We start from the raw sequence: 72,089 nt of genomic DNA on the forward strand, positions 1-72,089 counted from the left end.
GTTTACCTGGAGAATGGTCAGTTAGCGCTCAAGAAATATATTCTCTGATTGGATGATTTATACATGTCAATTATTTAGCGGGTCATGCCAGTAAAATAATATTACATGTTTTAGAGATGATTGTAAGTTAGTCTAAGAGAGAAGAGAGTTAGAGTTCGAAAGTTAGAGATTAAGAGTCAAGGTACAAGTCGTCCGTTTTCCCTCACTGTCATATGTAGGTTAACATTAAGTTATAACTATTAATAAGCGAGTTTCCCCTTTTTAATGTGTACGGAGTGGAGAGTAACTTTTTATATGATTGTGTTATTAAATGGAATACATGTGGAAAATACAGCGAGTGTTGAGCTAATTCTCTAATAATCGCCCAGTACGGAAAATACCGCATACAGAACAACAAACCCGGCGGTTATAATATATACAATATACGGGGAACGGGGTTCGTTTTAAACACGTCAGTGATATAACGTTTAACTGTGCAAGTGAGCTTTTAAATTTATAAATAATATGAAAGTGCTGAACTACTCGGTGTAAATTTATCAATCGTGTAATCATAAAATTAACTGTTTAACAACAATTTTCTATATTTCCAGTAATTTTTTCCTTGATATAAATTCCAAATTTCCCCATATCAGGCTAACGTATTTTTCTCACTTATAATATAATTGCAAGGTTGAAATATAATACTAGTTATGTTCTCTGCATTATGTGTGAAATAATTTACGTGTGCGACGTTGTTACCTACGTGTTGTAAATAAACTGTTCCATATGTTAGCATGTAAACAAATACTAAACATTGTTTCTTGTTTATTCATCTTGTAATTTAAAACAAATAGGTTCACTTTTGTTTCATTTTATTAAAATAAGAAGAAAAAGCAACGTTTTACAACATGCCATTTATTTGTTCGTCTTCCACATGCCGTTTACAAATAAGCTCTCTTGTGCAATGCAATCAATACTGGAAAAATGCACATGGACACGGTGCTACATCATTATTTATATATGTATTTTTGAATATTGTACATGTACATAACATAGGATTAGCTTTCCGAAACTTTTTTTTCTTAACAAATAAGCGGATGAATGTTCATTGTATAGCCACTTGTAAAGCATGACATGTACGTTATTTTTGTTTGAACTGTTTAACAAAAAACATTCTGATTAATCATTGAAGGAGACTAATCAATATGAAAGAGTGAATTTGAGACTATTTCTCTATTACCGGATGATGAATTACAATACAACAAGGAAAAGGTAGGTGACATTCCTAATAATTCCATTGAAACGAGGGTTTTAATTTTGATACAATTCATCGTGGTCCCTCTTGACAAGAAATGGATAAGGGACATGCATGTAAACAAATTAACAAGTGTATTTTATTTGTTTAGAAAGAAATCATTAATTTGAGCAGTATACGTATAATAATATTAGATAAAACTGTCTCTATGACAATTTTAAAGAAACTTATTTAAAGAGATACAGTAATTAAATAAATTCATATTCAAGCAATGCAAAAAATGAATTTTTGTTAAATAAATCAAGTAAAAAGCATTCTCTTCCTCATAAATAAGTAGCATTTTCAGACTTCATAAAATATTTATATCAATGACGAGAAAATATAATAAATCATAAGGAATAAAGAGTATTATATCAGTTAATTACCAACACTTTTACTATTTGCTTTGAAAGAAAAAGACAATGTGTAGCTTTTTTTACAGCCTTGCCAATGGGATTTTTTTTCACATACGTTTTGTTTGTTTAAGAGATATGAAAAAAATATCAAGAACATCCATTTCTAAATTATATCACTGTGCATGTTCGCAGATATTTTCCCTTCTAATACACCTATTCCATCCGAAGTTTCAGGTAACGAACAATACACACTAACAAGTGCTACTTAATTTATGTGTGATTTGTATGAACCCTCGTTATATGTTTTTTTGTTTTTACTTATTAGTCTTTTCGACTTGATAAGTTGCTCATTTAACTTTGCAATAATCCATCTATACACTTGTTTAGCTTGTTTGTTATGATGACTTTGTAACGACGTTAATATTTTTATAATAGTGATTCCTGGCATAAAGACCGGAAGCGACAAACTAACTAAACATGTGATTATTCGTCAATTGTTTTGTTCCAACCATTTGCAAATAGTGGTAAAAATTCTCACTTTCTTAAACAACAATTCACGTGTTTGTATTCAAATACACGCGTAATGTATAAATTGGTTATCGTAACCAACTACATGAATTTAAATTGGTTTGAATCTTGTCAATAACAAAAACAAAACAATACGTTTTGATAGTTCTATGGTGTTGATTTTTGTATTGCCACATTTGTATATTGGTACATTTGCGTGTAATTTTACAATGTCTTTTAAAAGCATTTAAACATGCAATGATAAAAGTCATTGTAAAGAAATTAAAAATTAAGATATGAATGACTACATTTTCATTTACTGACTAGGCAAAGAGCTCAAATCTGTAAACCAACATGATTGTAAAACAAAACATGAAGATCATTTAAAACAATGATCATTTAAAACAATATGGATATATGTCATATGCAATGATGTATACACATACCAATGAGTCTAATCATTATGTATAAGTTTTAATTGTTACTGGTCAAGCTTGAAAGTTTCTCGACGAGAAAATCATTATTCACGGAGTCATTAAATATAGTTGTACAAAGTTGTTAAAACTCACAAGCAGTTAGCTCATCATTTTTTCGAGTAACTAAGAGAAACATATCTTTTTTTAATTAAATTACATAAGGATTATATAGGTTGGGCTTTAGTTTGCATTAAAAACATTTTTATTTTTTTATCTTAAAAATTAGGTATATTACACGATTGTATGTATTGTCTTCAACGCTTTCTCAAGACAAGGTTTTGAACTACAAAAAATGATAAAAGCTATTAGTTGTAAAAAAAAAAATGAGAAATATGGCATGCAATTAAATATTAAAGAAAATATTATAAAAAAATAAATAAATGAATTAGAAGTCATAAAAGCAAAATAAAAAATGAACACATATATAATGATTGATTGATCTATAAAAAGCGCTGGCTCAAACTAAAACATTTTATTGTGCATTCGTTGATAAATTTAGCCATAGTATGTTTGTATTTTACGCCATGTTTAGCTCACAAAAAATGAAAGCTTATGCTTTTTTATCACTTGTTGTCCCGTGTCCGTTTGTCTGCATGTCATTTTTCCCACCCACATCCGTATGTACTGGTTTTTTTTTCTTCTTCAGAGCCTCAGGGCTTATTTCAGCCAAAATTGGCACAATGCATTGTTGCGTAGAGAAAGTTTAAATTTCTTGGAAATAAAAAGCTATGTTTATTTTTCTCTAAGGTAAGATAATTAAGAAGTTTTGAAAATGTATTGTTGTTTTCTTTTTTTAAATTCCAAAAAAAAAATTCTTTGCTAAAAAGGCTGAAACGTCTGTGCAGGCATCTTCATGTAAAGTGATGTCAGCCAAACACTTTTGGGCACATATGGAGAGGGGGTCAAATATTAAAAACAGGGATTTATGGGAAAAAAAAATATTATCTTTTTTTCAAAGCACAATTGACCAGAAAGCTGTAACTCGAGTGAAAGCATGCTTAGACAGTTTCGTATGGTACAATAATTAGAAAAATCTTGAAAATTCGTTTTAAAAAAATCATAGAAAAGCTGTTATTAAAATCATATTTTTTTGATCATGAACCCCGGTGATAGGGTTGAGTTCACAACAGGTGTCAAATTTCTAAATCAGGAAATGCAGTGGATTAATTTGTTTAATGATCTTATTCGGTATATTTCACTTTCTTTCAAATCATGATCTATGGGGGCAGGCTAGGGCTATATCGGAAACAATTTTTGGACCCCACAAAGGGGATAATAGTTTGATGAACAATTTTTTATATATATTACCAATTGTCTACCATCTTAAAAACAGTAATATTCAATATCAGCTAGGACTAGGACATAACCCTGTCTAATAGCAGACCTAATATTAAACGTTATAATTTTTGGATAAAAAAAAGATCATTTTAAACAGGATTGCTTCAGCTACATAACCAATACATTGTGTATATTATGCCATAAAGTATGTTACGTATTAAACTTTCTCTAAATTGCCCTCATTTTTATAGGATTGTCGCTATTCATTCCTATAACTCCTCGTAAGGAGTTTCTGGGTCACGTTGACCTAGTTCGGTGTAATCTCCCTCTGCAGCTGTGGTGTCTCCCTTTAGGTCTGTGTAGTTTCCTTCTTCAACCCTACCCTGTACATCATCGTAATGTTGTGTCATATTTTGCGCTTCGAGTTGGTCAACATCTGTACCCTGTAAGTCATCGTAATTGTGTGTCATGTTTTTAGTTTGAAGTTGGGTGCTTTCTTCGCCATGTTTACTTTTCTGATGAATATTTCGATATCGTATGTCATATACAACAAACATTGCCACCATAAACCATGTCAAGCCCAGAAGAATAGAAACAAGGGAGATTGCAATAATAAATGATCTTGATGCCACTTCTCCTGAAAATACAAAATACAGCGACTAGATTGTAAATATAAAGTTTTAAGAAATTATTTTTTTTCGTGTTTTTGTTTTGTTTGTTTTATGCTATACTTAAACGCATCTGATGATTCCATGCTTGGGTTTTCCAAAAGGTTATCTGACAAAAGAAACCAAAATTTTGATTTTCGCATATAATAAACTAGAAGGAAAATAATTAGTTTAAATAACATTCTCTTGCAAGATCAGCATGCTTTTGGTCTATAATCAATTGTTTGAGACTGGAAAATTAATAAGCAATACTGATTAATTGTTCCACTTTGTTTTGATTAAGCTTTAAAAAAATTTACTCCGTTCCACTTAATCATTTTTTTTTATTTTAAGGGTTTCTTGTTAGTTCAAAACATGCTGATTAATTCAAAGTAACCTTCAGCGTTGATTGTGATTCTAGTGACTGGTTGTCCTTTGTATGATAGTGTGTAGTTTCCAAAATAAGTATGATCCTTCACGGGGATGAAGCTTTCGATCACATGTTTGTATGACACATCTCCTGTAGAAAGTGTTGTCCTCGCAGACACTGACACAGGGCCGTCCCACTTGAAGTCAGATGGTTGTGGAGGAGGGTTAGCAATGATTGGGACAGCAACATTTATTGTGGTATCCATTCCACTTTTTGACCCATATGATGATTTGAATCTACCGGCTTTATCAAACCTTGTGATACCTGTAAAATATAATAAATTTTGTTGCGAGCATTTTTAGTTTTTATTGATTTTTATACGAACATGAATTTAATTGGCATGCTTTTAAAATGTTTTATCTGTAAAGTACTATATTTTGACTCCTTCTCTTAAATGACTTTTTTTCCAATTGCAAATAACCGAACATGGCTAGCCCGATCGTAAAGAAAATAGTATTCTAGACAGTTTGGAATGTCAAACTATTCCTTTTCTCAACCAACATTCTTTTTAATTGTACACTAGCCAGTTAAGACGTTGATAACAAATGGACACGATTCTTACATAGAACGTTGATGTTTATCACTGTATCTGTGATGTTGGATCCCGTAGAAGTCCTGCTACATGTATACGTGTCTGTGTCGGTACATTGAGCCGTATTTCTGGTGTAGTTCAGCCATGTTCCCTGTATCTTACGGAGTTGAGTGTCTGAAAGGCTCCTACTTAGGCGTATTGTTGGGGCGGGGTTTCCATCCACCCGACACGATATTCTCAATGGTGCGTTTTCATTCAACTCGATATTACTTTTTATTTCGCCATTCATATACAAGAGAATATCATCTAAATCTGAAAAGAAGATGATGAAATACATTATTTCAACCAAGTTGTTTGTATAATGTTTGATTATACGTTTGTCGAAATCTTCATTTTTCGAAATAAAATAGAGAGCATTCTGTTCTCCATAGCTAAAGTGTGTTCCCTTATGTTCACTTATGTTAGCCCTATTAACACGATTATAAAATACTGTAAATGTATTATATTTAGCTGGTACGATATTTGGCGGAATACGATTTTTCAACAAGTTAGCGTGGATTTGATTTAGCGCATGTCCAAACGTACTTATTTAACTACTTATATATTTTACATTTGCCGATGTTCTTAATTTAGCGGACGCCGTTTTCCGCAAAAGACGCTAAATATAATACACAGCCAAATGTAATACGTTTACAGTACGCTATGAGCCCTCTAAATGGGATCACTCGTATTTTTGTTACCTACAGTTTCATGTTGATTTTTCTTACTATAAGAAAATTGATGAAGATTAAGTGAAACAGGATTCTTTCAAATTTATTTATTTCTTATCAATAAAACGCTTCAAACAAGATGTCTATTAATATATTTTTCATTAATCAATATGTCTTCGTTTTTTTTCAATGCTTATTTTAAATTATTCCGTTTTCGAAGTTCGTAAGGTATGATGTAGTTATTTTTCACAGTAAGATATCTTTATCCCGGGGTATTGCATGTGCTATCACTTTTCGGAATTGTATAAATCAAATGCAGACGAGTTTTTTTCCCTGTATTATATATTCATAATGATCTCCAAATCCATTGCACAGTCTTTAACTTTATCATAAAGGAGTTTTTGTATATATATACATTTGTTTGTAAAAGTCTTTTTCTAGTTGCATGCATATATAGAGCAATCTTTAATCAAACCAACTAGATAGATACGTGTGATATTTTTATACTTTAATCTAAATGCACATGTCGTTCATGTTATTTGCTTCACAACCGATCATTCAAATTGTAAACGAAAATATTGCAATATTTGTTTAATAAATCGGCATTATCATGTTCTAAGATCACCCCTTTTCTCCCCAAAACTGTATACAAACCCACAAGGTTCCCGGTATATATTATAATGGACAGAAACAAAGCATTTGAAAATATTACAACTAAATTATCAATAGGTTCATATCCCTATAAAATACTTGCATTGAACATCAAGTTGAATGCTTCGTTTTAATGTCTTATCTCCCCGATCTGCTATGCATTGGAATAACTGCATATCCCTCTGTACTGCTTGTTGCAATAACGTCTCCATCTCTGAACGAGCATCGCTGAATCCATCGGAGCCCTGTACTCTCCACGTTATATTACACGGTGGATTGCAGTCCGCTGTACAAACAAAGGGACCAATAGTCTCCCCTTCCCTTACTGTTAATTTGTCATTGATGTTCAATACAGGTTCTGGAGTGATTTTTGTTCTGTCCGGTCCCTCTATAAAGATATATATAAATAGAGAAGCATTTATTTTTGTAGATGATTTTAATGTTAATATTTTTCCATTTTCATATGAATATTTTTTTGAAAAAAATATTATTTATAGCTATGTCTAGACTGTCGGATTCTTCAAGAGCCATTTTTTCTATAGCTATAAACATTGATAATACATATTTGCATAACAATTGGTATATCACTTTTTGATCAACAGGTATCAGTTTGTATAAACTTTCAATTCAATTCAATTCAAGGATGTTTCACGCAGTATTATTCCTTGTAACATACGTGTCTTGGGCATTCATTTCATTGTGACGTGGTTACAAATGCTGTTGAATGGGGATGGCAGAATGTATCATTACTCGAAATTAAGTTATTTAGTGACTTTACTCAAACTATGACATGCCTTAAATTATAATCATGCACATTTGAACGGGTAAACAAGCATGTTTTTGAATATTTTATTTAACTATTTCTTTGTATTTTACTTAATTTGAAATACCAACGTTTAAAAGGCCAAAGCAGTTGGTTGTATGTAGTACAACATCGGTCGTCGTATAATGAAAAACAGTGTTGAGGGATGTTGAACACATAGTTAAGATTCAATCTACAGTTTAAGAAATTGTGTTACTTGGTCAACCACCGACAATAGATGATTTAATGTTCTCTTTTTTCTCCTTACTGATGAAACTGCTAAGTAACAAAAAAGAACCATGCTTCTTTTAAAATATTACAAAGAGTTTTAGTTACATCAGTCATACTTACACAGAGGGTTTATCTGTACTAGGTCACTCCTGTCAGACTCCATGTCTTCTTCTGTCGCTGTACACGAGTACTTGTTGTACTTGAAATCTTTAGTTACTTTTAATCTTAGAGTATCTCTGATTTCTCTACCCATCTTTGTTTCGTTGACCAACCAGGTGTGAGACAAGGTGACGAGTTTGGTGTAGTAGTCAGGGGCTAAGGTAGATAGACTGGAACACGTCAGTGATGTGGCTTTATTGACCTCAACGTTAAGGTCTCCTGTTATCTTCGGCTTCGAGGGTTTGTCTAAAATTGATAAGAACCTTTAGAAACAATACGTGTAACATCACATTTTTATTATAGTGAACTCAATGTAGAAGATTTTCTTTTATCATCGGATTGAAAGGCTTGTCTGAAAAAGGGACACAAAATATGAGAAAAATTGGATGCTGAGTTTGACTTTTGAAATTTTGCAAATCTAAAATACCTTGTCATATCTATTTCTTAAGAAAGGAAAAAAAATGAACAGAATTTTTCAGTTGAAAGTAAAACTTATAATAAGACATATCTACACGCAACTATTATGCGCCGTTACAGAAAAGAATTGCAGAATATAATCATTTTTCTACAAAATTTGCGATTTTGAAAATAAGGAAATAGAGGTCTTAGAATAAGAATTACAGAATGATTTTCTTTATCTTAACGAGGTCGGGTCTATTTTGTTCTGCCCTAGATTTTTGAATTAATTTTTTTACTTGAATTTTCACTCATATAACTATTTTTCTAAGATAAAAAAGAAGACATTTACCAGACCGTTTGGTTAAGGGGTCATCTCAAAGTTTGTTTATCTTTAACATAGGAGCCTATGGGATTTTGCTTGAAATGTATCAATTTTGCACATTTTTTTTTTACATTTTTTAAAAAGTCTGCCTGTTCTGTCCATTAATAGAGTTATCTTTCTTTAATTATTGATTTTTCATTGAAGAATTCTCTTGTGTTTTTCGGTAAACTTGTCATACGAAGCCCGCCATTTGTTTATGCGGTTGAACACCGCGCTCTGTATTTTTTGCTAAGTTTAGCCTACCACAGAGTAAGTAATGATTTAAAACTTGTTTATTATTATGCAAAAAGATGATTTCAACATGTTTATAGCTTTTACAGTAGCCATAATCAGTTTTGTGTGTAATTATTGAAGCTTTCTTATTGGAGTGTTGTCGTCTACAACAAATGTAATCATAGGCTTGTTTTGGTTTGAACAACTTTCTGCGAATTATTTGCTAAACTTTATATTGATAATTTTACAAGTTATCTTGAACGTTTTCTGATAGATTTGAGCTTATATTTGTGGTTAACTATATTTCCAAGTGTTATGCTGCAACATTTTATTTCTATGGAAGCCCATAAGTGTCATAAGCTTTATGTATAGTGTTATTATCGATAACTATATATTAGCATCACTTAATAACGGTGTGTTAATTTATTTTGTATGAAATTCAAAGTGTTTCATTGTATCCTTTGGTTATATTTCAGTATTTTACCAAATCCAAATACACATACACATTGACAATCTTCCTTGGAGTTGTTGTTAATGTACTTGTAAGAGGTTAAACATTCTGTGCAAGACTGGACTAGGGCGTCCTTACGCGACAGAACACTGCACTAGGGATTTCCTTTCCTGTTCTACATATTAAAGTTACTGCTAAAAGGCATCAAATGGATTAATAAAAAAAAAACTTTTACCTCCTGGTTTTTTAAGAGGTCTTATCAAAGTTGTTTTTGTATGCCCAATTTCCCAAATTTGTCAGGTAATGGCTAGTTTGTATTTGACAAAGGCGGAATTGCTTATCTTTATAGTATTATTAAAACATTCAGAAATATTCAAATAATTAATAAATATACAACATCACATATTAAGGGTCTTTAATTTAAAATGCATGATGATTGTCTTGAAATACATGAATCAGGCTTTATTTAAGCAGTTTTAGAAAACCTGACAGAGGGCTAGCCTTGCTGAACACTCTTCTTGTTTTCGACCAAAGTCCAAATATAGCTTTTATGTTTATTCCACAATATAAGATAAATTTTACGCATCAAAAGAACTTTTTCAACCAATTTCGCTGAATATCTGCGGTTGAAACTATCACGCCATGGCGTCGACCAAAAAAGATGTCGTCACAATACAGATGAAACCCTACGCGAAAGTGTGCGTACTCGATCTGTACTCGGCCTCGTTTAATACAGTATTTAAAAGAATACACATGTTTTTGGAAAAACTGTACCGAATTACAATATCATTGGTTATATGACTTTGTTCTCATCTATTTTCATCCATTTTTTTCTTGTTTAATTTCAATTGTTTAGCGTAGTAAAAAGGATGAAAAATAGCCATCCATATCAAGAGATATAGACTTGTTTCAGGTAATATACTCAAATAATAGTCGTTTTTGTAAGAACAGAAGTTTATAAATCTAATTATAACATTAATGGTATTGTGTTATTTAAAAAAATATAATTTTGTTTTATTCAGGTAATATGAATACATTATTTTTGTTTAACTTAATGTGATCTAATGTTACTAGTTTTTATTCTTTCAAATTAATAATGCTTGATGTCACATAAAGCATACACGCCGGGCTCAAAAGCACGTCCATTATCCTTTTCTTTGTCACACTGGACTCACAGTATATTTTTAAGATACGTTGTAATGAATGGAATAATTATATTTATTATATTATATTTGACTTGATTTTGACCACTAACTCTTCTACCTCGCAAATCTTTCTACTTAAAACAAGGCTGGGAATTATGACATTTGTACATTTATTTTTGCGCATTATTGGCATGACTGGCTGTTAAATGTTGCATACACACCAGATTTTTTACCAAATCGCTAACATTACCTATGAACGCCAAAGCTATTTTTTCTAACAGTTGCATTAATGCATAACAAAGAGACAACTCACTGTGTACAATCAGTACAACACCTCCACCTGACCATGCAGCTTCATCATTAGTTCAATCATTGTAATATCCAGCATCATCCAGAGTTATGTCCCTTATCTCAAACATGATGTTAGTGGAATTGTACGGTCTTGTAAGGTATGTGTACTTTGTCGACTGATTATATCCTCCATAGCTTACTCCACTACTCCCAATCATGAATACAGTTCTGTTTTCTCTATATGTGTGGTAAACAATATATAGTCCAGGGACAGGAAAGAACGGCGCTGTCCATGATAGATTCACTGTGTTTCCTACCTTGATTTTAATTTTGAAGACTTAAGAAAAAAGGCAAACAAATGTTATGAATGTATGAATACTTTATTCAACTTCGAGAGAGATAACTTGGGGAAACATTACACGACAAACTTCTTCCATGCATTAAATAAATATTAAGACAGAAGAAAAAGTAATATTCAGAAGTACTATTTGAATCATCTCTTAGTTTAATGAATGTTAAATATCACGATAACAATTAAAACCCTAAACAGTTTTGTTTTTCATAGAAGATTTTTTAAAATGAAATGTCTGTGTTCGTTTTTTTTAGGGGGGGTGGGTTGTTTTTGTTTTGTTTTTGTTTTTTGTTTTTTGTTTTGTTTTTTTTAATTTTTTGTTTTTTTGTTTTTTCTTGGGGAGGGGGGTATCATTCATTTTTATTCATTAGAGATTTCCATGCGTTTACAAAACATATTACTACCAAAAATTTAAAAACAGCCTAGATACATATATTGTCAAGAGATAAGAAGTTAGAGAGGAATGAATGTTTTAGTATGACTTTAATAGTAGTCATGTGCATAACATTTTTGATGTCAAGGAACGTTTTTAAACAGGAAGGATTGTATTACCTACATTTTATGCGTGCGAAGGTTAGACCTTTTTACAACAAAGCATGTAAACGATTTTAAATATGATCATTTTCATACAAAATCTTTGCCCTATGTTTATAGCGAGCACAGCTCACCGGCGCGCAACGCTGGCGCGAAGCAAGCACTATCGGCAAGGCGTGTGTGAATAGAAAATTCGGACTAGTTGCACATTCATTCAACGGATTTTTTTGGCGTCAGTAAAGCGGACCAGTAATGCCTTGTTTTAATCGTCCCAGTAATTCCCTGTAAATATGGTTTCCCATTTCACACTCTCACGAGAACAAGATAAAAGACTATGTACATCATGCATTGTAAATAAAATAATTCCATTACATAAGACTAACAGAGTTGTCGTTCCTTCGAGTGACGTCACAATGGATTTCTTGCACATTGATCCCACAGAATTTTTCGGTGTCAGTAAATTTCGACCCACAATGCAATTTATCAATGTCGGACGATCTCACTAGACTTGATTCCTTCTCGCGAGAATCAAAGTAAAACTTTTGAGAAACAGATAAATTGTGTAATTTCAAGAATATCATGCTTTTTAAGTATTTCACTTAGTTTTTTTCAGGGTTTTTTCAAAGAGACAGACGACACTTGACCGACGTGAACTATGACGTCACAATAAGGGGAATTTACTCTAAGTAGTTATTGTAAATCTGCTGAAATATAAATACCAAGATCTTCTCAAAATCTTGCTAAGCTAACGAATGGGGACATCCTTTTTTTTTTTTAAATAGGAAACAGTTGTTACTTGCTCTTATTTGGATGAATGCTCATATTTTTTTATTCACTATATATCTACAGTAATTAATTTGCAGGGACGTTTTTTAAAAGGGGGCGCGGCAACATCATTCAAAAAATATTTACAAGCAAAATGAAGAAGAAATTCTCAAAATCAGGAAAATTCTAATTCGGGTGAGGAATGGTGAGTGCGTAGTATGCATATAGCTATTTAACTGCTAAATGGTATCTTTATTATCACATTTATTGCATCCTCCCGGGGGGGGGGGGTCCAAAACCGTTTTTCTTATATGATCAGGACATTTTCTTTATCCGTAAATTATATTTTTTTTTTAAACGGGGGGGGGGGGGGGGCTCTATGATAGGTCAATTTTTATACGTAAGTTTAAGAAAAATGTCTGCTGCAAGAAAAGAGGAAATAAATTGCAATAAACATTATGTTAAAATCTTTTTTATTCAACAATATTGTATCTGAGATAAATTCTATTTGAATAAATAAACAATCTTATAAATTATGAATAATGAAAATTTACTAGAAAAAATAGGCATGTTTATATTTTATTTTGCATTCAAATTCATTTACGTTACTTTTTTTTTTATTGATTTATCAAAATTCATTATTTGATCACATGCTGCGCTCGCCCCAACGGTCGCACCGTAAAACATAATATTTTATTACAACAGCAGCAATTCATTTATATTTAACTGTAACAATTTTTAAAGGAAAGAAATACACATTTTATTTTTATTTTTTTTAATTATTCAATAAAAATAGGGATATTTGATATTCAATATAATAATTTGATAATCTTGATATTCAAATGAATTATACTTTAGGATTAGGCAAGTGTATTCTGTGATTTATTTTTCTTTTAATCGTGTTTGATTGTTCACGTGTTATATCACGTTGTTGGTTTTAATGGTGTGAGGTTTACTATATACGGTTCAACGTATGACATTATTTCCTCTGCATTGAACACTTTCTCGAAGTGCACTTTACAATCTTTTAAAGCTTTTTTCCTAATGGCTAGGGTTTGGGTTGTACAGAAATGATTTCCTCGTCTTTAAATCAATCAATGTATAATACTCCGTTGAAAAAAAAATAGTTATTTTTTTGTTGGTGGGGCCATTTACATGGATTGTGGTTTTTTGGCCAATTTGCAGATATGTAATTTCGTGGATGCGTCGGTTTTTAGTTTCAGTGGGAATAGGAAAATACTAAATCTTGTGTTATAGGTTTCGTCAAGAAGTTAATTCTTTGGGTAAAGCCTACCCACGAATACCCCTTATTCTAATGATTTCAAAGTATCTGTCATGAAATATGTAGTAAATGGAGATTAATTATTAGTGCTCATAGATATGTATTTTAGACTAATAGCTGAGAGTAGCTGAAAATTCAAAATAGTTTAAATATAAATAGAATACAAATTGCATAGCACACTACTAAGTCATAAAAGTACTGACATTCCCATTTTTTACTGAAAAACTTAGATATTTACTGACAATGTACTGACATTACTGATAAACTTAGAAAAGTACTGACGTTTTTACTGACGGTACTGATAAACTTAGAAAAGTACTGACAAACTTAGACAGTACTGATAAACTTAGAGAAGAACTGTTACTTTTTACTGACGGTACTGAAAAACTTAGAGAAGTACTGACAAGTACTGATAAGTGCTGACCCTATTGTTCTTACTCTTACTGGGTGAAATTTTACCTGATCTTTTATATTTTATGTAATTTTTCATCATTAATTAATTTATAATTAAGCTACATGAGTAGTATATACATGCAGTGTAAATTTTATATTGACTGCATGATGATATTAATTTTGAACAGAGACATGGTATTTATGTCTCTATTTTGAAGTATAAGGTGGGTCTGTTATATTTAATTTTTTTATTGTTAAACAAATTATGATTAGAAAAATTGTCTTAATTAAGAAAACAATGTGTAATATGGGGCCTTATTTGTTACACATAGAATTGTGTTGTACAAATAGAAAGGGGGGGGGGTGTTGGATATGGATGTTTGCGAATGACTCGGGATGTCACTTTTTTTCAATATTTTGACGTAAAACATCTTAATGTTTTAATTCAATATGTTTTGCCATATGCAGCGAATCACATGTAAAATTAAAAAAATTGTATATTACATAATTTGATGCGGGATACAACGTAAGGCTAACCGGTATTTAGACCTACCGCGCTAATAAAAAAAATCAAGCGAAGGTGCATGGTGACATGGTAAAGACGACTTGTGTTAACTTTATATCAACATTTGTACAGTTTGTTGGACATGAATTATTCTGAACGAAATAATAGTGGGCAAAATCTTAACATCACAAAAATATAACTGTTTAATGGATGTGCTAAACACGGTATTCGGATTTGAGGAAATTCGAACTAGATGATTCACTCGTGCACATGCAGATGGGGTGCGTTTTGTGTACAGTAGTGAAAACTGTAGATCTATACTATGGACACCTTGGATATTATTTCAGTGCATTATCGCCTTCAAAAAGATCTATTACACAGAAGATATAACTGATTGTATTCGACACACGATTGTGTTCTACAAATCGAAGTTACAACGGAGTCTTTAAGCATGTCCCTTGCCTATGGTGTTCCCGGCTGTTACTGTCAACTCTTAGAAGCTTGTGTAAGTATTTTTACATACATGTTTACACAAAATATACACTGAACACAAATGTATGCATTTAACACACACTGATATAAAGTGTAAAACTAAAGAAAAATGTATAACAAGTATGATAATTTAATTTCATTTTATTAAACTTAAAAGCAGAATGTAGAACTACATTAGCTGTATAAAGCACACCACTGTCAATACGTAATTTGATAATATTAATTAAAGAGTTCAGTCTTCGTTAGGTAGGATGCTAGATCTTCTTCATCTTCTGGGCATAGAGTGCTAGGGGGGTGTCACTGTCCGAGCTATCACTGTCGGTTTCCTCATGGTGCGGGGGGACGGCTTCCGCATCATCACGGTTGTCTGCGCCACTGAGAACAAAAAAAAAAAATATATCAATTACAGCATTCTGGTTCATGGAGATTTTTGCAGATGAGTTTTCTAATCAATTACAGCATTCTGGTTCATGGAGATTTTTGCAGATGAGTTTTCTAATTTTTTTATTATTTGAAATTAAAGCATACTACATGTAAAGAATGGGTATATAAAATATTGAAAGTTATTATAACATACGTCTCATGTTCCTCCTCCAACAGCCCTGCTGGTTCTCCATCTTTACTTTTGTTGATCTTCCTTTTCCTGCTCAAAAAACTCCTCACTGAAATGCCACTCTTTTGAGCTTCCTTCCTGAAATTAAATAAAACAATTTATGTTATACATAAATATATAAATAATAATACATGTACAACACATGTATCACATTGTTTTTAGCAATTAGTTAATCAGATATAATTTTAAACTGCATAAATGTTAAATCATGCATATTTATAAACATTCCAAGAACTTTAATGGAATAAAGTGTTAAGTTTTCAATCAAAGCATCTAACTTTTATTTTTATTATTTTATTTTGTTATTACTGTAACAAGTCTTTTAATCATTCATGGAATCACTTTTAATTCACAAAGAAAATTCGATTGAAAAATGCTTGACATTGTTTTGAATTAATGTAAATTTGAATTGTGCCCTAAGCTTGCAGAAAATTATCATAATCAAAATTCAATCAACATCTTTTAATTATATTTTTTAAGCAATGAACCTTAAAAGATGTAAGAACTTATATTTTGTTCACCTCTACTATTTGTATTTTTGCATTAAAATTTGTTTAAAACAATTTGGATGAATTGATCTTTAATAAAAATGTTAATAATTGACATGATTGATTTTTTAAAAAATAATTTCTTCTAATTTTAAATTGCTAATTCTAATTGATAACAATAAACAATTTTTCTGATGAATATTAAAATAAAAAGCCATTTTACAATATTTCCTGTAAGCGTATATAGCCCAGAGGGAAGTTTGTTGATTACATTGTTAGTTAGTTGTTGATTCTGTGTAAATTGGACCGTCAAAAAGAACAATAGGACCTAATTAGGCTAGTGAGACCAACTAACATTGAGAACAGCTACCCTTACAGAAGTATACACGCTGACTTGACTGCAAATAAACAAGTAGTAGTTGATAGCTAGAAATTCCTTAGTATTGATGTAAGATGTAAATTACTGCAAATTTGATCACATTAAATCATGAAGACAAAAATACTTTAAAATATTAAAAATGTACCATAATTGCTTCTTTTCTAAAGTCTAAACAGTATACAGTTTGTGAGGGATTAAAAATTATAACTGAATTTTGTCTGGGTTGCTCAGTTTTATCTCAAATGTTATGCTCAATAACTTGAAAGTTACTTTCAATTGGGTGTATAAGTATTACAATAATTAATAGCAGGAGCACATTTTCAACTTACTCCTTTTTGGTGTAGAACCGCATCCAGTATATGGCTTTCTTCATTCTGGCTTGGATTTTCTGTCTTATTGTTGGAGTTTGAGGCATGTCACAAGAAAAGGAAGTCATCACTTCAGTTGTTGCTGCTTCCCAGTTAGAGTCCTTCTTTCCAGTCAGACTATACTTGGTCACAACACTGTTGACCGACTTCTGCAAGAAATAAGAAAAATTAATTAGTTTGCACAGCTGTTATCATAATCAGTGTATTTTATTTTGAAATATTGCATTCATAGAACCATTCATACACATTGTTCTTTGATATATATATATATTTACAAAATTTATCATATTCATGGGTTCTTAACTTCTGATCAATCAATTATGATATCATTTATCCATAAAAGATTAGGACAAGGCTTTATTAACTATTTTAATGATCAAATGATCATGGCCTACCAAAAGATATTAATATTTTACCACATGAATATGATTGTCTATCTCTCTCAGATAATGTGTCATTTTTTTTACCAAGGTCATAATTTTATAAAAAGCTGTAAAAGGGTTTAGAATGTAACTTAACACCAACAATAAACAAAGTGCTCAATTTATTCTAAATGTAAAAGTAGAACAATTCATGATCCCATCATAGCTGCTATATATTACATGTATATAAAATTTCTCTCTCTCTCTCTCTCTCTCTCTCTCTCTCTCTCTCTCTCTCTCTCGTTAACTAGTCGCTTTATCTTCTTCATTCTGTATAAGTAAGTATAATGCATATGTAAAACTTAACAATGCGTACACTACTACTATTATAAGTACAACTAGAGCAGAGCTCGTGGCAAAGCCCCGAGTAGGTCTTCCGTTGTTGCTGCGAGTTGAAAATATATGTTATATGGTGTCAAACGATTATAATGACTATACTTTCAGTTCTGCTTTTGTTATAAAAACGTGTTGTGATTGAAAGCCTGTATATAAAACGTGTTTTGAAAAAAGAAAGGAAGAAAATATTTTAGGAAAACTATTTGTCGAGCAGAGTTTATGTAATCGTTTCAAACATTCTTTAAAAAATGAGATGTTTAATGGCGAGTTAAATTTTCAAAGGGTAGCAAGCATTGTTATAAACAGTATGTACTGGTGATTCATGTCAGGAAGTGTATTTCTTTTTTAAACTAAACCCGCCTACAAAACATGTAAACTTTTCTCAAAGATAACTTCTATATTAAAATATTTCTAAATTTTTTGAAGACTATGTGCAAGTTTAGAATTGCGTGCTGACAAAATTTACAGACCCTAAAACGTACTAATACACCAAAAAAGCGTGCGGCCTACGTGCGAGAAACGTTTCGTGTAAACCTTTTAGAGTTTCATGTAAACCGTTTAGCGTTTCGGGCAAAGCGTGCGAGAACCGTGTGAAATGTTCATCAGATTTCATTCGGAACTCTCTGACAAGTTAATTGTTTCAAAATGGCGCCCGTGTTTTACATTACTTTAACATAATTGAATGAATTGTTAACAAACAAAAGAAAGGTATATGTATTAAAAGACGACTAGTTACAGAGTAAATGTATATTTAACGTTTTCATGCGATGTTTCAGTACGAAAACAATATTGAAATTCGCTATACATAAAAAATATTAAATAAAGTTAGTGCAAACATGATTTCTATTGGAACAAACCTAAATCAACTTTAACTTGCACGATCATGTTTTGATAGGCATGTATTTTTATTATTTATTTACATCGATAACTCCTACTGATAACTCTTACTGAGACCATTCGGCTGTGTACAAACAGCACACATAACCTCGGACATCGGGTGAGACCTGCACCTGGCTGAACCTGTCAATCAAACTCTGTGTATTTGTTTTCATTGGATGGTCAGGCGTCTCTCTTTTGTAAAAAGCCAATGGAAAATTAATGACTTCAAGGTAATCGGAATCAGTATTTGATGAAGCACACAATTTAAATGATAGAAAATTTATTAATTATTTGAACAAAATTAAATGTAAACATATATAGGAAATAAAAAAAAATAATTATTATGGGAACCTATACGCATGGCACTCAATTCAAAAAGATTATATTATGATTTTATTATTTTATGTAGTAAAATCACCCTTCCAACTGTTACTCAATTACATAACAATTGATGACCTGGGGCTATAAATGTTCTGAGCTGCGCTGAAGCGACACAAGATTCTCGGTCGCATGCGGCAATTGAATTAACACAGACTGGCCGAATAAACAAAGGGATGGGAAAGTGAAACAAAATGTTACACATAAGAAGAATCCACCAAAAATGATTTTCGACAAATCTTGTTATCTTTTCCCCAATTAAAAAAAAATCCAGCGCGAGCACCTGTCAGCGGGGCGGGAGGAAAGGGGGGGGGCAGCAATGAGTTCGCTTCCACAATGAAACTACAGAAGTGATTAATATGTGACCGATAGAATCTAATCTAAAGTTGTTTAAACTCATGTGAATTTTTTTAAAATAATAATCGAATGCCTCAATTCAGGGCATTCCTTTATCGTGCTAGCCCCTACCGCAAACATGGAACTTTGATTATAATTTGATTTCAAGTTTAAACTACCTTGTACGCTATCGTATAAATCAATGCTTAATCAACTGTACAAGTAAAATCAATTTATATTTTCGTCTTAAACCAATATAATAGTTGAAAACATAATAAAATATAGCTGTGTCCGTGCAAAATATGAAACATAAACGCGTCATAAGGTACATGTAGAAGAATACGAACCGACGGCGGATCACTTATCCACTCGCGCCGGATATCCTCAGCCATGTGCGAGGGATGATCATCATTTAAAGGTTTAATATTTGAAGGGGGTGTAGATTTAAAACATTAATTGTACAGTTTTTAAAGTACTTTAATAACCTGAACAAACGAACCATTAGTTTATGTCTAACGATTTTTCCGATTTGGAGTAATATCGTTCATTAATATTCATTTACACTCAAATATTTAATTAAATATATATACAAGTAGGACAAACTTTTATAACATAAAATTAAAACAGTTCTTGTATATACGGCTATATTAACTCAAACACGTTCATATGCATGTAAGTGTGACCGCGTAGTTTTACGGTGCTAGGGAATTCGTCTGGAGCTGTATATCCGCCGTGTGCAGTACGGACGGGGTGAGGGAATGTTGGCGTCGAGGGTATAAGGTATAAGGTTGAGGCGCGCTGTGGGCCGTAAGGTAAAAACGAAGGGTAGGTTTGCCGTATTCCCGAAGGTCCACCAGTATACAGTTCCAGAGAAATAAACAGGCAATTGATGCAGGATTCCACATTTATTGGACGAGATTCAACAATGGCAACATTCTAACAATTTAACAGACAGACATTTTACAAACAAGTCGGATATGGCCAGTAGTGGCCTCCGGACTCAAGACTCTGGGTGAGTCGGACGTGGCCGAGGCTGGCCGCCGTATTCCAGACTGCCGATTGACAATTGTACATAATTATTTATAAGAAACTGAACAATGAGTATAAATTGACAGGTGATGACATAAGTAAGCTGAGTGAAAGGTTCACAGATATAAAATAATTAAATAAACTCGATGAGTCTTTGATGTCCGAGACATGAAAAACTGATAATTGCACAATGTTGTTTTAAGAGATTAACAGTCCTTGAGACATGACACTCTGTATCTTTGAAATCACATATATAGTCCGAAAAGTGTCAATCACTAAATAAATAAGTAACTTTGTAAGAAATAAACTGTGAGAAAATATTACGAAACAGATGTTGAATTTTAAAAGTAAAGTCCAAAATAAAATTATATTTAAACAGTGAATTTTGCACGGTGATAGTTTCCCACCGCTCCGGGGAAAACACGTCCTCGTGTTTTGAATGGAATATCACATTTCTTCCTCTGTTCTTTGATTTTCTTACACCGGTGACGGACGTTTGAGGACAGCTGAAGTTTCTACAGTTGACCGTTGTTTCCTGGTGATGAACAGAGAAAACTGTCTGCATAGTTCATGGCGGCTGGAACTTTTGTTGTCCATCGTTGTTACGTTGAGCTGAGTTGATGTTCAATGGGGGGAAACTCGCTGGCTGAAGAGGTCCAGGATCTGACTACTGCAAAATATATGCAGCAGCCCCGGGCGTTGTTGTTACCCTTAGGATTCATCCACCAATTGTGACCGCGTAGTTTTTACGGTGCTATGGTATTCTTCTGAATCTGCATCGGTCGTGTGCAGTACGAACCGGGTGAGGGAATGTTGGCGTAAAAGGAACAAATTATTAGGTTGAGGCGCGCTGTGGGCTGTAAGTTAAAAACGAAGGTTATGTATGCCGTATTCCCAAGGGTCCACCAATATGCAATTCCAGAGAAGTAAAACCAAGTGATGAAGGATTCCGTATTTATTATCAATCGAATTTAAAAGATGAACAATAACAAACAAATAAGCGACACAGACGGAAGTGGCCGGTAATGCGTCAGGCCTCCGAACTGAAGATTGACAAATACAATTCAGTATATATAAGAATCTAAACAATAAGTGAAGGTGACAATTTGATGACATCAAATGAATTGAGTGAAAGATTCACAGGTTTTAGGTAATTAGATTAACTCAATGAGTCTTTCATGGCCAAGACATGAAAGGCATATAATTACGCAATGTTGTTTCAAGAGATTAGCAGTTCTTGGGAGAAACATATGTCTGATTTGTAATAACAATTAAATAAAAAGTCTGCCGAGTGTCAATAGCTAATTCACTTTGTAAACATTAAATTCTAAGAATATATGACAAAATAAATGTTGTATTTGAAAAGTAAAGTCCGAAATAAAGATAATTATAGAACAGTCAATTTTGCACTGTGATAATATCCCCCCGCTCCGGTAAAACACGTCCTCGTGTTTGAAAGGAACTGTCAGCGGTAGAAGTGTCCGTTCCCATAGTGTCCGTTGTAACCGTTGCTATGGTTGGGGTATAACTGGTTTCGCAAGTCACAGATTTCTTTGCGGTGTTGAGATATGACTTGTTCTAATTCAAAATTTGTTTGATGTAAATCTTCGATTTCTTCCATCTGATGTTGAATAGTTTGATCTTGGCGATAAATATCATCACGAAGGTCATCTATGATATGTTGTTGCTCGGATAAAGAATATTTTAAATCGGAATTTCGAATGTTCAAGTCAGAGATGTCTTCTTCTTGGTCCTGAGAAATATGAAGTTGGTGATGATTTTTCTGGATTAGCGCTTGAATTTCTTCGGATGCCATTTTGTTTATTTCTTTGGATGCGTCCAGTTTTGTCTGTAGCTGTCGTATTTCTTCTCGGGAATTCTCTTGAATCGCGTGCATTCTGAGTCTGGTCGAATTTAACTCCTTTTTCATTTCATTAAACTGGGTAATCAATTCTAAAAAGTTGTCCTGTGAATCTTTAAGAGATTGTTTCGTTTGCGCAAGTTCGTGTTTGAGAACAGCCGAATAGTCCATCAAATTACGAAGGGCCGAATTTCTGACGTTGTAGAATGGAAGTTCCTTCAGATGTTGTTTTTGTTCGGAATACTCTTGGATCCTGTATTTACCACGTACCTGGTTCGATGTTGATTTCTTTGCTCTGTGAAAGGTGCAGGTTCTGGCGAAGTGTCCAGGCATGCGACATCTGAAGCAAGAGTTGCTGAGCCAGGGTCTATGTTGTTTGGAATTTTGGTGAAAGGTCCAAGACATCCAAGCTGGCCGAAATCGATAAGTGTCCATCGTCGTAGGGGAACTCGCTTGCTGGTTAGGTACGGGATCTAGCTACTGCAAGGTATATGCAGCAGCCCCGGGCGTTGTTATTACCCGGATTCTCCACCAATTGTGACCGCGTAGTTTTACGGTGCTAGGGAATTCGTCTGGAGCTGTATATCCGCCGTGTGCAGTACGGACGGGGTGAGGGAATGTTGGCGTCGAGGGTATAAGGTATAAGGTTGAGGCGCGCTGTGGGCCGTAAGGTAAAAACGAAGGGTAGGTTTGCCGTATTCCCGAAGGTCCACCAGTATACAGTTCCAGAGAAATAAACAGGCAATTGATGCAGGATTCCACATTTATTGGACGAGATTCAACGATGGCAACATTCTAACAATTTAACAGACAGACATTTTACAAACAAGTCGGATATGGCCAGTAGTGGCCTCCGGACTCAAGACTCTGGGTGAGTCGGACGTGGCCGAGGCTGGCCGCCGTATTCCAGACTGCCGATTGACAATTGTACATAATTATTTATAAGAAACTGAACAATGAGTATAAATTGACAGGTGATGAAATAAGTAAGCTGAGTGAAAGGTTCACAGATATAAAATAATTAAATAAACTCAATGAGTCTTTGATGTCCGAGACATGAAAAACTGATAATTGCACAATGTTGTTTTAAGAGATTAACAGTCCTTGAGACATGACACTCTGTATCTTTGAAATCACATATAGAGTCCGAAAAGTGTCAATCACTAAATAAATAAGTAACTTTGTAAGAAATAAACTGTGAGAAAATATTACGAAACAGATGTTGAATTTTAAAAGTAAAGTTCAAAATAAAATTATAATTAAACAGTTAATTTTGCACGGTGATATAAGTGTAAGTCGCGGTGTGTGAATCTTGTGTATTAAATAACCGCTTACCGCTAGGTAATGCAGCCGTGGCTGATCTCCTCGGCCGTGGACGAAGAATAGATTACGTAAAGGTACAACGCACAGAAACGCACAGCTCAGAACCAAGGAAGATTTGAAAAGTTTGCAGTATAATGACCTTACTCTATCAAATAGAAGTTATATATTTTAAACTTAAACCCCACAATTGATCTATGTCTATTATTGCTTTAGAGAATGACATTGCTTTTATTAATTAAATGAACTATTTCTTACTTGACATCCACTTGTTTAATCCACAAAAGATTTTGTGTAATCAAAACTAAAACAATTCTTGAGTTCGCGGCTAAATAAACTCATATATGAGAGACGCAACTCTCGTGTATTAGATAACCGCTGACCGCTAGGTAGTCCAGCCGCGAGCATGGGAACCGATTTTCTCGGCCGCGGGCAAGGGAGAGCTTACGTAATGGTACACACACACACATGCAGCTCTGATTCAAGGTAGATTTTAAATGCATGGAGTTAATAACTAAAATGTAATGCACAGAGTTTTTTAATACCAAATTTTGTGGTTTACTAGAAAAGAAAAAAAATGTTTTGTTTTCCAATTGCCGTTTTTAATGATTGTGCACTATAAGAACTTAACAACAATGACTTTAACTCCTAAAGGAAAAGCTAATACTCCAACAACAAAAAAAATTCTTATGAATTGCCTCCAGTATAAACCAGCATACTTTCTGCGGCAACTTTATGCCAGTTGTACGCACAAAGACTTTCGTTAACTTGTCAAATGAAAACAGGTACATGTCAACATGTAAAGCTTTTTACACTCATACTACACAAATCACTTACAAAATAACATTGTTACGACCTTTATGAGATCCCAACAAGCAACTTTTCCAGCGACAGCCATATCAAAATCCTAACCGTTTTTGAGTTATTAAGCAAAAACTTTTAGAGGCTATTGGCCCTCAATTTAAGGGGCCAGCCCTTTTTTATTGGTGTTAAATGAAAGCCCTTGATATTCTGCACAACTTTTATTCTACATGTCTTTACAAAATATTTTTCGTTAAAAAGATATAAAGGAAAATTTGACTAAATTTTTGCACTTTTTGGAATCCTGTTTTTTGACCCCTACCTTTTCCTAAATAAAAAACGTAATCTAAAAACAAAAACTAATGTGCACCACTACAATGTCTCTGCTATTCAAATTCGTTGGATTCTCATTCCCTGCTATCATAGTCTCGGAGCCTTTGTCTGGAAACCAAAGGCCCTAAAAAAATTTAAAAGGGGAATAACTCGTTACCGGAAAGGGAATTCTAACTTTTATGAATTGATGAAGATAGTGTTTTGTAAAGTCCATTAGCCCTGAAAATGTGAGCAAAAACCGTTCAGAAATGAGCACGATATGAAGCCTCAAAGTTCGCGTCTAGGAAGAAAAAAAAAAAAAAAAGAAAAATAAGAATAATCTTAACCAGCACAATAATAGAAAGGTCTTCCGTTGGAAACGGAAGACCTTAATAAACATGTATATATGTACCTAGATCTTTAATTGAGAGATGCTGTTCATATTCATTTATATACTTCTGTTTATAACTGTATATTTGTGAATAAAATACAGTAACTTCTTAAACTAAACTAACTATTTTATGAAGTGAATCAAAGCCCTCAATGAGTCTGTACTTCTACCATCATCCCATTTGCAAATACGAAGGTTTTACTTTTATTTTTTACATTATTTTTAATTCCCTTTTTAAAACTGTCATAATATACATTTTCATAAAATACTTAATTTTACTTATGTTATATAATAAGTACAACTTAATTTGTGCTAGAAAACTGCATCAAGTTAATTAGATTTTATTAACAAGTGATTGTCATTGCATGTTGGTATGAAACTTGCTCTTTAATTAAAAATACTTCATTCTTTGTTTCTGAATATTTTACCCATTCTTAATTAAGCCTTTCAAAAATTATCACCCCCCCCCCCCACACACACACACACACACACTTTGTGTTTGTGTGCATCAAATGGATCAACATTACCTGTAGAACTGTGTGTTCATAGGTCCCCCTTGTCCAAAATCCACTGGGATCAAGACCTTGAGGTGTTTCTAGCATTGTCTGGGTTCCAACTGATACTTTGGAAATACTGCACGGAGGATCCTGGCCAACTTTTAGTCGCAAACAACATACACAGTTAAAGTCACAAGTTTTAGTCACACTGGGGGGCACATGATACACAACATTGGACATATTCTGCACACAGCCTGATCCGTTAGCATTGTAGGAAAAGTCCAATTGACTAAACGATAAATTTTGGTAAGGATTCATGATGAACACTGTACATGCACTTTCACCTAATTCCAAAATACACTTCTGTTGGGTATAAACCTTAGCTTTTACAATGTTTTACTTAAAGTGGCACACAGTATTCTATTGGTCGAAAGATTAATGATGGTTTAAGAAACAGCTTAATTTGGTACTAATTAAGGCAATTAAACTGCTCAAAATGAAAGATCTGACCAATTTCAATTTAATTACACTGCAACTAACTTGAGATAATAAGTTTAAAGAATAAAACAAACGTTACAAATTTATATATTTAATATGAAGTTGATGGACCAAAATATGCCTATAAAACATTGCATTTTAATTTTAAAATGTTTTTCAATTCCTGGAAAATAGTATTTATATGTACCATTGCAATAAAATTAATCTATGTAAGTGATAAGTAATTATTCATAAGAATCATTATCAACCCAAATGCTCTGTGCATATCATGATTTTAATGAAATATTTTTTTTAATTCTATCTTTATTATATGTTTTTGATCTCCTCCTATGTAGTAATTTTTTTCTTAATGGTAAACAAAATTTTAAGTAATTGTTTAAATATGATATCAATTAAATTGAAAATTAGTTCATGAACTTACAGTGTAATTAACACTTGACTGAAAAGGGGGGAGGGTCAATTCATTCTATTGGTTGAATAAATCAGCCAATGAAGCGATAGCTGCACTCTATCAATTAGCTGACCATCATCTGAGCATAATGTATCTCATAGTATTTTCATGTGTAATGAGAGGTCATGGGTTTTCTGTATACGTTTTGTTGTATCTGTCCTGTACATTATGTTTGTCCAAGAAAGGAATAATGGTATGTTTCATTGAATTTACCATGAAGTTTATATTTGGATTAATTTGAGTCATTTTACTGAATCAAGGTTACTTTATGTTTTATGTCAATAACATATAGTTATTATTAAGACAATCCTATGATTTTGAAATGAATATATAACAATTAAAATTGTTATTTTTTTTTTTACAACATAGGGCTTAGACTTTGCAAATGCAAATCCTGCTGTGGAAAATGGATCCCAACAAGCTCTTTCTACCGCCATGCTGAAGATGATATAGCAAGGAAACAGAGAGCCCTTTGCCCCAAGTTCAGTTTCGATGAAGATGCCTATAGAGATCCTAAGCTTCAATCACCTCTGTTTGAAGGATCCGAAACCACCATTTTGGAGGCAGTGACTGAACATTTGTATGTTTTCGCTGTAAATCATGGAATGTCCAAAGGAGCTGTTTCTGATGTTTTACAAAGTCATAAAGCGACGCTTCCAAAACCAAATCAATTGCCAGGATCATTTCAGGAAGCTAAACGGATGATAAAACATTTGCTGATACCCCTCTCAAAATATGAAGTGTGCATCAATGACTGTGTCATATTTCGAGACAAACACTTGGATTTGGACCAGTGCCCATCGTGTGGTGAACCAAGGAGGCTGAATGGTTGTGTCCGAAAGTCGTTTACGTACATGCCAATTGGACCAAGACTTGCGAGATGGTTCGGGACATCAAACTTGTGCCAACTTCTTTACGCGGATAAGATTTCTATCAATGGGACATTGACAGACTTTACCGATGGTGATCTTTACGAATCTTGGTTTCGAGAAGGAGGTGTGTTTGAAAATATGAAAGAAGAACATTGTGTTCCCCTCTCTCTATTTGCGGATGGAGTGAATCCAAATAAACACCAGTCTGCTCAGAAGTCTATGTGGCCTGTTATGTTGACTTGGATAAACTTACCAAGAAATATTCGACAGGTTCTCTGTCCAATGCTGTTAGTGGGAATAATTCCTAGTGGATTAAAGGGCTGTGAACCTAAAACATTGGAGCCATACTTTGAACTTTTAACAGAGGAACTCCTAGAGCTGACTGAATTCCCTGTTTGGATGTCATACATTGGAGCACCAGTGAAAGTGAAAGTTGCCTTGTTACAGTTCTTGTGTGACATCCCAGCATTCTCCAAAGTTTTACATTTAAGTGGACAAGCAGCCCTTAGATCATGCCCCTACTGTCAAGAGAATGGATATTACTGTCACCATTTAAAGAAAACCATCCATTTGTCAAACAGAAGTTTCTTACCACTGGACGACAGTTTACGAAACTCAGAAGGCTTTGGACTGAAAGAAAGAGACACTAATATTCCTGTGGCTTATTCTAGAGATGAAGAGATACAAAAGAGGAAGGAATATGACACCTTACCGAACAAAACCCAGAAACTGAAACACCAAAAACAGACCGGGCTGAAAGGAACATATAACTTCATGAAACTGCCATATCATGACAGAGCCAGTCAAATGCAGCCAGATGGGATGCATACCATTGCAGACTTTATAAATCATCTGATGGACATGTTAACTGGCAAACATGACAGTTCCAGTGTCAGAAACTGTGAAAAAAAATTCAACCGGTTTCCAGAGATATGGATTCCTGAGGATTATTCAGCATCCACCATGGCAGCATCGCAGAGTACCAAAGGAAAGAAATCCTTGAAAAGAAAGAGGATTGGTGAAAATGTGGATCCACTGGACATAGGACACTTTTCTTTGCCACGCACCCCTTGTTCACTCTCAAAGGAAGAAATAAAGACTGCAGATGAAAGAGCGTCCACTATCAGATACAGCACAATGCATGAAGTGACACCGGGACCACACTTTTCTAAACCTTGGACCCTACGTACTATGTGTTCAAAATTACAGGTACGTTTATATTTTCATAAGCCTAAGATTTACATGAAAATAAGTAGTCAAATATTTATATACTTATATGTGGCATGTTTTTTATTTTAAAATAAAATATACTGGTATATTGATTCATACAAATTCTTAAATATAGTTATACATACTTTTACTTCAAGACAATTTGTTTTTCCTTATAACCAGATTTATTTTGATTAACTATATCAATTGTGTTCTCTAATTACAGTTTGTAACCAGTGGAGCTTTGGAATGGTGCATCAAAGGGTTTTTGCCAACTCAACAAGAAGAGACTCTACGCAAAGTTTTGGATGTAATCAGAAGACTGGTAACACCCACTCTGAGCCAACAGGACTTGCCCTTTCTGCAGAAAGATGCTCATACAGCATTAGTTTTATTTGAGAGAGATTTTCCTTTGTCTATGCAGGTATTTAAGGTTTTAGAGATCAGATTTAATTTGCAATTTTATCAATTTGTTTTATGCTTATAAAATAAACGGTAAATAATACTTCTTTACCAAAGGAACAAGCAAATTAGCAAAGGATCGCTCAAAATCAATCATTTTTGTACATGATTTTTCACAGTTTAATTAGTGAATTACATTAATATGATTTTTTTTAGAACCTGGTCACTCATCTGTTGCATCATCTTGTTGATGGCTTTTCCACCGATGGACCCCTGTATGGGAGATGGCTGTTTGCGTACGAGAGAGCGAATGGATGGATCTCACGACAATGCCTGAAGAAAGGATCCGAAGAATCCACTGTCATGGAGACATATGCAGTGAGTATTTGGAAGATTTCTAGTGTAATTTCATTAATATTAATCTTAACTCTTATGAACACATTTTATGCTGCATGTCAGTGTCTTTAAATTGAGATCATTCTATGCTTAGCTCTCAGTGTCTTATCAATAATATATGTAGCTGCCAGGTCATAGTCACATAGTCATAGTAGCACTGTAGCAGTTTAACTGAAGGTATAAAATGGTTCTGATAATTTATCTGTCAGATTAAGAGATTAACCTACTTAACAACTAGGCAGGTGAAAGTTCGTACCATGAAAGTAGAAAAATTTGTTACCATAAATTATGTATACTATGTACATGTATGTACATGTATTATGATTACAGTGTAATGAGTTCTATACATCCTTTATGTGTTCGTATTTAATTCTTTCCAGGTTTATGACTGGTGCATGTACATGGTACTGAGCAAGAAATATGTTCCATCAGCATCTACAGTGAAGAATCGCCTTGCATCCATCTGTGACGACTTTGGACCATTGTACAAATTTGATGCTGAATCAGGGACAAAAGTGACTTTGACTAGTGAGATGAAAACACATATAAAGACATTTTACGAACTTGTCTTAAAATTCAACATCTTTCATTTTGAAGAAAAGGTAAAGGAGAAGGTACGATTCCACTCTGATGAAAAAAAACTGTTTTCACAAAGTGCGACCACATCAAAGAATGGAAGTTTGGTGAAGTTGTTTTGTCCATCCGACAGCAACTTGTTTGGAAACATTCGCAGTCTCTTTGAACACAATGTGAACCTGACCCTCCAAACCTGGGCAGTGGTGGATGTTTACCCCCGAGCTGAGAAGAGAGATGGAAGTATTGATGTACCAGACACCGTCATCGGTCAAAGACTTATTCATGTGGATTTAATTTGTGATCCTGCTGTGTATGTTAAAAAAATTGAGACAATTCATGTTCTTAATTCTTGTTAAAGATTTCTTGTGCAGGAAATATATGTAATGAACACAGTCACAAACTGTATAGGAATGCTTACATGCATAGATGGACCATGGATTGAATGCAACTTGTTTTTCATTACATAATAAGATCAGTATATCTCATTGAGTTTAGATAAACAGTAACATTCATTATTGATCTTTTAATTGCTAAAACAGTTGTTATATATCAAGTATGAACTTTGTATAATTTGACATGAACATTTTGCTTTTGCAAACCATATGCGATGTGCATCGATATTGATGGACAAATAGAATGGCTTTCATGTAATACTGTTTGATTGTTTGTTGTTATTTCTACAGAGAGAGAGAGAGAGAGAGAGAGAGAGAGAGAGAGAGAGAGAGAGAGAGAGAGAGAACATGCAAGTTAGTGAGGGAGAAATTGATATGTTGTCATGCTGTAAATTTTCTATTACTGCCACCAACATGACAACTATCTGCTGGTATGGTCAAAATGCCTGGCATAGCTTCAGTAAAAATAATAAAACAAGTAAAAGAATATCAATTAAGAAGAGATAGAAAAAATGAATTTGTATTTGAGATAAACTGGTTTAGCGTGAAAAAATTCATGCTTATTTGTTGGTGACACTCCTGCAAACATAATCTTCCTGTTATGAAGACAATAATTAAAAAACCCAACAACAACAAACACTGAGATTATATGTGTTACGTGTATAATTACTGTCAATCCAAATAAATCGCACGTAATTATAATATAATCAATATTAAATTGATATTGTAGCTTTCCCGGTTTTAATATGAAATAGTTTTTCAGAGTAACAAAAAACGTGTGCTAAGATATAATTTAATTTTCAGTAGAAAGTAATTTATCGCATTTCTTCGTCTCGTTGTTTCACATGTACATGTGTATGTTTACGTAAAATCTAGTCTACTCAAGCTTTAATGTAGATTGATAGGGTTCATTTTGAGATCTGTATTATATCATAAAGACTAAAAAAACTGAGATTTACTGATAAACACATTCGACCTCTGTCCCAAGCGCTCCATCTTATGTATACGGAAACACAGAGCATTAATTTACTATATATGTAAAATACATGGACTCCAAAATCAGGAACGTTTGTGTTTTCTGCGGGGGGGGGGGGGGGGGGGGGGGAGTCTGAGCCATATTTTTGGTAATTATGCACATTTAAGAAATAAGATTTTTCCAGGATGCCAGACCTCCCGAACCCCTCTAAATCCGCGCATTAGATAATACGGTAGATTGAGAGAGCTGTTATGGGTGATCGAATTTATGGATGTTTTGCTCATGGGTGTCAATTTTTTACTGACTTTTTGGATCAAAACTCATGCTAACAACATAAATATTAAAAAATCCATCAATTTCTTCTTTTTTTAAATTTTTTTAAAAGCTAGGCTCGATTTCTCCTTCAAGCTGCGTGGTCCGATTTAAAATCCATAGGTATGGTTTTCAACGATGGTTATGCTAAGTATGTGTATAATAATAGACATTGCAGTAATTTTCCCGGTCAATTAAGGGTGTTATTTACTCAGGGTTTGAGTTCTCAAATTCCGATTGTTAAAAAGTTCAATGTAATGAGTAAAATTTGTTCTAAACACAAAAAGTATTTATGAAATTAATTATTATTGACAAAACATTCAATAGTTTTACTTTATTATGGAATTATGCTCAAGCAAAAATTGACTTTTAGCCAAACAGAGGAAATTCGGACTAAATTTTGCAGATTTTGTTTTCTGCTAAAAGTTTTTTGGCAGTAGTCTAATATTAAAAGTTAGGATTTTATATTTAAGTCTACGTAATTTTGCATATTTTCCGTTGGTTTTACCTCACTTATTCATTAAAATAATCTTATGGCACGAATAATAATAATATTGAAAAATGCTTAAAAACGATAAAAGACATCATATCTCAAAATTTTGATCATTGACCTCATATAAATTTTATTCCAACAGAATAAGGTCAATATAAGTAGTTCAATATCATAAATGTTTTTGTATTATCATCATTCAATTTTTTGTAAAATTGAAACAAAAATGGATAGGGATTTGAAAACTAATAGAGGAAATTCGGACTGAATTATTTTTAAAAATTGATGCTGAAATCTTAATGTTGTGTACTTATTTGGTGCCACTACCATTCGTAAACTGTATCTTATTTTTTAAAGTGTTTAATTATTTGTAATATTTTCATAATTAAGAAAATTTCAATCGTAGTGTAAAATTTTATGGGATTTTTCTTGATTTTTCAATAAATATTCAATGGCCATTAACTCAAAAAGTAGGTCATTGACCTACTTTTCTGAAAGTGAAAAATAACAATACAAGGAAAGGTCTATAGCACACAATAGATGGTTTATCATTATCATCAGTGGATTTTTTTTTCATTCTGAGTAAACGTCATCCTTAAGCCACATTTCAATGAAAAAATTATGTACCAAATTTGTTAACAAAACAAGCGACCAAAAAGGATATCGCGTTATTTAGCCTCATGTTAAAATTCGCCCCTGACGTAGAAACCGGTATGGTTGTATCACGACTTCGACATCGCTATAAATAACGGTCATATTGTTCAGGTAAATTAAATAAAAACATGTGTACATTTTGTTCACGAATATTACTGAAGTGTGCCTTGTTTACAATCAATGCATAGCATGCGGGTTTAATGAACCCAATCATCCGGGGGACGAATCCAAACTTTTCTAAACATTCCCGTGATGCATTTTGGTTTGTTTTTTCGTTAGCCCAAAAATAAATTATTTTATTTATTTTAAATATTTCTACCTTTCTACCTTTGAAAGGAGACCGATTCTTCTAATGTAAATAGGAGAAAGTCTATAACTTTCTAAGATAATTGGGTTGTATGGAAAATTATTTGAGACTGTATACGTAAAAACTGACCAAAAAATCGGACCAAGCAGCTAGCTTTCATTTATGAAAACATATAAAATTGACATTTTCATGCAAGAAAAATGTTATTTATAAGTTTAATAATAGTTTAATTCTTTATTATAATTAAAATACATTATTTAATACAATTTCACACCTTTTAAGCTCTAACGGGAGCAAGAACAATGGGGTCAGTACTTTTCAGTACTTGTCAGTACTTCTCTAAGTTTTTCAGTACCGTCAGTAAAAAGGGTCAGTACTTCTCTAAGTTTATCAGTACTGTCTAAGTTTTTCAGTACTTTTCTAAGTTTATCAGTACCGTCAGTAAAAACGTCAGTACTTTTCTAAGTTTATCAGTAATGTCAGTACATTGTCAGTAAATATCTAAGTTTATCAGTAAAAAATGGGAATGTCAGTACTTTCATGACTTAGTAGTGGCATTATTTGTTTTCAGTTTGAAAATCGTGTGTAATAGATATATTCAAACAAATGATTTTTAAAAAAAATATATCTGAAACTATTTTGTTGTTCATAAAAAATATAGGTTTTCATAATTATGACGTTTAATGAGTTGGTACTCAACATTCTGTTAAAATATCAAAATTGAAATGAATACAGCCTTTTCAATGGCATTTGAAAGCAAAAAACCGTTTTCTTCTATATGTTTAATATTTTTTTTTTTAAATACTTCGTAAAAAAATGATCCATTTTCATGAAATATACATGAAATCATAAAATATTAAAGTTAAAAAATACCATTGTATGTCATTCTGTTGTCAGTAGCTGATCCAGGTGTTCTTACGTTGATAGTGATGTTGTCATACAGTAATACATCCCTCACAGTGTACCTTGTTACAGTCACACGGGTCCAAGTTCTATACCTTGTTGTGTCTCTAGTAATGAGGATGTAATAGGAGGAATAGTTTGACGGCGTCCATGTAAATATCACGTTTCCCGACATGAACCTGGTTGATATTTGTACATTTTGACCTAAAATGCATATTGAAAGTGGCATAAGCAACAGAAAAAACAAATTAAAGAGTAATCTATGTTTTTTTAATGTAAAGGTAAACATAAAAGTGAAACAAAACTGCTCACCATATGGTAGTTAATTTAACTATGTACAATTGTCTAATGTTTCTAAAGTAGTCAATTAGTGCAGAGTTTTATCAATACCATTAAGTGCGTACTCAAAGCACCCTTTTAATAACGGCCACGTGTAACAAACGTTATTTGCAGAAATTAACACGTGTGTAGTTGTTAAGGAGCAAATGACACTCACTGTGAACAAAAGAAAGCAGTCCACATTTGATGATAAACAAGACTTTCAAAAAGGGCAATTTGACCATCCTGTTATCTCCTACAAAACTGCTATAACTGTGTAGGTTGATACTGAGACTTTAAAAGTAAAAACATATATATATATATCTTCCTTCTTCCTCTAAATGGATATATATTTATAAATGCATGTGTTTATTCCTTAACTGATTTTATCACACTTATTACGCTAAGAACTTGCTTCCGGACGAAGGTCAATATAAAAGTTCTCCAGTGTTATTAATGTGTGGTAAATATACTGTTTCCATCTTTGTGATCATTGTTATATAATTTATATAATTAGTCTGTCTGTTTTCTAGTCTGATCATTTGTTTGTTTGTATGTCTGTCCGTCTGCCTGAGTGTCTGTCCGTTAAAATAATAATGTTATGAAATTTGTTATCAATAAAAGCAATCCCATTTTGATAATTTTATATAGATGATTTTGCCTACAATTGAGATTAACGTATCTAAAACGTTTTGATAGGCCCGTATCAATGTTTTACTAGTAAATACAGATACATGTAGTCAAGAGTATATTTCAAAATATTAACATCTACACTTTAATGCCTGCATGTAGAGGTCTTAAATGTGTTAATCGTTTTTTTTAAATATACACTCATTTTGTTGATATTTGCTAACGTATTTTTCTCAATTGCAAGGTTGAAATATAATACTCGTTATGTTCCCTGCATTATATGAAAAATGGTTTCTATATTACATGTGCGATGTTGTTACGTACGTGTTGTTAATACACTGTTCCATATCTTAACCTGTAAAATTCAAAGTACTGAAGCAAGAGAGCCAATCGCAGTTTCTCGGACCTTTCCAGCAAGCTCGAAAAAACACATTGTCTCCGAGTTTGCCGAAAGGCCCGAGAAGTTGCGATTGGCAAAAGAGCCTCTCTGCTTGTCGGAGATTTACGGAGACAGCCGAGCGTCTGGTTGTTTATTAAACTCTGGCGTAAGAATACATAGGACTACAAACATATCTAAATTGTTCGTATTATATAAAATCTGACTAATTTCAAAATGTTTATAGATAAGTTTCTTTAAAAAACAATGCTTCAGCATACATTACATCGAATTTGTCTATTATTTTCAAGAACTAAGTCTTGTCAGCGGTGATGATTTGTGCTTATGTCCAAACATTGTTTCAGTTTCGGTTTGCAAGAGTGCATGTAACTGCATAAGAGAGTTGATTAAAATCAACTCCCAAAAATTACATTAATTTTTGTTTTTGTCATCTTATAATCTAAAAAGGTATAAAAGTTTACTATTGTATATTATTATATTGACGATATTCTATTAAAATGAGAGAGGAAACTACATTTTACAACATGCCATTTATATGTTTGTCTAACACATGCCGTTTATGAATAAGCTTTCTTGTGCAATGCAAGACATATTGGAAAGATACAAATGGACACTATGCTACATCATTATGAGTATCTGTATTTTTGATTATGGTATATAACATAGTATTAGCTTTCCGAAACTTTTTTTGTTACAAACTAAAGATAAGCTCGTGCATTCCCAATGTATAGCTACTTGTTAAACTTGAAATGTACATTATTATTTGTTGAACTGTTTAACAAAAACACTTACTGTGTTATCCTTGAATGAGAGTAATCAATATTAAGACATGTGAATGTGTAGTACTATTGCAGAATTTGTGTTTTCACAATGTATATCCACTTGTAAAGCATGGTATGTACGTTATTATTTGTTGAATTGTTTAACCAAAAAAAAAATGTGTTTTATCATTGAAGGAGAGTGATCAATATCAACGCATAAATGTGAATCTTTTTCTTTATTACCGGATGATGAATTACAATACAATAAGGAACTGGTCAGTGACATTCTTAATAATTTCGTTAAAACCAGGATTTTAATTTTGATACAATCCATCGTGTTCCCTATTCTTAAGAAATCATAAATTCGAGCAGTATACCAACTTACGTATGATTTAAGAAATGAAGATAATAATTTTTCTATTGATCGACGTATCAAAGAAATAAATGGCCGGAAAACTTCATCAATGCGCGTAGCGCATCGATGAAAAACTTTTCCGGTCAATTTTTTCTTTGATACGTCGATCAATAGAAAAATTATTATCTTCATTTCTTATCATTTAATAAAACATACAGCAACAATATTCAAAATGGATGCGCCTTAAACTGAAATTAAACTAAATTTAATGGATTAAACACAAATAGTGAGTTAAAATCTGAACCGGCCGAATTGAACACGATAGGAAAATACATGCGATAGCTTGTGATATTATTCACTGTGCAGAAAAACTCGTAATAAAACTAGTTTTCATGTGAGATCGCTGGAATATGCAACTGGACATGGCCATCCAAGGAGAGGCGATTGTGGACGAAAATAGTTTATAAGTCGACAAAGAATAGTATGTATAGGCGACTTTTGTAAACGTTGTGGTAACTAGATAGCCACTGATGTACTTAAATGATATATCTGCCGTTTGGAATGCGCCGAAGGAGTTGATGCATTGCTCATAGCTTTTATTTACGATGCTTATTCTGATGACCGATCATGTAAAGTTACGTGTGTAAATTAAAAATAAACGTTACCAAATTTGAACAGCAGTGTTACCGTGAAAGTGTATCGGCCTATATGTTCGTTACAGTATTCCTGGAAAAGGAACAGCCAGCCTCGCTGTAAATATTGATTGATCTAAAGCAGACGAAATCGTGAGAAGACGCTTAATTTTCTATTTCGTGAATTAGATAATGTGTTTTGTTTATTTTTGAAGGTTAAACTTTCAAGTTTTTTATGTTTAGAAAGTTGTTTTTTGTTTGCTGACAATAAAACAGACACAACTTTACATTTTGTAGATAGTGTTTGTTTTGGAAATTCCCGTTCTATAAATATAGTTAGATCAGAACAGTTGAGAAAAGTAATTCCAGCAATTTTTTTTTTTTGATACAGGTATCAAAGAAATTTTTCGACCAATCAGAAGCGCCGATATCTCATCAAAGGAATAAATATTAAATGATAAAAGTAGATACAATTGATTTTATGACAATTTTAAAGAAACTCATTTAAAGAGATACCGTAATTAAATAATTCATGTTCAAGCGATGCAAACAGTTTTTTTAATAAATAAAGCAAGTAAAAAGCATCCTCTACCTCACAAAAAAAAATATTTTCCCACGTAGTACACATATATATTCCGAAGTTTTAGGTTACGAACAATTCACACTAACAAGTGATATTTAATTTGTGTATGATGTGTATATACCCTCGTTATGTGTGGGTTTTTTTAAACAGTCTATTCGACTTGATAAATTGCTCATTTATTTTTTGCAATGTTCCATCTATACACTTGTTTAGCTTGTTTGTTATAATGAATTTGTAACGACGTTAATATGTTTATAATAGTGATTCCTGGCATACAGACCAGAAGCGACAAACTAAACGTGTGATTATATGTCATTTTTTTTTGTTCCTACCATTTGCAAATATTTGTAAAAATTCTCACTTTCTTAAACAATAATTCATGTGATATTATTCAAATACACGCGTACTTTATAAATTAGTTATCCTACTCATCTACATGAATTTTGTTAAAAACAGAAACTAAACAATAAGTTTTGATAGCTTTAGGATTTTTATTTTTGTATTGCCACATTTGTATTTTGATACATTCGCATGTAATTTTACGATGTCTTTTTAAATACAATTAAACATGCAATGATAAAAGTAATTGTAAAAAAAAGAATACGAATGACTAAATTGTCATTTGCTGACTAGGCACAGAGACCAAATCTGTAAAGCAACATGATCGTAAAATTAAATATGCAGATCATTGAAAACAATAGGGATATATGTTATATGCACAAACCAAATGAGTCTTGACATTATATATAGGTTTTAATAGTTACTGTTCAAGCTTGAAAGATTCTCGACGAGAAAATCATTATTCACGAAATCATTAGATTTAGACAAGTAATATGTACAAACTTGTTAAAACTAACAAACAGTTGGCTCATCATTTTTGCAACTTACTAAAAGAAACATTTTATGTTGAATTATTATATATAAAAGGATTACATAGTTCGACTTTAGTTTGCATTAAAAAACTATTTATTTTTTTATCTTAGATATTAGGTAAATTACACGATTGTACGTATTGTCTTCGACGCTTTTTCAAGACAGAGTTTGAAAATTCAAAAAAATGGGAAAATGTGATAAACTTTAAAAAAAAATGAGAAATATGGTCTGTAATTAAAAATTGAAGAAAATAATAAAACAAATAATGAATTAGAAGCCATTAAGGCAAAGACAAAAATGAACACAAATATAATGATTGATGGATGTATAAAAAGCGCTGACTCAAACTAAAATAGATAATTGTGCATTTGTTGGTAAATGTAGCCAAAGTATGTATGTATTTTACACATTTTTTAGCTCACCAAAAATGAAAGCTTAAGCTTTTTAATAACTTTTTGTCCTGTGTCCGTTTGTCTGTATTTCATTTTGCCCACCCACCAGCTCAACCCCCCCCCCCCTCCTTACGTATGTACGATTTATTTGTTTTTAATCTTCTTCAGAACCTCATATCTCAACCAAATTTTGCACAATATATTATTGCGTAAAGAAAATCCAAATTTCTTAGAAATAAAGAGCTATTTTTTTTTCTCTTAGGAAAAATGATTAAGAAGTTTTAAAAAAATTGTTGATTTAAAAAAAAACAAACAACAAAAAACAAAATAAAATTGTTGTTGAAAAAAGCGGAATCGTCTGTGCAGGCTTCTTCATGTAAATTTATGTCATTCAATTACTTCGGGAGAGGGGTCGAATATTTACACAGGAATTAATGGGGAAAAAATATAATCATTTTTTGCTTCAATTACATAACCAAGACATTGTGTATATCTCGCCATAAAGTATGTCACGTATGTAACCTTCTCTTGAATTCTTTCTCCTTTTCGTCGCTATTCATTCCTTTAACTTCTCGTAAGGAGTTTCTGGGTCACATTGACCTAGTTCGGTGTAATCTCCCTCTGCAACTGTCCTGCCTTCCTTTAGGTCCGTGTAGTTTCCTTCATCAACCCTACCCTGTACATCATCGTAATGTTGTGTCATATTTTGCGCTTCGAGTTGGTCTACAACTGTACCCTGTACGTCATCGTAATGTTGTGTCATGTTTTGAGTTTGAAGTTGGGTGCTTTCTTCGCCATGTTTACTATTCTGATTAACATTGCGACATCGTCTGTTATATACAAAAAACACTGCCACCATAAACCACGTCAGTCCCAGGAGAATAGAAACCAGGGAGATTGCAATAAAACATGATCTCGATGCCACTTCTCCTGAAAATACAAAATACAGCGACTAAATTGTAAATATAAAATTTTAAGAAATTATTTTTCTTCGTGGTTTTTGTTTTGTTTGTTTTATGCTATACTTAAACGCACCTGATGAATCCATACTTGAATTTTCCAAAAGGTTATCTGACAAAAGAAACCAAAATTTTGATTTTCGCATATAATAAACTAGAAAGAAATTAATTATTTCAAATACCAACATTCTCTAGGCAAGTTCAGCATGATATTGGTCTATAATCAATTGTTTGAGACTGGAAAATTAATAAGCAATAATGACTAGATGTTCCACTTTGTTTTGATAAGGCTTTAAAAAAATTTACTCCGTTCCACTCAATCATTTTTTTTTTTATTTTAAGGGTATTTCTGTTCGTTCAAAACAGAAATAACACGTTTATTTCAAAGAAGTCATATCAATATCATTTCATTGTATGTACACACAAATAATTTAAAAAAAGATGTACCTTCGACTATTATTTTATATTTTAGAGATGTTTGGGAACAGTTGAGTTTGTTACAGCTTTTTAAACGAAACCAAAATTCCTGACCCCGGGTCATAAATCCCAAGTCGAAATGGACAAGGCATCCCTCTCCTGGATCTGATACTTTTCCAATTACTTCCCAAGTAGATTCGGTTTTTATGGATACTATAAAGAATTGTGGAGATCCCCCATTAAACCCTGATATCCAGGTCAAGTTTGCGTAGCCGTTGACACAGGAATATCCCGTTTTAGTTTTAACAAACAGGACAATAAATAGATAACGTATTGTTAAACTTAAATTAGCTATGTTTTTATTCCGTTTAAAATAACGAAAGTTAAGAAACGTATCCTTTTCAATTTATTTATAAAAATGTCCCTAATTCTAAACTTCATCAATCATATCTTAAAAGGTAAACAAATGTATCCTTCAAATATGATTGTGATTGTAGTGATTGTTTGTCCATTGTATGACAGTGTGAAGTTTCAAAATGAATATGATTCATAACGTGGGATGGCGCTTTCAAGCACGTGATTGTAGGACACGTCTCCTTTGGGGACAGTTGTCCTAACAGATACTGGGACATGACCGTCCCATAGCAAGGAGGAGGGTAAGCAATGATCGGAACAGCAACATCTACTGTTTCATCCAATCCACTCTGTTTTTGTGTTGTTGAGTCCTGTAGATGTCCCACTACATCTATACGTGTCTGTGTGGGCTCATCGAACCGTGGGTATGGTGTAGTTCAGCAATGGCCCCTGTATCTTATGGCGTTTAGTGTATGCATGACCCCTAACAAGGCGTAAAGTGGGGGCGGGGTTACCATCCACGTGACACGATATTCTCAATGTCTTGTCATTTATTACCCTTGACGATATTTACATAAACAACGCTTACGAAGACAATATTTAACAACTTAGCAAATTATACATGAAACTATACTATATACACGAAAAGTAAACCCCCCCCACCTAAAAAAAACAAAAACAAAACCATGAAAAAAGCATCCGCGATCATATTTAATTTATAATTGAAAGTAACCTTCAGCGTTGATTGTGATTCTAGTGACTGTTTGTTCTTTGTATGACAGTGTGTAGTTTCCAAAATAAGTATGATCCTTCACGGGGATGAAGCTTTCGATCACGTGTTTGTATGACACATCTCCTGTAGAAATAGTTGACGTCACAGGCACTGGCACAGGACCGTCCCACTTGAAGTCAGATGATTGTGGAGGAGGGTAAGCAATGATTGGAACAGCAACATGTATTGTGGTATCCGTTCCACTTTTTGACCCATATGTGGATTTGAAACTACCGGCTTTATCAAATCTGGTGTTACCTGCAAAATGCAATTAATACAAATATTTCATATACATGTACCTTCCATATTATCAATTGTGTTGTAAGCATTATTAGTTTTTAATGATTTTTATATGCAAATGAAATTACGTGACATGAACGCGGCTATGTTAAGGCTGCCCGATTAATTTCACAGCGATATGTATAAAGTCACTTGTCTGTACTTCATAAGATATGACGTCATAGTTAACTTTGACGTCACGTTCTGCATTTCTTTCGATCGTTCTTAGGGAATGTATCGTAACGTAATAAGTGATATTCATTGTGCATAATTTAAAACCGCTTCATTCCTTTACATATACAATGTTATAAATACTAGTGCTACTAAATTCAATATCACCGATATGGAGTACTAAAAAATCAACAGTTTTAAAGCTTTGTAATAGGTAAATAACTATTCATAAACTAATGGTTTTGAGACTTCCCCTGCTACGTGTAATCTAATGAATGGTGATATGTATATGCATATAAAAATGGCTTGGTGCAAGTGAAAGATAGAAACAATCTATCGGGAGAGAAAATAAGTACCAATGTGAATCTTGCTGGGGAAAACCTACCGATTAACCCGATTTTGTGTAAAACGAGCCTAAAAGGTAAAAATGTGTCTAATTTCGATGGCGGTTCGAAATGTTTTGACAATATTTCAAATAAACGAAATATGTATATGAACCCCCAGCAAGAACTGCAAAATACATTACTTATCGACGGATTTTTCATAAAAATAATTTTCATTTAATGACATTATTCACTTGCGCCGATGCGATTTTTATAGATTTTTTACCGTATTAGAATACACCCGTCACATGCTTCAGAAAAATATATGACGTCACAAAAATATATCAAATATAGTGTTGGATGTCACTGTTAATTTATGTAATACAAGTTTAAAGAAACTCGCTTGGTTAAAGTATTTTTCGATAATTAAAATAGTATTATTTTTCGATATATATTTAGCTTCCCACAGCCTTAAAATAGCTGCGAATTTAAAATGTTATATTTGTTAACTAATATATGTTGACTCCTTGTCTTTAATGTTTTTTTTTTCTTCAAAATAAACGAACATGATTATACCTATCTTTGAGAAAATAGTATTTTTGACAAGCCTTCATATCCTATTCCTCTATTTCTCAACAACTATCTTTTTATTTGTATACTAGCTAGTTAAGACGTTGAAAACAACTGGACCTGATTCTTACATAGAACGTTGATGTTTATCACTTTATCTGTGTTGCTGAATCCTGTAGATGTCCCTCTACATCTATATGTGTCTGTGTCGGTACACTGAGCCATGTCTATAGTGTAGTTCAGCCATGTCCCCTGTCTCTGTTCGAGTTCAGTGTATCCCTGACCCCTTCTGAGACGTATTGTGGGGGTGGGATTTCCATCCACGTGACACGATATTCTCATTTGCGCGTTTTCATTCAACTCGATATTACTTATCATTTCGCCATTGATATACAAGAGAGTATCATCTAAATCTAAAAAGAAAAACGATGGAATAATTTACGTCAGCCAAGTTTTTGTTTTATCGTACTTTTGTTGAAATAATTCCTTTTCGAAATTCAATAGGTAGCATAGTATTCTCCATATCTAAAGTGTGTTCACTCATGTTAACACTATTAAGACAATCATAAAATACGCTATTAACCCCTTGAATCGTTATCACTAATATTTTTGTTTCCTGTATTTGTATGTGGATTTTTTTGTTATAAATAGTAAAGCATTCCACGTCAATGACGATTAAGAGAAACAGGTTTGGGTTCTTGACAATTTAATGTTCTCTTATCAATAAAATGTTTCAAACAAAATATTTATAAATGATATATTTCAGCAATCAAGAAATCTTTTTGTTGTTTTCTTTCAATATTGTTGTTTAATTTTTTCGTTTTTGAAGTTCATGAGGCTGAATATAGTTTTTGTTTTCATAGTTAGAGCTTGTTCACTAACAGACAAACTAATCCCGGGAGTATAGCATATGCCTAACACCTTTTGGAACGCTATCACTCAAATGTTTCTTTCTGCAATTTTTTATCTGACTTTTTCTCACCCTGAAGAGCTAAAACTCATTCACGCAAACATTTAAAAGCATAAAGTACGAACTCTTTACAATTAAAAAATTATATAGATCTTTAAAATCTTTCAAACTTAATTTAAAAAAAAATGATAATATCCATCTGAAAACAAGTCGGAACAATATATTTGCCATAACAAAAACTTACCACGTTTTGTGATTATTTTAATACAGTTACAGTTCTCATACATTGTATATAAAAAGGCTGTGTGATAAAACGCTCATCAGAGAGTGGGCAGCTCTATTTCTAAACTTGACATTAATTAGTTCCTGTTTTGGGTTTGATTAAAGTGCTATCCTCTACATATTCATCTTATTTGTGAAGATCATTGCATTTTTTGTTATAAACTATATATATTCTTAATGATCTCCAAATCTATTTTGCACGTCTTTATCTTTATCAAGAATTAGGTTTAGTATATATACTTTTTTTGTAAAGGTCATTATTCAGTTATATGCATATGTACTAAAATCTTTAATCAAGCCAGTTAAGTATATACCTTTGATATTTTACTTTAATTTATATGCACATGGTTATCATTTTATTTGTGTTCTAACCAATCATTCAAATCTTAAGATGGAATAACACAACTGGGAAAAACATTGCTCAATTTAACAAATAGGATATTATTAAATTATTTTATTATGAAAGATATGATAATTAACAAACTGTACAAATGTCAAATAAGCAAAAAATTGCAGTTTGCGTATAAGAAAATAAAATCTAAAAACCTCAGTACAATAAGTAATAGCAAAGGTCCCTGTGGAATTCGAACTCGGGATGTACGGATCAAAAGCCCGACACGTTATCGACTCGGCTATGAAGCAAGTTACATGTTGCTTTCGATAAAATCTTTTAAATAAAATGAAATGTCGTCATTTTGTCAGCCATTTTGTGACGATGTGTTATATCACCTTAAACGAAAATATTGCAATGTTTGATTAGTGTATTAATATTATCATGTTTAAGGATCACCCTCTTTCTCCCCAAAACTGTATACAAATCCACGAGGTACCCGGTATATATTGAAATGGACACAACCAATGCAAAGGGACATTTGAGAATGATAACAACAAAATTGTAAAACGTTCATGTCCTAGTAAAATACTTACATTGGACATCAAGCTCAAATCCTTGTTTTGATGTCTTATTTCCCCGATTTGCTTGGCATCGGAATAATCGCATATCCCTCTGTACTACCTGTTGCATTAACGTCCCCATCTCTGAACGAGCATCACTGAATCCATCGGATGTTTTTACTCTCCACGTTATATTACACGGTGGATTGCAATCCGCTGTACAAACAAAGGGACCAATGGTCTCCCCTTCCCTTACTGTTAATTTGTCATTGATGTTCAGAGTAGGTTGTGGAGTGATAATCAATATGTCCGGTCCGTCTAAAAAGATATATGTAAATGAAGAAGCATTGATTTTTGTAGATGATTTTAATGTTAATATTTTTCCATTGTCATATGAATATTTATTTTAAAAATTTATTATTTATAGCTATGTCTTGACTGTCCGATTTTTCAAGAGCCATTTTTTTTATAGCTATAAACATTGAAAATACATATTTGCATAACGATCGGTATATCACTTTTTGATCAACGGGTATCAGTTTGTACAAACTAGATTTCAATTCAAGGATGTTTTACGCAGTATTATTCCTTGTAATATACGTGTCTTGGACATTCATTTCATTGTGACGTGGTTACAAATGCTGGTGAATGGGGATGGCAGAATGTATCATTCCTCGAAATTAAGTTATTTAGCGACTTTACTCAAACTATGATATGCCTTAAATTATAATCATGCACATTTGAACAGGTAAAAACACATGTTTTTGAATATTTAATTGAACGATTACTTTGTCTTTTTCTTAATTTGAAGTAATAACGTTTAAAAGGCCAAGCAGTTCGTTGTATGTAGTACAACATTTGTCGTCGTATAATGAAAAATAGTGTTGAGGGATGTTGAACACATAGTTATGAGTCAATCTTACAGTTTAAGAAGTTGTGTTACTTAGTCAACCACAGACAATAGATGATTTAATGTTTCTGTTTTGTTCCCCTTTTTACTGTTCAAACTGCTAAGTAACAAAAAAGAACCATGCCTCTTCTAATATATTACAAACAGTTTTAGTTACACCAATCTTAATTACATTTCATACGATCATACATACACAGAGGGTTTATCTGTACTGGGTCACTCCTGTCAGACTCAAGATCTTTTTCTCTCGCTGTACTCGTGTATCTGTTGTACTTAAAATTTCTTGTAACATATAATCTCAGGGTTTCTCTGGTTTCTCCACTTATCCTTGTGTCGTTGACCAACCAGGTGTAGGACAAGGTGACGAGCTTGGAGTAGTAGTCAGGGGCTGAGGTGGATTGACTAGAACACGTCAGTGTAATGTAGCTATTGGCCTCAACGTTAAAGTCTCCTGTTATCTTTGGCTTCGAAGGTTTGTCTAAAATAAAGATTAAAGTATTTTTATAAATCTAATTGATATAAACAAAAATTCTGAAAACAAATATATCTTGGGAGATAGTTTGGAGCAATTTCATTGCTAAAATTTGCAACCAATGTATATAAAATAACAAACAAACAAAAACAACAATGTGTTATTTGTTTGTTTTGTATTGTTTTGTTTTTTATTTTGTGGTATGGATAAAAAAAAAATGACAATAACAAAATGTCAACTTTCAAAACTCCATATAACGATCAAAGTACTGAGAGTACTGAAAGACGGGGTCTTGAAAATTTGAATTTGAAATTGTTTCCTCGAATAAGTTCCAAATATTATGAGTTTGAATTATTTGTTTCAATCTAGTATGTTAAATTTTGGCTTTTTGCAATTGCCTGATACTTTGTCTAAATTTTACCTATTCCCGGCCGGGACTGTTTATAATAATTGTAGAAAATTGACACAAAATTAATTTATGTAAAATAAGACCCAAAGACATTTTTTTTAAAAACTACAACTAACCGGGAAAATCAAAACAACTATATTTTGTTAGATAATTTTTATCATTAGATTTATTAAATTTTGTGATCCAAAGAAAAAAACACAAATCGAACGGTATCGGTTATACAAGGTTAGTGAAAACTCCAAAAAATCTCAAACTGCTGAATTACCGAACAAAGTTATAATTTGTATACTAATCCAGCGAAGTACATTAGGGCGTTTAATAGAGGTAAACTCCAGAAAAGTTTCTACGTAATGTTTTGACTGACCTTTGTCCAATCAGATCGTAGCCCAAAACCCTGAATTCTAAGAAATATTTGCAATAATGCATAACAAAGACACATCTCACTGTGTACAATCAGTATAACACCCCCTCCTGACCAAGCAGCTTCAGCCAACGTTCCACCATTGTAATATCCAGCGTCATCCAAAGTTATGTCCCTTATCGCAAACATGATGTTAATGGAAGCAAACGGTCTGGTGAGGTATGTGTACTTTGTCGACTGATCATATCCTCCATAGCTGACTCCACTGCTTCTAACACTGAATATAGTTCTGTTTTCTCTGTATGTGTGGTAGGCATTATATTGTCCGGCTGATGGAAAGTACGCCGCTGTCCATGATAGATTCACTGTGTGTCCTACCTTGGTTTTAATTTTGAAGACTGAAAAAAAATGCAAATAAATGTTATGAATGTATGAATACTATGCATTCAATTTGAGAAAGATAACTTGGGGTAACATTACACGACAAACTTCTTCCATGAACAAATATTAAGACAGGTAAAAATGTACTATCCAGAAGTACTATTTCAATCATCTTTTAGTTTAATGAATGTTAAATATCACGATAAGAATTCCAACCCTGAGTAGTTTTTTTTCTATGGAAGATTTTTCAAAATGGAGATTTTGTGGGTTTTTTTTTTTTAGGGGGGGGGGGGGTGGGGTGGTGGTTTTGTTTTGTTTTTGGTTTGTTTTGTTTGTTTTGTTTGTTTGTGTTTTTTTTTTCCGGGGGGGGGGAGTATTATTCATTTTCATTCATTAGAGATTTCCATGCGTTAAGAAAACACATTATTACCGAAAATTTATAAACAACCTAGTTACAGATATTGTCAAAGATGAGAAGTAAGAGAGGGATGAATGTTTTCTTATGACTTCAATAGTAGTCATGTGCATAATATTGTTGATGTTAAGAAACGTTTTTTACACAGGAAGGATTGTATTACCTACAATTTATGCGTGCGAAGGTTAGACCTTTTTACAACATAGCATGTTAACGACTTTAAATATAACCCTTTTCATACAAGTTTTTTGCCCCAAGTTTATTTTTTATTACAACGGCAGCAAATCATTTATATTTAACTGTACCATTTGTTTTTTAAAGCAGAGAAATAAAACACAATGTGTTTTACTTTTTTAAATGAATAATTCAATAAAAATGGGATATTTGATATTCAAGATCATAATTATTTGAAAATCTCGATATTCAAATATATTATACTTTTAAGATAAAGCAAGTGTATTCTGTGATTTCTCTTTTAATCTTGTTTGATTGTTCAAGTGTTATATCACGTGGTTGTTTTGAATGGTGTGAGGTTTATAATATACGGTTCAAACTATGACATTTTTTTCCTATGCATTATACGTTTACTCGAGGTGCACTTTACAATATTTTTTTTAGCTATTTCTGTTGCTAATTGCTAGGGTTTGGGTTCCACAAAAATAATGTCCTCGTTTTTAAATCATTCAATGTATAATACTACGTTGAAAAAAAATGTATTATTTATTTTTCGGTGGGGCTATTTACATGGGATGTGGGTTTTTTGCTTATTTGCAGAGATGTAATTTCGTGGATGCGTCGGTGTTCAGTTTCACTGGGAATACGAAAAATACGAAATCTTGTATTATAGGTTTCGTCAAAAAATTCATTCTTTGGGCGAAGGCTATCCACGAATACCACTTATTCTAATGAGTTCAAAGTATCTGTCATGAATTCTGTAGTAAATTGAGACTAATTATTAGTGCTCATAGATATGTATTTTAGGCTTATAGCTGAGAGTAACTGAAAATTCAAAATAATTAATTAAAATATAAATAAAATACAAATTCCATAGCATTATTTGTTTTCAGTTTAAAAATCGTGTGTAATAGATATACATGTATTCAGACAAATGAATTTTTTTTTTTAGAAATACATTTTAAACTATTTTGTTGTTCATAAAAATACAGGTTTTCATAATTTTGACGCGTTTAATAAGTTGGTACCCAACATTCTGTTAAAACATTAAAAATTAAAATGAATACAACCTATTCAATGGCATTTGAAAGCAAAAACTTTTATCTGGTATATGTTTATTCATTTCTTAAAATACTTTGTAAACAAATAATCCACTTTCATGGAATTTACATGAAATCATTAAATATTAATGTTAGAAATTACCATTGTATGTCAGTCTGGTGTCAGCAACTGATTTCAGACAAATGCATATAAATTATTGTTATAGATACAGTTTAAACTATTTGTTGTTCATGAAAAATGTAGGACTTGATATGACGTTTGATGAGTAAGTATCCAACACTCTGTAAAAACATCAAAATTAAAACGAATGCAAAGTCTCCAATTTGAAAGCAATGATTACATAATGACCTTGTTTATGTCTATTTATTTTACAAAATACTTTGTTAACAGATGATTCATTTTGAAGACATAGACATGAAATCATTAAATATAAATGTTTAAACAATACCATTGTATGTCATTGTGTTGTCAGTAGCTGATCCAGGTGTTCTTACGTTGATAGTGATGTTGTCATACAGTAATACATCCCTCACAGTGTACTGTGTATCAGAAACACTGGTCCAGCTTCTATCCCTTGTTGTGTCTCTGGTAATGAGGATGTAATAGGCGGAATAGTTTGACGGCGTCCATGTAAATATTACGTTTCCCGACATGAACCTGGTTGATATTTGTACATTTTGACCTAAAATGCATATTGTAAGTGGCATAAGCAACAGAAAAAAAAACAAATTAAAGAGTAATCTATGTTTTTTAACGTAAAAGTAAACATAAAAGTAAATATGTGAAACAAAACTGCTCACCACATGGCAGTTAATTTAACTATGTACAATTGTCTAATGTTTCTAAAGTAGTTAAGTGTTACACAATTTTACCAATACCATTTAGTGCGTACTTATTGAACCCATATAATAACGGCCGTGTAACAATAGTTATTTTTAGAAATTAACATGTGTATAGTTGTTAAGGAGCAAATGACACTCACTGTGAACAAAAGAAAGCAGTCCACATTTGATGATAAACAAGACTTTCAAAGGCGGCAACTTGACCATCCTTTTATTTCCTCCAAAACTGCTATAACAGTGTAGGTTGATACTGAGACTTTTAAAGTAAAGAAAAATAATATCTTCCTTCTTCCTCTAAAAGGGTATATTTATAAATGCATGTGTTTATTCCTTTACTGATTTTTCACACTTGTGTCGATAAGAACTTGCTTCCGGAGGAAGGTCAGTATAAAAGGTCTCCAGTATTATTAATGTGCGGTAAATATAATGTTTCCATTTTTGATTTCCATTTTTAAGGATATAAATTTTCATCCCTGGGGTCAACTAGATGCTAAAATGACGTTTTTAGCAAAGACATAGTTTTTTTTAATCCTCAATATGTTATGCACTAGCCAGATGAACCTTTACGGTTGTCTCCTAATGTGTAATGGTTTCTTATTGATTTTAACCCTAAGAGTTTAAAAAGTACCACAATATACTTTTGCTATAAAAAAAAATAGTTTCTAAAAATCCTCAATGCAATGTTTACAATTTGCACAATAGCTGAATCGTATTTTTAAATATAAGTGGTGTTTCATGGAGATTGTAAAAATTACATGTTCATTTGTGGGTCCAATGTTACAATGACGTTTATCTTTTTAAAATATACATTGCTTCCAAAACTCCTTTTTCTATCTGTTGAGGAAAGGTGAAGCAGATACTGATTGCGTTTCTGGATTTTTATTTGGTGGATTTTTTATATTAGATTCAACTGGTTTACATGTAGAAAGACTTGGCCAGGACTCATTTCAGATATTGAGTAATGAAAAATTTACAACTTACATAAAACATTTATTAGAATAACAAGGGCCGATCTCAAGGGATTTTGAAGTACTGTTGCTTATTCACATTTTTCATTTACGTAGGTCCCATTAACCTCTCCAATCCTGGGCGACTCCCATAAATTACGATAGGATTTGCTGCATTATTCATTTTTTTTTAATCATAAACGTTCCCTTCGAGTGAGATTCCATGTTCTGCCCCCCCCCCTTTTTTCATATTAAAATCGAAAGTGAAAATAAAGGCAACAGTTTCGCATCTAAACTGTCGTATGTCAATGATTTAGAAATATCCTCATATATTCAGTACCTGGCACGCTTTCTCTTTTCAATGGGACATTTGCAATACAGTTAATAGCGCGATGGTGCAATGGCACGATGACGATGATGTGATTACGAACTAACGATGGCGCGATAGATGATGAGCGTCTTACCTTTTTGTCAGGTTAGCTAATCATGCCAATGTTAATGTCAGATCAGAAAGTAATATTTTTTTTCTCTGTAACTTTTTTTTTTATTAAAAAAGGAAGTTTATATGGAATTTTGAATATACGTTTTTAGCATTGCTACGGTTATTTGAATAGCGAACCAACCACAGAATTCTATTTGCTATTCGAATAGTGAATAGCGAAAAGCAAATAGGACTCCAACTTCTAATTGCCATGCAAATAACCGTTTATCTATACCGCGAGAGAAATAACACTACTAAATTTAAAATTCACTAATATTCCCAAAAATCGATTTACTATGTCTGACAGTTATTGTACATTGACTGTTCAACTGTACATTTCTACTGGCCAGCACTGTAACCCACTGTACGCCATTGTACATGGAACTAACTAGCACTGTACCGCAGTGTAAATTTAAACTAGAACATATTTCTAATTAGTATTTCTAATTAAAATTATGTCGGATATTAAGTATTTTACAGATATATTCCCCTTCTCTTTTTTCCCTCTCTAACCAATCACTGAAATCAAATAGGTATGTGTTGCTCAATTAAATGACATTTTAATCTTTTTCTTTTTATCATATAAATAAATATTCTTTTAGCCAATCAGAAAGCGCGTTACAACCAGAATTAAATTATTATCATATAAATGTATCTTCTCTTGCACGGCTTAATGTCGTGATTATGGTCAGGTGACAAAGTTTTAATAGATTAGACAAAAGTAATTTTAACACAGAATCGTGAAAGGTAACGTGATTTTATCACATCTATACTACTATATTAAAAAAATAGACTTGACTTTTTGGTCATAAATACCGATAAATCGGAAGAATACTGTTTTTGTTTTATATATTCTGAACGTCATTGGTACGTGAAGATTACCAATTTGCTTTTATTGTTTCTCAGTTCTCAGCTTCGCTAATTAATAATCAATAACAATTCCTTTAAAAAGTCCCTTGAAATTATCTGGATTTTTTATATTTTACAATTTTGCGCTTGCGCACTATATTCACGCTAACGGGATCTTTTTGATTATGTTTCTTTAATATCATATCAGCATGACTAAACTCAGAAAAGATAATAATAATACAGGTTAATTTTCATTGGAAATGCGCGTTATATTCTGTTCATATCTACGTGTATTAATGATTTCTTATGAGAAATAGTATAAAATAACAAATATAAGTTTCAACTGAGTACGTGTACTTACTTTTGTTTCGTGATGACAAACAATATTTGATTACATGCGAAACAATTCACATTATATTTCTTAGGAGAGTGAAGATAGAATATGTTTTATCGTAAAAATGAATAATGTCCTACAAACCCATTTTTACGATAGAATGCGTTCTCTGTATTGTCTCTGTAGGAATGAATATACATGTACGTGTACGTTGATGAAAAAGTGTTAAAGTCTTCAATTATATGGATTAAACATTTTATATGAAAGGTATTTACATATTCAAAAAGATTTATAATGATGAATTTGACTGTTATTTTCAAGACAACTTCATTAATTTTCTCCAAAGTCATTCCGCAGCGATTCCGTAATTTTCTGCTACATCATATATGGAAGGCTTTTTAACTGTGGTGAAGTCCTTTACTAAGACACAGTTAGATTATTCAACCTAAGGAAAGTGTAGTGAAATTGATAGCATCATTGTGAAAATATCTTTGTTATGAAAATGTCAATAATACGGTGTGTCAATGTCTCTATTTTGTAAATGTCCGATATGCAGTGTCACCCCGTGCAGGCACGGGTCGAAATCAAGTTATATGTGATAAAAAGCTGTGCAAAACAAGGAAACATATTTATTCTGAGATTTTACCTCCAGTGTGAAGGAGCTATTTCCTGACCAATGCCTAAAGCTCTCAGTACCACTGTTAGAAATATGTGAAAACAAGCTGTCAAAACAAGGAAACAGATCTAATGTGAGATTGTACCTCCAGTGTTAAGGAGCTTGATCCTCATAACCACTAAATCTCTTGGGGCCACTGTTTGAAACATGCAGAGATTTAACGTCTTCTATAGACTCAACTGACTACTCAGTCTCTCTCATCTCTCTCTCTCTCTCTCTCTCTCTCTCTCTCTCTCTCTCTCTCTCTCTCTCTCTCTCTCAAAAACATTCTTACTGTGGGCTCACTGCGTCTCAGTGTAATTTAGCTTTTTTCGATTATAAACGACACTTTGGTATGGAGGCAAGCTATTCGTTATTGGCAAATTACGAGCCCGATAAATGATAAAAAATAGTCTTAATTTTATTTCCTGACACCAAAACTTAGTGTCCAGGTAATGTAGATAATAAAAGACCCCAGAAATATTTCAAGAACGTAACATTACACCCCCCCCCCCCTTTAACATTTTTTGCCAGCAAACATTTTTGCATTACAAACAGAAAATTAAAACTGGATGAAAATGCCCCCCTCACTTTTTTGAAAAATACATAAAAGTGAAATTACCGGTGAAATAGAAGTTTAAGATGTATTGCGCGAACCCCATCCTACACGCTCGCATATTATGATTTCCATTACTGCCGGGCGGTTGGCGAATTTCCAATGGTTTTTTTCTTTTTTGCTTCTCAAGATCCTTGTTTTAATGATTCTGACCCCCCTTCCCACTTAACCAGTTACAAACTTCCTTGTTTCAAGCTTTTTTTTCTTTTCTAACATAACTATCCGCGTTAATATTTCACTGATAAGTTTTCATATTTAAAATTCATAACACAAACTACAAAAGGCGTTATTGCCGGTTAAATTTGAACCCAACATTTTTAAATATATTATTTAAAGAAGGCAACATGTGAGCAAGGAATGTGCGTGTTATCTACATTATATACTTTCGTAATTAAGTGTGCAGTCATTCCTGGATATGTGAACACAAAATACAATTTTGGATATATTTTGCTCATTCTAAGTTAATTTGGTGAACTTTGGTACATAATAAACGAAACAAAGGGACTTAATAGCCCGGTCATATTAATTGAAAGCTTGCAATATTTTAAAGAAAATGAATCTGTAACCTGGCTGGTTAAGCACGTGTATTTTAATGCAATGACCGGTACATGAAGTTTACAAAACAAACACATGTAACTTTTATATATAAAGTAATTTCAATAATCTGTTGAAATAATGCTGCATATAACTAGGTATTAAAGATAATATTAAAATGAGAATATTCTAAAATTGTTGAATATAGAATGGTTTTGTTTATTCATAACCGTCTATAATATGAAATTCAGTCCCATTAAACATTCTAAATATTTAGGATACCCCTATCAATTGCATACATTCTTGGGCAATTTGTTAGACTGGCAATTTATATAGTTGTTCATTGAATGAGTTGTTTTGATTTATTATGCATGCTACTTAGATTTTGATTGCATGCTCGAATCTAAGGTATAATTTAGTTTTTTTTTTTTATTTACATATTACTTAAACCCCTCCCTACCCCCCCCCCCCCCCCCCGCGAAAATAAACAATAGAATCATATGGATGCCCCGTGAAAAATGTCTTTGAATCAGAAAGTGTACGTGTATTAATAAATTCAAAAAAATAGAAGACAATTCATTTTCTTGTAAGCAATAAGGGAGGATCGAAACAAATCAATACAGATTTCTGTTTGAAATATTCACTTTAAAGACTTAAATTTCAAGTTCATTTTTATACATGTATCACTTTATAAATAAATAAATTGCGTAACAGTAACGTACAGTGTTTGTCAGTACCCTGTACAGTGGTGTACAGTGAAGTACAGTGTTTGTCAGTACCCTGTACAGTGGTGTATAGTGCTGGTCAGTACCCTGTACAGTGGCGTACAGCGGGGTACAATGCTGTCCAGTGAAGTAAAGTAAAATTCAGTAGTTCCGCGCAGTGGGGTACAGCTGCTCTGTACACCAGATGTTCAGTAGATTTACAGTAAGGTACAGTGGTTATACCGTAAATGTCAGACGATGGCAGTCGGTTTTCAGGAATACCAGTGGTTTCTGAATTCAGAAGTGGAAGTAGAATGATACAATCCGATTTTTTTTCTCATTTTTAAAGTCATCTGCATGTTTTGTTTCTAATTTCGGTTAAATATATTGATTTTAGTTTAAAACGAGCAGTTTATAAAACTAGGATATTCTTTTTTATCAAACTGAATGGACTTAGAGAATGTGCTATGCAAACAATCTATAATACAATTAAAAATAGTTAGTTCTTTTAAAGTTTTTATCATGAAACCATTTAACAAAACCAGGCAAACTTAAGATTCCAGGATAAAATAATTCTAAATAGTATCTAAATATGTGAATTGTTTTAACGTCAGTGATGTTTAGATTATTAAAGGTAAATATAGTTAAACTTCTCAATTTATAGATACTTTCATTCTTAGTTTTAGCTTATATTAGTGCCGAACAACCTGATATAAACTGAGTATGCTGTCAATATTAAATTCTGCCTCTGTGTTTAAAAACAATGTTCTCTTTATACTAAATATATAGTTGTACTGAACTACATATGAAATACATTATGAAATTCCAATTTCTTCAATTTATATTCTTTTAATGATAATGTACTTAGCAATATAAAAGAATGGCAATCCAAATTTTACAATATGCCATACAATCGTTCGCCTACAGCGTAGAAAACAGATGTCATTTTACAAGAAATAACACTTCTGTGCTTTGTAATCAATACGTCTACTGCAATGCACATACACTCTATTCCATATGCACATAAACGTTATGCTTTATCAACCAGTTAAACGCTGTACGTACATTTATATCAGCTTTCTAAGAACACTCTAAAAATAAATACGCAAACTTCTTTTTGTACAGCCAGTTGTATAACATGGCTTGTGTTGATATGAAAAGTGTTATAAAAAATCTTAACTTACTGTTTTATCCTTCAAGGTTGACTGACTAATATCTAACATCAATATATGTATATAATGCTGCCGAAGAATCTGTTGTTGTTGTTTTTTTTACCGGATATTGAATACCGATAATACAAGGAACCGGCAAGTCGTATTCTTAAGAATTCCGATAAAACATGAACAGTTTCATTACAGTTGTATCAAAAACAGCAAGAGATTATTTTTTTTAATTATTATCTAATTTCAGCATTTAATAAGGGTAACATTTGATAAACGTAGACTTTTTGACAAATTTAAAGAACCAAATTCTAAGAGATACATGTATAGTAGCAATATTTTAAAGTGTGTTGAAATGTGGGTAAAAAAAACTTAGATAGTTAACGGTAATACATTAGAGAACAAAACTTAAAAATGTGACACTTTATTAAACTTGTGTATCATTATTGAACAGTTTAACTGTTTTTACGAAAACAAAAACAAAATTGTCTTTCATTTGTCTTCACTAAGCAGTAGCAGTGAAACGATTTACGTTCAACGTATATTTATTACATATGTACGAAGGGCTTTATGGTAGATTTTCTCACGCACCGTTGGAAATTATCACCTCATTATATTATTTCCAATATTTACATTTAAAACAACGTAAATCAAAGCCTATATTTTGTCATGTAGCACATGCTATGTATAACTACTCGGCCCAGACAGTACCGTTTTTCGGTTATGCTATAAGATACGTTCATTTTGTGTCATTCATCTTTTATGATATAATTTGGTTTTAGGCTTCAAAATTGATTCGTTTTGTTATCACAGAAATAGGCAGTAGAGAATTTAAATATATAGTTTTAGTTTATGTGTGCAGTAAAAAAAAGCTGGAATTTTCATTTAAAAAATAAGATTACACCAGCTTGTTAATTATTAACTCGCTTTTTCAAAACAAATAAAAATTAGAAAGATTGAAAAAGATGCCATAATTAAAAGGGGGAAAAATATGTAGTGCCGTGAAAAATAAGATAAAACAAATTATGAATAGGAAACAATAAACTAGTGCTGAAACGAATGTTCGAATATTCGCGAATGAATAGTAAATTTCTAATATTCGAATGTATATTTAGCATTCGAATATTCGATCACATGTTAAACACCCATATCAAGCACTGTAAACTATGCAGCATCGTGTTATTTCATTTTACTCGGAACGAAAGTAAATATAAAGCCATATGTGACTGCCATGCTTGGTAGAGTCTATTACTTAACCCAGTTATAGACTCTTCTGCCATGCGTGTTTACCTTGAAAGTAAAAGCAGGGTTTAGATCGAACGGAGACAAACATTCTGGATTTTTCTATCATGTCAGACGCTGAAGAAAAAAAATTGCTTAACTGGTTGAACGAGTGTGAGCTACGGAGAGTTAATATAGAAAGGTACATCCAAAGCTTTTTTTTAAAAGATACTTCGATATAATTTTTTTGTTTTTGTTTAAATAAACAGAACATTTCCGGAGTTATGAGCGTTATCAGTTTTCTGTTTAATACTATATCAAACATGGCGGAAATATTTGGACTGACTTACGAAGTAACGTATCGGTCTCATCCAGGAGTCAGGACTGCAGTATATTATTAAAGAAGTAATAACTCTTCTGATTGTAGTTGATGAAATTTTTTTAAAAATCGTTATATTATTATTTGCTTAAAAATTAAATGCGCACTAAATATATTCAATAGATACTCATGCATTAAGTGTCAACTTCGAACTGACATGTTTAAGCAGTCTACACATACACCCACTTAGTATTTACAAACTATCATATATGCTTAATACATTGTCTATGACGTCTACGAATATTCGAATACGAATTGAATAGCACTCACGAATATTCGAATACTGATTTATGGTATTCGTTTCAGCACTACAATAAACACAAGATCATGAATAAACACAAGGCAAATAATTGATGTTTCTATATAACTTTTGCAGTTAAAGTAAAATATACAAAGAAATGAATATAATGGTAAATGTGGACATAGACAGTATACAATTTACATGTATATCAATTATACGCCTGATTTACAAACCGAATCTCAACACCCTAGAGAGGTTTTCTTATTACTGTGTGTCCAGTGTCCATTCGTCCATTATGTCTGTCTGTCTGTCTGTCTGTTTGTCTGTCTGTCTGTATGTCTTTCTGTTCATCAGGCCGTCTGTTCTTACGTTGACTTAATCTTTGGAAAATTAGATATTTCATAATTTTATATAATTTGTTGATTTGTTTATATGTTAAGTAAAATAATTGGCCAGAAAGGCTGAAACATCTGAGCAAGAATCGTCTGGTAGATTCATATAAGTAAACAAAAAATGGCACAACATTTACTGAGGATGCAGAATTTATAGGGAAACAAATAAATTTTCTTTTCAAAAATCAATTGACCAGAAATATGTTACCTGTATGAAAGCATCCTCAGGTGAAGTAGCTACAACAGTTTTCAAATCATGATTTCCTTGGTAAAATGGCGGCACTATAAGGCTCCAATTTATTACATTGGTGTGAAGAGACACTGACCTTTAAAGTTCTTTTTACAATATTGCATAGAAAACTACTGTTACTTATATGGGAACATCTTCGGTAAGTGTAAATTCTAGTTGATTTTTCAAGATCCCGTGTGGTAAAGTACTTTCACATATGAGTCTTATTTTTACACACACAAATACAAAATTTTAACAAATCAAGAAAGAAATATTTTCGTTGATGTTGTTTAAATATCAATGCTATGAATTAGGTTTTAAAAAGAGATAAAACATAAGTTAACGACAGCAATTAGACTTCAAAGCCACCATAAAAATGGACATATATCAGATTACTCTGTCAATGGCTTAGCAGTTTTGAAATGATGTGGGTTTTTTGCGGCATAGTGTTGTAGCGACTGGGAATAAACTGGCAGGCTTTTGTCATACACGGTTTAATTTCTTTAATATCTATTCATGTGATATTCAGGTAATTTCCTAGGGCTACATTTCTGACAATTTATAAGCCGTGTTTTATTTAGTTAACATCGTAAATTATATCTATTACATCTATATTTTTTTCTGAAATTATAAAACTTATAAAAAGACATTTGCATATTGTATCAATCATCCTGTTCTATCCTACATATAGTTGTGTACATTTTGTAATATAACAAAAAACGTTCCTTATCAGTTGCAAGCAATGCCAAGACAATGTTAGACAGAAATGATAAAAAACAAGGGACAAAAATATTCATATGACGAAGGTGTGTCAATCAGTTAAATGACATTTGACTGTGAGGTTACTAAAAGGTATAACATTTGACTGTAAGGTTAGTTAGGTTACTAACATTAAAATTATACGCCATTCAATCAGCTTTCTAGACTTTGCAGTTAGCGCTTAGTAAACTGCATGGCAAAGCTTCACCCTGTGATTTTTAGTTTTGTTCAATTTTTCACCACGTATGTTGCTTTTGTTAAACACGTCAGCGATCTACAAAATACATTCATGTTTCGCTGCAGCCAATATTCTGATACTATGCCCGATATACAATCAACAAATGTTAGATGATACGACAACAAGACAACCAGAAACGTAAATTGTGCGACTATATCACTACAACAATTTTAAAAAAAATAAATGAATCAATAATACACAATAATAAAAAAAATAAGTTCAAATTTCCTCTGCTTTAACTTTGTGTTTTAAAACAGTTTAATTCTTTGTAATTTATATTTTCAAAACTTTTAGCATTGATTGAACGTAGTCCTATTGGATATTGTTATACCCCTGTAAAAAAGTTACTATATAACTCTATACGAAAAGACTCCAGCATTTGGACTGTTGGACTGGAACTGATAGATTGGAACTGTTAAAATCGACTGTTAAAAAGGACTGTTGACCGGTGACGTCCCATTCCGCGAAAACGTGTTATTGGTTAGAAGGGGTATAACAACACAGTTGTTGACTGTGTCTCGGGCAACAGTTGATCTGTCGGACCGGCTCGCAAACTGTTTCCCGCGGCCTTCGGATTTGGGCAACAGTTTGCGAGTCGGTCCGACAGATCAACTGTTGCCTGGGACCCAACTCAAAAACTGTATACTGTGTCTCGGGCAAAAGTTGATCGGTCGGCCTTGGGCAACAGTTTGCGAGCTGGTCCAACAGATCAACCGTTGCCCTTGACCCTAGTCAACAACTATAATTTTTACTATGTAAGAGTTACAAAATAATTTATCAGTGGTGAGCTGTAATCGGAACAGGTAACTATCAGTATTCGATTTAAATCGCATACAGTATTATGACAATTGTTACGTTCATTTTAAGGTTTAGTATTTCGAAATTGCTAACCAAAAGCTGCATCGCCGACAAGGAAAAGTCGCAGGCGAGTTAAGACACCGTACGCAAAATTCCAAAAATTAAATAAAGAAAATAATAATATTTATTGTAAATGAAGATACATTTTTTGACTCCTTGGACAATAATGCATGGTTTAATCTGTGGTTTGTCAGTGACCCAGACACGACTTAATATTCACAACTTTTACTATACATTTTTATTGTATGAGCATTTTGATCATATTGGGCTCGGATACAACCAAGGAAAAGAAAGTGACCTAACTTTTTTTTTAATATCAATTAAGAATGCTCTATGACTGATATCAAACGGTATTTGATTTTTTTTTTAGTGAAATGGGTATTGAAACAATACAACCCGTGAAGCATTACTCGTGTTTTATTTCTTTAGTTTTTTTAAGTGACAAAGAATGCTACTGTCAACAATGTGCTGGTTGTACTTGGATGACTTATTTCTACTTTCTAAGCATTACACAACTGAAGTAATATTCTTGCGAAGAATAAACACATCGGTTGAAACACAAGTACTCTGCTAAGTGCTGTTTTCTTTAAACTTATACCATAAACGTGTGCACTATAGAAGTAATAAGTTCAGAAGTACAGCTGTACATTCATAACATCGACTAATGAACAATTTACCCTCTTTTTTATATTTCTATTTATCGTGGGTCCATCTTTAAAAAAAAACTATTCAATCATCATGTAAAACACGTGCAATGCAGACCTTTAAAAAAAACAAAAAAAACAAAAACAACAAAAAAACAAAAACCAAAAAAAAAAACAAAAAACAAAAACAAAAACGAAAACAAAACAAGTTAAATACCAAAACAGATTTTGCAAATAAACTTTCAGTTTTCTTAAATTAGTAACAACGTTTTGTCGATTAGGAAATTTGAGCATGCAGTGTACATTATATGGCAATCCCATTGTAATAATTTTATATATATGATTTTGGCTACCATTGAGATAAACTTTTTAAAAACGTCTTGACAGACATCCCTATCAATGTATTACTATTGAATACATACACATGTAGTCCAGTGTATATTTCAAAATATTAACATCTACACATTGATACATTTATATACAGGTATTAAATATGTGAATTGTTTTTGAATATATATTCATTTTGTTTTTCATGAAATCATTCAATTTAAACATTTCCTTTTGAAATTGAGTGTTTTGGCCGAAAGTAAATATATATTGGAAATGCAAACTTACTGAAGATCTTCTCCAACACTTGGCAATATATTTATTAAACAAAGAACGGGGTTTGTTTAAACATGTCAATGATATAAATTTTATGAACTGTGCAAGTGAGCTTTTAAATTCAAAAATGATATGAAAGTGTTGAACTACTCGGTGTAAATTTATCAATCGTGTAATCATAAAATTTACTGTTTAAAAACAATTTTCCTTATTTCCAAATTTCATTCCTTGATATAAAGTCCAACTTTCCCCATGTCGGGCAAACGTATTTCTTTACGTATAAAACAATTGACAGGAATAAATCTAATATTAGTTATGTTTCCTGCATTATGTGTGAAATTATTTATATAGTACGTGCGCGACGTTGTTACCTACGTGTTGTAAATAAACTGTTCCATATGTTAAAATGTAAACAAATACTTAACATTATTTCTTGTTTTTTTTATCTTTAATATAATTTAAAAAGGTATACAGGTTCACTATTGTATATTGTTTCAATAAATTGACGATATTCCATTAAAATAAGAAGAAGAAAAAAAGTTTACAACATGCCATTTATTTGTTTGTCTACCACATGCCGTTTACGAAAAAGCTTTCTTGTGCAATACAATCAATACTGGACAAATGCATATGGACACTATGCTACATCATTATGTGTATATTTTTTTTTGTATATGGTACATGACATAGGATGAGCTTTCCGAAACATTTTTTTTTACAAATAAGCGGATGAATTAGCATTGTATAGCCACTAGTCTTGTAAAGCATGACATGTACGTTATTATTTTTTGAATTGTTTAACAACAAAAAAAAACTGTTCGTGTTGTCCTTGAATGAGACTAATCAATATCAGCGCATGGATGTGAATCCCTTTCTCTATTACCGGATGATGAATTACAATACAACAAGGAACTGGTCAGTGACATTGTTAATAATTCCGTTAAAACGAGGATTTTAAATTTGATACAATTCATCGTGGTCTCTTATCACGAGGAATGGATAAGGGACATGCATTATAATCAACAAGTGTATTTTATTTGTTTCTTAAGAAATCATTATTCGAACAGTATACCAAGTAACATATTATAAAATAAATAGATTGACTTTATAACAAATTTAAAGAAACAGTTATTGAATAAATCTATATTCAAGCAATGCAAAAAAGGTTGTTTTTTTTTTATAAACAAATCAAGTAATAAGCATTCTCTACCTCATAAATAAGTAGGATTTTCAGACTTCATAATATATATATATATATATATATATATATATATATATATATATATATATATATATATACTCGAGAATCAGGGTCAATGTCGACGCTCGATATACATAGCATCAATGTCGACACTTAGGAAAATTGAGTTTATAAGCGATTTCTAGTTGTGATTTGACAAGGATGGACTTTGATAAAATTGTTTTGCCGTAATTAATACATATCTCATCGTTTTATAAAATAAAATCTAAGAAAACAAGAGATCTCAGAATCGTGTCGACTTTCGCAATATATACGCGTCGACATTATGTTTTTCTGCAGAATGTCAACACGAAAAAATGTATATGTGTTTGAAAGGGGAATTACTGTTCACGTCTTATTTCGTGTTTTGAAAAGAAAAATAGTTTTAACATACATGGAGATTTTATTTATCGAAACGCTACACATATTCAGTGTTTTCTTTTTATGTCGTCAACTGCATTTAGTTTTTGAGCGGAATTTGCAAATCTTTCAATAAATCGATGTATTATCTCAGTTTTTCTAAAAATAGACAAAGAGTTGTCCCACATGACAGTGATGTGGAAAGTCCCGTCTACTTTCGTTTTTCAACTTACTCGCGTATATTTACATTATGAATTCTTTATTTCTCGCGGCATTTCTTGTTTCTAGATTGTAATTTTCGTTTGAAAGATAAAAAGAAATAGTTTTATAATTGTATCCACCGGTGTATACTAATTCTTGAACTCTTTTTTAGGGAAAATACATACATACTGCGAAAGTCGACTCGATTCTTACATCTCATGTTTTCGTAAAGTTTATTAAATAAAACATTTAGATATGTTTTGGATAAGGCATATAAACATCATCTAAGTCATTTCTTATTAAATTACAACGGGAAAACGCTTATAAATTCAATTCCCCTACGTGTCGACATTAATGCTATGTATATCGAGTGTCGACATTTTATATATATACTCTCCCCCCTAAAACCAATTTTCCCGGAAATGTTACCCTTTTTGGAGAAAATAAGATTTAAAAAAAAATAGCGTTCGTTTATATCTATATATACACCTGTTCCTCGCTCCGGAAAGAATAAGTACAAGCCAAATATTTTATAATAATATATTGTCACATTAAATGCATGTATATACTATTTCAAAACTTATATTATTAGGGTGTTTTCTCTTGTTATTCACACCATATGAAAAAGTACAAGCCTAATGTTCTTATCCATTAAATCACACACAATGTTTAAAATAAATTCTTTAATTTACCACACCTAAAATATTCCAAGCCCCATTTTAATAAAACCCTTTTCCCGAGAATTCTTCTCTTTGTTGAGAATATAAGGTTGTTGGAATAAACAGCGTGCGTCCCCAACCCCCTTCCGGTAAGAGTACTTCTCTGGTCGCGTCTTATTCTTTTTGAGAGCGTCTTCATATATATTTACATGTTTTGTTATGTCTTAATTATAAGTTAATATACATATGGATGCAGATATATCATGACATGACATTCAACACATCTTATATACCTTCGACGCCTTGTGCAAAAAATTGCGATTACGAATTAAGTTGCAAAAATTTAAGACTGTTCACTTTCGGGAAAAGATATCAAAATTAAGTAACTTTAACTTTCATCTAGGGGAAATAATCTGAACTACAAGGCATCATACAAATGTTTAGGGATGATTTTTCAACGAAAATACGTGATTTTAAAGTGATTTGAAAGTGAGTGCCCTGGGATCCGTCTTCTAAAAAATCAACGCAAATAAATTGGTTCGATTCCGAACCTTCGAAAAATTATTTAATAATTTTGTTATATCCGTCCTTTATCAGCATTGGGGTAGGGGATACAAGAAGCATCATTGTATTGAAATTGTACAAAATCGAGCCCTCCGATATTTTCTTGGTGTTCATCGGATTACTCCGTTGCTAGGTAAAGCGGGTGGTAAAGTTCTAAAATCCACCACGAAATGAACATTTTGCGTCTGTTGAATCGACTAGTATATATGGAAAATGAACGCATTACCAAGTTGGCACGGTGCGCAAAACAATTCTTCTCACTGGAGCTCTCAAGTTAAAAATATCCTGGAATCTCTAAACATGGGAAGTACTTATACCAATTTTATACCTTGTAATTTGAACTATGCAGAGGAAAATTAACGTAATAACTTCGAAACCGAATGTTTCAAAAATATTCAAGATGTGCCAAAACTTCGAACATATATCCTATTTAAATCAAGCTATTCCGTTGAAGAATATACGTTACGCTAGATCTTGCTAAACTCATCAGATCCTTGGCAATGTTTAGCTGTGGTGTACTTCCTCTAAGGATTGAAACAGGTCGCAATACAGAGGAGAACCGGTACAGGAAAGAATATGTAACTTGTGTGACTTAAATGAAATTGAAAATGAAAAGTTTGCTTAGTGATATTGTCCATTCAAAATATTACCAATTATAGTACTCTGTTCACTAATCTAATATGTAAATATCTCCGCCGAATTGCTCATTTTATCTATTAATTATACAACAGAAACATTTGACAAAGCCAACTAACTCCTAAAACATGCAAATTTTATTCACTCTGTAACAGTTTTAAAGCGACTTATAGGTCCATTGGCCGGGTGTATTGACATTATATCTGTAAAATGAATTTTGTAATTAATTATATACATGTACACATATCACTATGATAAACTATTGACTTAATTGCTATATATTCTGCTTTGTAACGACTCACAGGATGATTTGTTTATTGGGTTGTATATGTTTTATACCCATTCCCCCTGTTCTCTCCAATTTATAAGTCTCAAATCAGTGTATGACTCCTTTTTCTTAACATAAATGATTTTCAAATTACATGTTGAATATATAACACTTTTGATTTGCAATTTTGACAAAATTAATGTAACGTTATAAATTCTATGTAACATTGGCATTTTTTTTTATTATAATCTAAAACTATTACGTTATATATCAATATTTTATACTATTCGACTTTTCCCATCAGTTATTTTGATTTATCATTAATTAAATGGGGCCTATGTCCGAAAAGTCTTTATGTGAAAATTATGAAAGTTTGACAACTAGAGATTCTACCCTCACCATATATTGATCCGGAGTACTTTTTCAACGTTGAAAATTGAGACCAAAAGTCGTGATATTTATACCCGGGGTCATTTTTCAAAAGCTTGAAAATAGTTTTCTGAACTCTGATGACCTTAACACATTTAAGTTTGAGCTTGTTCAAAATTAGAGAGGTTAAGCATTTGAACGTGTACGTCTACGGGTACGTGTAGAACTACAAGTATGTTTACACGTACAAAAATTAAGCGTATGTTTAATAAACTGTACTTGTAAATGAACGTGAAAAATAATTAGATTTAACATTTTCAACATGTTCAATTTACTCTCACTGTTCATGAAATAATTCAATGAATTTGATGAAACCAAGAGCACAGTCGTCCTTAACCTATCGTCTGCTGTACATAAAACAACTTTTGATATACACAAGGTATGTATTTCTTTTGAAAAATGCTACAAGTTTACACCTCCGTGTACTTTTAATTTTACACGTTTTGTACAACTTGTAGAATTACGCGGCATGCAGAAATTATGACGAATTACACATTAAATTAGGGAATTCCCCTATTTACACGTACTCGTACACGTACACGTTCAAATGCTTAACCTCTCTATTAACTCAAATAACTGAGTTTTGAACTGTTTTTTTACTGGAACTTCAAATTGTTCAACACGGTTTAATGTACACTTATATCCTTTATGTCCCTATACATATACGGACGTGGCTGTGTTGTTTTAAACCCCTGTCACACCTGGCTGGCTGACAACGTACTAGAAACGCCGTGGGAGCGCGGTACAAACGCCAATAAACACAGAGGAAACACCAAGAGAGCGCGATGATCGCAGCAACAGCTCTCGGGGGTCGCTGTGTGAACGCAGCAAAACAAAAAAACAACTCGTTCAAACGCTGTGAGTGCGTAATGATAGTGCAATAAAGATGCAGTGAGATCCCAAAGGACTCCAAGAGGTCTCCGTGCAAGTGAGGAAGGTATATTGCTACATAAGTAAGGAAAAATGACTATAGAAAAAATTAAATTCACCGCGTTCATCATATAGTTTTTTGTTAGGTTATCATCAAGGGTTTCTGTTAAACTAAATAGGGTACATGTACATTCAGCTTAACTTAACAATGATAGTGGTAGACTATTGGTAAGTAACTCTGAAAATTTTCAGAACAGACATTTATTGTTTCCGAGCCCGATATTTATCACTCTATTTAAGTTGAATGGATGTATTACAAGTATAAGAGAACCTATTTTTTCACCTTTTTTTTCCTAACTGTAGTTTATACAATGGTGGTTGTGCACCACTAGTAGGCGCCATGAGAATTTCAGCCCACAGAAATAGTGCCTCAGATTTTTTCGAGCCAAATGTTCTTTTACATTTTTTAACATATATAAAAACACTGTTAAAGGTCGGGACCGCTTGATAAATTCACAACAGTAATGTCCACACGAAATATTTATGCACGTTGGTTTATTTCAATTTTAATTCCCTTTGTGTACTGTAGGGTCTGATTCTGCTTAACTAGTGAGGGTACATGTACTTTCAGCTGAACTTAACAGTGGTAGTGCTAGTCTATTGGTAATTAACACTGAAAAGTTCAGTCCCAAAAACCAGACATTCAATGTTTCAGAGCCCGATGTTTATAGTTATATTTATGTTTTTGAGATGTATTACATGTATAGAAAGACCTAAATGTTTTAAAGAAGATGTTGTATAAACACAATATATCGGCAGTGTAAGACCAATTGCGGATGACTCTAACAATTTCAGCTCCAGCGTAAGGTGTTTCGACGTTTCAGAGCCCGATGTTTTAATTGTCTTTTTCCCTACACAAAGTTTTTACCATGGTAGCTGTCCACAACTAGTAGGTGCCATGAGAACATCAGCCCACGGAGTAAGAGCCTCCGATATGTTTGAGTCAAGTCTTCTTTCATCTTTTAAGAAGTTGTATCAACACAATATGTTGACAATGTTAGAGCAGTTGCGGGAGAACCTAACAAAATCATTTCCTGGGTATTGTGTTTCGATGTTTCGGAGTCCGATGTTTTTATTGGGGTTTTTTTCATTTACTATTATTTTTACAATAGTAACTCTCCACCACTAGTAAATGAACACTTCAGCTAACGGGGTAAAAGCATCTGTTGTTTTCGAGTATAATGTCCTCTTACCTTTTTTTAACATATATATAAATAAGACTGTACAAGGTCGACACCGTTTGATAAACACAGCACTAATGTTGACAAGAAAGATATATACGTTGGTGTTTTTCATTTTAATTTCCTTGGTGTACAGTAGGGTCTAATTCCGTTAAACTAGAAATGGTGTATGTACTTTCAGCTTAACTAAACAGTGATTGTGCTACACTATAGGAAAGTAACACTGAAAAATTCGGTCCCTAAAGAACAGACATTCAATGTTTCCGAACCCAATGTTTATAGTTCGATTTAGGTTAAATAGATGTATTACTGGAGGGCCTATATCTTTTAAAAAAGAAGTTGTATCAACACTATATGTTGACAGTGTCAGACCACTTGGGGGTGAACCTAACGATTTCATCTCCTGGGTATGGTGTTGTGATGTTTCGGAGCCCGATGTTTTTATTGGTTTTTTTTTCCCTTGCTATAGTTTTTTACAATGGTAGATGTCCACCACTAGTAAACGAAAACTTCAGCCCACGGGGTAAAAGCCTCTGTTGTTTTGGAGTACAATGTCCTCTTAACTTTTTTAACATATATAAAAACAACATTGTACAACGTCGACACCAGATAAACACAGCACTAATGTTGACACGAAAAATATATACGTCGGTGTATTTCACTATTAATTCCCTTGGTGTACAGTAGGGTCTTATTCTGTTTAACTAAATGTGGTACATGTACTGTTAGGTTAACCTAACAGTGATAGTGTTAGACAATTGTTTACTAAAACTAAAAGTTTCAGTTTCAGTCCTCACAGAACGGCCATTCAATGTGTCCGAGCCCGATATTCATAATTGTATTTATGTTAAAGAGATGTGTTACAGGAGGGCCAATATTTTTGAAAAAAGAAATTGCATCAACATGATATGTCTACAGTGTCAGACTACTTGGGGCCGAACTGAATAATATCAGTTCCGGGGTAGGGTGTTTCGATGTGTAGTAGCCCAATGTTTTTATTGTTTTTTCCCCAATTATAATTTTTACAATAGTAGCTGTCCACCACTAATAAGTGGCATGAAAATTTCAGTCCACGAGGTAAAATCCACCGTTGTTTCCGAGTACAATGTTCTTTAACCTTATTTTAACATATATAAAACAATAAGGCACAAGGTCGACACCGCTTGATAAACACAGCACTAATGTCGACACAAAAGATATATACGTCGGTTTATTTCATTTTTAATTCCCTTGGTGTACAGTAGGGTCTGACACTGTTAAACTGTAAAAAGTACATGTATTTTCAACTAAACGTACCAGTGAGAGTGCTAGTCTTTTGGTTATAACACTAAACATTTAAGTCCAAAGAGAACATTTTACGGATAATGGTTCGATGTTTCCAAGCCTGATGTTTATAATTCGATTTAGCTTAGGTTGTCCATCCAAAACTATCATATTTCATATCTAATAGATTGCAAGTTTGATCACTAAAATCTTAGTGTGATTTTAACGAGTTTATTAAATAATAAAGTCTCATCTTTGAAATCTTTCAAAAAATTTAATTTTGATAAATTTATCATATGTTGAAGTTAACAGTGATGTCTATGGGAAAAAATGCATTTTTAAATATATTTCTTTAGTACAAGTAATTTTCAAACATTTCTCTTGGTAAAAAGTTGCAAAAGCTTTCTCCGTCTTCGAATATGCTAAAATAATTCATAGTTTACCATATTTTTTTCAGAAAATGATTTTTTAAAAATTTTCCTAAAAAGCAGACAACTCTTAAAAAGTTTTAAGTGCAAAACGTTTATTTAATTAACTACATACATACACCCAAGTTTGGTTTATGTCAGTCTCATAATAGCTTCAAAATATGTATCTGATGTAGTATAGATCAATCAAAATTTTTAAATTCACCTTAGTTATAGATGGACTACCTTAAATAGATGTGTTAAAGGAGGGCCAATATCTTTTTAAAAAAGATTGAATCAACACAATATATTGACAGGGTCAAACCACTTGCGGGTGAACCTTATAATTTCAGCACTGGAGTAGAGTGAATCGATGCTCCGGATCTCTATGGGTTTTTTGTGTGGGTTTTTTCCCTAACAATAATTTTTACAATAGAAGGAGGCATGAAAACTTCAGCCAACGGGGTAAGAGCCTCCGTTGTTTCCAAGTACAATGTTCTCTAACTTTTTTTTAACTTACATAAACACAACACGACAATATGTCGACCGACACCACTTGATAAACACAGCACTAATGTCGACACTAAAGATAGTTTTTATTTTTTATTTTTCATTCCCTTAATTGGTGTACAGTAGTGTCTGATTCTGTTAAGCTATATAAAGTATTTGTACTTTCAGCTGAACTTAACAGTGATAGTGCTAGACTTCTGGTTACAAACACTGAAAAATTCAGTCCCAAGAGAACGGACATTCATTCTTTTCGAAGCCATGTCTTCATAATTGTATTTATTATATATAGATGTATTACAGGAGGGCCTATGTCTTTTTAAAAAGAAGTTGTATCAACACAATATGTTGACAGTGTCATAATACTTGCGGATGAAACTAACAATATCATATTCAGGGGAGGGTGTTTCGATGTTTCGGAACCTAATTTTTTTATTGTTTTTTCCCAAACCATAATTTTTACAATGGTAGCTGTCCAACAATAGTATGTTCCATGAAAACTTCAGCCCACAGAGTAAGAGCCTCCATTGTTTCCGGGTTTTATGTTCTTTAACCTTTTTTAAACATATATGAAATTAACAATGTTAAAAGTCGACATCACTTGATAAACACATCACTTATGTCGGCACAAAAGATTTAGATGTCGGTGTATTTTATTTTTAATTCCCTTGGTGTAAAGTATGGTTTGATTCTGTTAAACTACATAGGGTATATGTACTTACAGCTTAACGTAACAGTGATAGTGCTAGACTTCTGGTTACAAACTCTAAAAAAAATCAGTACCAAGAGAACGGACATTCATTCTTTTCGAAGCCCGATCTTCATAATTGTATTTATGTTAAACAGATGTATTACAGGAAAGCTTATATTTTTAAAAAGTTGTATCAACACAATATGTTGACAGTGTCATACCAGTTCCGGATGAACCTAACAATATCTTTTTTGAGGTATGGTGTTTTGATGTTTCAAAAACCCGATGGTTTTATTGTTTTTTTCCTAACTATAATTTTTACAATGGTAGCTGTCCACCACTGGTAGTTGCCATAAAAACCCAAGCACACGAGATAAGAGCCTCCAATGTTTTAGAGTCAAATGTTCTTTTACCTTATTTTAACATATATAAACACAACATTGTAAAATGTTGATGCCACTTGATAAACACAGCACTAATGTCGACACGAAATATATATACACATCGGTTTATATCGTTTTTAATTGCCTTGGTGTACAGTAGAGTCTGATTATGTTAAACTAGATAGGATACATGTACTTTCAGTTACCTTAACAGTGATGCGCAGCACTGTTAAGGCTTAGTACGAAAATATCAGCGGATTTAAATGTTCATAAACCGATGCATCTATCAATACAAAATATTTATGTAAAGTTATTCTTTCATAATATAAATATTATATAAAAAAAAACATTATAGTAAATGCAACTGTGTATTACACTTAGAGAACTTTAGTCCATATTGAAAGAGTATCCGATGTTTTCGAGTCAGATGTTCATTTTGTAAAATGTCGACATCGCTTGATAAACACAGCCTTAATGTCGATACAAAAGATATGTACGTCGGTGAATTTCAATTTTAATTCCCT

The 72,089-nt window shown here is 32.5% G+C and overlaps 3 protein-coding genes and 1 pseudogene across 3 annotated transcripts; 1 reads left to right on the plus strand and 3 right to left on the minus strand.

The window, feature by feature from the left end:
• Window positions 1-2,795: 2,795 nt before the first annotated feature.
• Window positions 2,796-34,716, minus strand: LOC128170995 (carcinoembryonic antigen-related cell adhesion molecule 5-like; annotated as a pseudogene).
• LOC128171004 (uncharacterized) lies at window positions 15,248-30,720 on the plus strand. Its single transcript, XM_052836768.1, has 5 exons — window positions 15,248-15,269; window positions 26,985-28,696; window positions 28,923-29,120; window positions 29,315-29,476; window positions 29,875-30,720. Exons 2-5 carry the CDS (start codon window positions 27,221-27,223, stop codon window positions 30,424-30,426), a joined length of 2,388 nt encoding a protein of 795 aa, XP_052692728.1. The 5' UTR covers window positions 15,248-15,269; window positions 26,985-27,220; the 3' UTR covers window positions 30,427-30,720.
• On the minus strand, window positions 15,474-25,984 carry LOC128171000 (uncharacterized). Its single transcript, XM_052836763.1, has 4 exons — window positions 25,697-25,984; window positions 17,066-17,253; window positions 15,834-15,947; window positions 15,474-15,631 (listed from the first exon to the last, which is right to left on the minus strand). Exons 1-4 carry the CDS (start codon window positions 25,982-25,984, stop codon window positions 15,511-15,513), a joined length of 711 nt encoding a protein of 236 aa, XP_052692723.1. The 3' UTR covers window positions 15,474-15,510.
• A 4,460-nt stretch (window positions 34,717-39,176) lies between the features above and the next one.
• LOC128170991 (carcinoembryonic antigen-related cell adhesion molecule 5-like) lies at window positions 39,177-50,315 on the minus strand. The gene is made up of 9 exons (XM_052836752.1): window positions 50,143-50,315; window positions 49,609-49,842; window positions 47,212-47,526; window positions 46,080-46,364; window positions 45,010-45,294; window positions 43,022-43,303; window positions 41,509-41,805; window positions 40,081-40,116; window positions 39,177-39,975 (listed from the first exon to the last, which is right to left on the minus strand). The coding sequence occupies exons 1-9, from the start codon at window positions 50,207-50,209 to the stop codon at window positions 39,602-39,604; spliced, it is 2,175 nt and encodes a 724-aa protein (XP_052692712.1). The 5' UTR covers window positions 50,210-50,315; the 3' UTR covers window positions 39,177-39,601.
• Between the last annotated feature and the right edge of the window lie 21,774 nt (window positions 50,316-72,089).

Source organism: Crassostrea angulata, chromosome 2 (genome assembly GCF_025612915.1).
Source record: "Crassostrea angulata isolate pt1a10 chromosome 2, ASM2561291v2, whole genome shotgun sequence".
Taxonomy (NCBI): domain Eukaryota; kingdom Metazoa; phylum Mollusca; class Bivalvia; order Ostreida; family Ostreidae; genus Magallana; species Magallana angulata.

Excerpts from the sequence above, each read along its gene's own strand:
- LOC128171000 (XM_052836763.1), bottom strand. The coding sequence starts at position 25,984 with ATGAATCCTTACCAAAATTTATCGTTTAGTCAATTGGACTTTTCCTAC. Across the intron at positions 17,254-25,696 it reads ATGAACACACAGTTCTACAG|AAGTCGGTCAACAGTGTTGT; the intron begins GTAATGTTGATC and ends TATTTCTTGCAG. Across the intron at positions 15,632-15,833 it reads TTGGAGGAGGAACATGAGAC|TGGCGCAGACAACCGTGATG; the intron begins GTATGTTATAAT and ends TTTTGTTCTCAG.
- LOC128171004 (XM_052836768.1), top strand. The coding sequence starts at position 27,221 with ATGTCCAAAGGAGCTGTTTCTGATGTTTTACAAAGTCATAAAGCGACG. Across the intron at positions 29,121-29,314 it reads ATTTTCCTTTGTCTATGCAG|AACCTGGTCACTCATCTGTT; the intron begins GTATTTAAGGTT and ends GATTTTTTTTAG. Across the intron at positions 29,477-29,874 it reads CTGTCATGGAGACATATGCA|GTTTATGACTGGTGCATGTA; the intron begins GTGAGTATTTGG and ends AATTCTTTCCAG.
- LOC128170991 (XM_052836752.1), bottom strand. The coding sequence starts at position 50,209 with ATGGTCAAGTTGCCGCCTTTGAAAGTCTTGTTTATCATCAAATGTGGA. Across the intron at positions 47,527-49,608 it reads CAACACAATGACATACAATG|TCTTCAAAATTAAAACCAAG; the intron begins GTATTGTTTAAA and ends ATTTTTTTTCAG. Across the intron at positions 39,976-40,080 it reads TTCAAGTATGGATTCATCAG|GAGAAGTGGCATCGAGATCA; the intron begins GTGCGTTTAAGT and ends TTGTATTTTCAG.